Source organism: Aythya fuligula, chromosome 18, assembly GCF_009819795.1.
Source record: "Aythya fuligula isolate bAytFul2 chromosome 18, bAytFul2.pri, whole genome shotgun sequence".
Classification (NCBI taxonomy): Eukaryota; Metazoa; Chordata; class Aves; order Anseriformes; family Anatidae; genus Aythya; species Aythya fuligula.
Genome location: NC_045576.1, coordinates 7,875,397 through 7,947,485, shown reverse-complemented (window position 1 = coordinate 7,947,485; position 72,089 = coordinate 7,875,397). Strand labels below are relative to the sequence as shown.

The following is a 72,089-nucleotide window of genomic DNA, read 5'->3' as shown; positions in this document are numbered from 1 at the left end:
TTGGTGCTAATAAGCTTCTGTCATCTGCAAATCAAGGCATCAGGGAGGATGCAGCACCATCTTAGTATTGCATGCAGTGCCCAGGTTCTTCAGGGGGCAAGGTGTCTTTGCAGGGCACTTCTGTACTTGGATTTTCTGTGGCTGCAGCCACGGCTGCAGAGAGGCAGTTCAGTGCCCGTCGGTGCTCTGCAGTGTGCTGGGAAGCTGTCAGATGGGCAGTAGCTGTGCAGGCAGCAAAGACCATATGACTTATAAGCGACTGACTTTAAGGCTAGTTTAGCTTCATCTCATTTAGAGATTGAGGCCTAAACTGGCTCCTAGACAGAGCCCAAAGACCTTTATGCATTGCATGTCTCCCTCCAGCCTTCAAGGCTGCAGTTAAAGAAGACCCAGGTGGTATCCTGGACTTGTGCACTGCCAAGGCTCTGCTTTCTCTTTACGTGTTTTGTGGTGCTAAGTGTGATGTTCTGCTCACTGTGGAGCTGGGTAAAAGGTTTGCGGTTCCCAACCTCTCTGCTGCCCATCACTGCCCTCCTCCCGAGGTGGGTTGAAGAAGAGCTTATGACTGAAAATGCCCATGAGTTAGGATCGTGTTGGTAGGATTCAGATTGCTTCTCGACCTTGCCCAGCAGAAGCCAAGCAACACTTTCAACTCTGGCCTTAGTTTACTGTTTTAACGGCCTGAGGGAGACAACTCATTTCTAGCATGGCCTTTCAGGTGGAAATAAAGTGGAGAAATGGAGAGAGTGCAATATTCAGGCTTCATTCACTCCCCTGCACTTACAGAGAAAGCCATTTTCAGTGGTCCCATCAATAAGGAAATTAGAAACATTGCTCGTTGTACTCTAACATGGGGGTGAATTTAACTCCTAGTTCTTCATCAACTGGACTGTCAAGTAACAAGTTTTACGGTTTTATCCAGCACGCTGTATTCCCATTTTGTTGAACTATGTGGCATATTCACATGTGTACTTTTCAGTTATTCAAGCTTTTTCTCAACAAAATCAAGTCTGCCTGTACCCAGGCAGAGCAGCGATCTGTCACGCCGCATTAGGTGACTGTATTTTTTATGATAAAGTGAACAAGATTCCTTATGGACACAATAAATTGCAAGAGAGACCTCTAGAGCACTATGCATCTTCAGGCTAGCGGGCTTTTTTCATCATGAAGCCATTAAGTATGGCATTAACTACAGCATATGAATGGGTACCACAGATTATAGCCATAGGAGGTACTGAGAATGTGCCCCCTCTTACACTGTTTGTGGAAATGCACTCATGTTGTGACGATTTATGTTTTCATTACTGAACAATTCCCATAATGACAGGCATTGAATATGGATGCTTAATGTTGAGTACAGGGGAAAAAAATAGAACTACACTTTGAGTAATAAGTTTTGATTGAATGAATGGCTACTTTATAAACTTTCATTACTATGATTTGGTCTGAGGGAAATAGCAGCTTGTCAGAATTTTTCCAATGGAAAATTTAATCAACAGAAAATGACGCATTAGGAGAATGAAAAGGCTATCAGCGTCGTTCTGCTGGAACCCCATGGCTCTGTCTGCCTTTCTCATGCTTTGACAGCTTGGGCTTTCAGGCCGTACACCCTGTTCCTTGGGCTGTTGATGGGATTGTAGTGGTGGGTGTACTGGGAGCTGACAGAGTCTGCAAAGGGTTTTGAGAGTTTTTGGCTACCTTCATGCAAAGTGTGATTTTTCGTCTTTTTTCCCCTGTGTTTCTCCTGGTTGAAAACTCCAATTTGAGAGGAATCTTTTTACCCAGTGTGAAAGCTTTTTGAAGGAATCCTTCCATATCCAACCTCAATCCTAAATGTTCATAGCAATTTGCTGGTGGCTTATCTTTCATTTAAGTTGCTAAATGGCTTCTTTCCTCTACTGATATACTGTCATTTTTTTCCAATTTTTTATCCATCAGTTTCAGTGGTTTTGTGCTTTAAAGATGAACAGCAACAACTTCAGCTAGTAAGCTGTATTAAATTATTTGTTCTGCACTCCTAATCAGGAGACTATTAGTCTACAAACTTAGAAGAAATGTGGAAGTGATACATATAACCTAGACTGGGAAGTTGAGGATTAATTATATTGGGTCATGCAGATAAATTTACCATATAAGAAAGCGTTTGTACCAATCTATGTGCAAGAACCTACAGCACAACTGAGTCACAGCACATTCCAAACAATGACTACAGAAGTACACGTATTACGGGATCCTTGTGCTTTTTGTCTTCTTTCAGTGTTCTCTGTCAAATTACAATTATATCTAATAGTTTCTCCCCTTCCTTAAGCCGTTAGTTGGCTTCACACTTTATATTCATTACGTACACAGTTTACGCTGCAGCAAAACAGCACAGGTGTATTGTAAATGAAAATCCGCAGTTTAGGGAGCATGTTTTTCCATCTTAGTATGTTACCTATAATATGTTGTTGTGACTGCAGATATAAATTAAACGCTAGGGTAAGTTTAGTGTGACACGAATATGTCTTTATCTTGAATTCTGCTTGGCCTTCTAGAATAGTCTGTAACACAAAATCTGTCTTGTCTCTGACAAGAAACCCTAATCAAGGAGACATGCAAATCTGGTCACTGACTTCAAGAAAACCTAGACTTTGGGTATCATTCTGTGCACAAAGGGCAGCTTCTCTGCTGGTATAAATTGAAGCTGCTCAGCTGAAGTAAAATATTTAAGACACTCATTATGTAATTGCTCACCTGTTGGGTACATGACCCTCTCAATCACTGCCTTTCTTTATCTGCTTCCCTGATTCGAACAGCGGGTGTGATCCTGCGTTCTCACAGTTGGAGTTGAGCTCTTCATGCACCTATTGCATATGGATCAGTGAATGATGCTGCAGATTTGCTTTCAGCTATGGAATTTACTAACTTGCATAGTAAAAAGAGCACTGTACTGTTGTACTGTTTGTTAAAGAAGCATGTTGCTTTTATTTTGTTACATTTTTCATGGAGACAGCATATACAGTCTAAATAAAATAACATTTGCTCTTAAGGCTTAAAACTTCTGGCTGGGCCAAACATAGAAAAGTCTAGTGTGCCCCTTAACAGTTTTCTCTGCTGGTAGATTTGAAAAGAAATTACCAACTGATTTCTTCACAGAATTTTTGATAAGTCCCTGTAAGGTTTTAATAATCTTTTGAGGACTTCAGTCTGCCACTGGGAGAGGACTGATACGTTCCCATGAGTTATGTGCAAATCCAGTTGAAATCTATCCAAACAGGACGGCAGCTGAACATACCACATAGCAAATGACTCTTAACCTTTGGCCTGTGAGCTTGTCTTCAGGGACTATTTGTTGTTTCATTTCAGTAAAAATCATGAAAGATCTCTTTTGCTTCTCATTTTGGAACCAAACTAAATTTCCAAGCTCATGTTGTTGACAAAGTCTCTTTTAGCTTCTAACCACCCTTTATGGCCACAGCAAAAGTAGTACTCTCCTGGTCAATATATTTGTGTTCAAGAGCAACTCTGACATACAGAACTAGCTGAACCAATGCTATTTTGGTGCTTCCCAAATACCTCCCAGGTTAGGACTTAGGGAAGAGATCAGGAAGTGTGTATGACTGGTGATAGATTTAATTTGTTCGTAAATGAAGACCTACATTTTCAAGTCTGCCATGGTCAAAATGTTCACACTGATCAACTAAGGCATGTGAAAATGGAGATGATGCCAAGAAACACAACAGAAGAACCCACATCTGGCATGTATTGGCTAGCCAGGCCACAGGGTATCTTTGTCAATCCACGTGTAGTTTAACCTTGTGTAGTTTGGGTGGTAAGTTCTCTGCTGCAATTGCAAGATACTGTTCAAGCTATACAGAAATGTTCTTCACAGAGGCAGCTCCATTCATCCTGCTCATCTGAAGTGCTGCAGTATGAGTCAAAGAGCTACAAGGACTAATAGAAGAGGAAGAAAAGTTGGGACCGTATCCTATATCCACTTGCACGACAGGCTTCTCATGAAAGGTTTCACATCGGTTTGTTTTTGAAAGTCTCTGCTTGTGCAGGGCTCGATAAGGATGTGCTTGAGACCCCTCTGTCGCTTAGGACAAAGCTCTTTCAGTGGGAACAGCAGGAACCAGAACGCTATTGCTCATCTCTCCCAACAGCATTTCCAGCTTTTAAAGCAGGGGATTTAATCACTATGAATGCCCTTGGAACACTTGGAAAAAACTTCATGGGTCTTTGATGGGGGTATCTTCAGCTGCTAGGAGGATTCTTACTACAGAGTGGTTTTGTGGCCTTTTTAAGTCTAGAACCTGAAGGCTGCTATTGATGTGGTGAAGCAGCTGACGAGACCAGTGCAGCTGAAACAGATGAATCTCCTCTGCATGAGCTCACTCCTAAATCCTCACCCTGCTTGGAAATGCTCTCTACTGTTAAGCACTTACCAAATACAATCCCTAAGCAGTATTTGCTCAAAAAGTGTTTGTTTCCAAGTGTCCTTGTTGCATTCTGCTAGTGATGCTGTAATTCAGTGACTCTGATTTTCCATGTGGCCAGCAGCTGTGCCAGCATTGGCAGGCATCAGAGTGGCAAGCACAGACCAGGCACCCAGGCAGGTAGTGTGAGCAAACCAGTCCTCAGCAGGGTTTGAGGCAGATGTGGGGTAGGGCTGCTCCTTGCACGAGCTGCTGTTGGGGTGAAAGAACTCCAGCGGTCTCAGGTCAGCCTCGGGAGAAAGATGGGTTCCTGGGGGCCTGCAGCAGCCTCAGCTTCTCCAGTGTGCTTGTGTGATCAGGGGAGCAAGGAGTTGGGTTTACACAAGGAAGGTTTAGCAGTGATATGTGTGTAATTCCCAAGTCAAGTTAAATCGGTTCAGTTACAAAAACATTCGTCCACTTCAGCACAGCTTTCCTCTCCCATATTTGGGGGAAAGTTCACAACCCTCCACATTGCCATAATCCCTGTCAGAAGTATTTCCAGGGGAGAGAAAACGTCCATGCAGATGCCTTCTGAAATGCACACTTCAGCTTTTGCTGATAAAGCATTTCCTTCAAAACAAGTCTTCAGAAAGTTTTGTTGGCTAGCTTTTGACTTCTGCTTTTTCAAGGAGAGGTCTTACTACCTGGAAAGCACTGGCTACTTTTTTTCTGGGGCTCTCTGTATGTAACAGCAGCTCTTGCATACTGGGCTTTGATAACCCATGCACATCTCCTTTGAAAATATACACTCCATCTCTTCCTCACCTCCTACATCACTTTGCTTTGTGATAGAGTGACACCAGGCCACTTTTTGCTCTTATCCTGCCCTTTTCTTGTTTCAAAGGATGTGAAGTTCCACACTTTTTCATTCTTTGTGTGCACATCCCATTCATTGGCCTTTGTTTTTCTGTTTGATGATTTATTGATAAATAGGATGTGTCGTGTTTCTCTATATGATTTTGATCATCAACCAAAACACCACAAAGCTAAAGAAAAATCCAAGCCACAAGAAGTAAAGCCAATAGATCGAGGAAGACAAGAAGAGTGGAGAGTTTTCTAATAACAATTCTTTTTTAATGCTGTTGCCCCTTGCATTTTTATGAGGCTTTTCTAAACCCCATACTGCAACTTTGGCCATAAAGTAAAGTGCCAAATCATTCTGTTTCATTTACAAATGACTGGAACTTCCTTTTCTGATGGCCTAAATGTAGCCAGAATAATATTTACAAAAGATATGTGTATTTCTTCTTTTTCTATTTAATTAAGGAACTTGTGGCTTGTCCATCAGATCCAAATCTTAGCAAAAAATTAAAAAATTCTCTCCGCAATAAAAATGGTGAAATATCCAAGCTTTCAAATGAGACCCTCTGTGCAAGCTCTGTAATAAACACACCTTCAACACATTCTGACCTCTTCATTTTTCATTGCAAAGATTAATAATAGGTAGCTTAGCAACGATGCTGTATTGTCAGCACATGTTAGAGACTTGGCAGCATTCAAGGTCGATCTGCAATAAGCTTAGATTGAATGCCATTAGCTAGATGCCACTTTGCCTCTGGAGTTTATTGCTAAATTTTTATTCCAGGAGGGAAAGAAAATACCGTGCTGACACAGTTAATATTTGGACCACAGCGGAAAGGTCTGGATCACTTACATGACTCATGTATTGAAAAAAAGCTACTCTAAATTAGATCTTAACCATTTGAAAGCTGAATCTATTATCATTTATTATGAAGTGTAGAGGTGATTTCTGCATGGAGTAGTCAATAAACTCCATACAGCTTTGAATGCAGTGGTTACATTATTGGCTCATGAGAATTAGGGTTCAACCAGCAACTCTGAATCTGGAAGATCTCGTACATTTGATCATTCGTTGGCTCACTTTTATGAGAAACTGTCTCCCTTCTGGGAAAATAAGATCCACAAAATGGTGTTAGTGCCTAAAAACAGAGTTGATGAGTTGTAATCTCAAAATCCTCATTTAGCTGCTGCCTAACCTAAGTTTGCTGAAAGATCCATTGGATAAAATCTGTAAGCAGGCCTTGGGGCAAGGATGGATTTTGCTGAAAAGGAATAAATGATGAACTCCTCTTATGGAACAGTTCTTAGAAGTAGGAAGATGCTCAACACGGGGAAGAAAAATAAAATAAAACAAAGAAAAAGAAAAGAAATACACTGACTCACCTTCATGTCCACAGGTGAGATACACCCTGTAAGTATGTGCTTGATCAGTAATCTTCCCCTTCAAGAGCCAATTGACCAGATTTAAGACAGTAATAAACCTATCCGCTTTTTCCCTCTCCACCCAACTTTTGTGGCTCCTTATGGCAGGAAAATAGATGCCTCGATAAATAAAAAGGTTTTTCTCTGCAAGAACTTCAGTGCACGAAGCCTTTGTTCAGACGTAGCCTAGCTGTAATACATGACTCAAGTGTGATGCAGAGATGGGAGAGCAGTCTGCAGGTGGAGATCTGGCATAATAATAATGTTTCTCTTTAAGATAACAGGTGATATCTAATTTTCTTAAGCTAAGTCAGTTTCATAGTCAGTGTGTGCAATTGAGAATTTGTGGAGGGATTCGTGGGAGTCTTCACAGTTGTCATAGACGTTGCACCATAGGATGGTTTGGGTTGGAAGGGAACTTAAAAACCATTTATCGCCAACCCCCTGCCGTGGGCAGGGACACCTTCCCCTAGACAGGTTGCCCAAAGCCCCATGCAGCCTGGCCTTGAGCACTTCCAGGTAGGCAGCATCCACAACTCCATTGGTTGAAATTGTTGTGAAGAAAACAGAAAGCAGCAATGGGGTAGTTTCACATTGTGAGGGGAACACAGGTAGCTGTGTTGTCCCTTGTAATTTCCATGTTACCAGTGTAAGGATTCATTTGAGAATGAAAAAACAAAAGAAAGAAAAGAAAAAATTCTGATAAATAACACTTGCACTTGGTGTTCCTGCTATCACACAGTTAATAGCATGACTAAATTTTTCTTTCCCTTGCAAATATTTATACTTGGTAAAATGTCATTTCTTGTGGTTTTGATTAGAGAAAATGCAATTATAAATCCAGATCCTAATGCATAGTCTTCTAATAAAGTCAGCTTTCCCCACTGTTCCTATACTACCGCCATCTTCTAATTTATTTCTCATTAGGCTATGGCATTGCTAGGTAGGAGTAAAACATTCAGAAGTAAATCAATAGGCCTGAGAATAATTTTTTTAAAAAGAATAATTATTAAAAAGATACAGAAAGGTAAATTATTGAATCATGGTTATGCTTTTTTTCTTCATATTCTATTCCAGAATTTAAAAAAAAAAAAAAAAAAAAAAAAAAAAAAAAGAACTTTCCCCTCTTATGGTTGTTGTGACTGTTGCTATTTTTGTTTTACATTTTATTAATTTGTACCCTGGGTAGTCTGTCCCAAATGCATTTATCTTGAATGGTTATCTGAAACCATTATCACCAGAGGAAATCAAATCAAAGTTTATTCTAGCTACTCATGTTATATTTCATATTGTATATTCCCTGTGGGCTAGATAATGAGTTTTGAAGTCTCTTTCTTGAAAAGAAATAGCTCGCGCTGGTCGGCAGTCTATCTAGCATTCCTGTTTTGGAATCAGACATATAGTAGCAGTTCTTCACTCTTTATGTGGCATTCAGTATATTACATACAGGGGAAGAAATTCAAATCAGTCAGCATGCAAACTACTCTCTCCCTTGTTTAGTCTTCTTATAAAGCAGCCCCTTTTCAAGAGTGCAGTATAATGTGGGACCTGGCTCTGGTCCCATTTATTGATGCTTTCAGGCATGATCCTCAATCAAATTTCAAAAGACCCATAGAATGGAGTATAGTCTGAACTTAATTCTTCAGTTCTATCCCAGGGGAGTCGCTGCTGTTGACTTTGTGCAGATTGTTCTTGTGTTGGCGCACAAAAGCTTGCCAGAGGACCTGTGCTGTGCGGGGAGTTCGAGAAGACAAAGCCTCCAGTGATCAGCAGGCACTGAGGGATGCTTCCCAACCTGACTCTAGGCTAATCAACAGACCGTAATTGCCTGTATTATGTTCAATGAGTAAACATAGGAGCTTAGGAGAGACTATTAGCTAGACGACTTTTAAAATCAATGCAATAGCCATCCAGACTGATGTATACATAAGAAAAGTTGAAAAGCTTTTGAATTTGCAGAAAGTACTGCATTTCAGTCTTTAATTGCCCTGTTGAACACCACTGTTTGTCTTACAGAGATAATGAAACCAATGCCCCAAAGCAGCACAACACTATTGCAACAAAACTGGCATTTCAGGGTGATATCAGATCATCAGTGCAGTACCCCCCTGCATCCTTAACATCTTACTAACACACATTTCTAGAAGTCTCAGGAAATCATTGAGGAGAGGCTGAGCCTCACCCTTTAGGTCATTAGTTCTACTCTCATGAAGACTGGCAGCACTAAAAAGAAATTGCTCCTTCTCAGAAGACGTAGTGACCCTTCACATACGGGTGATGTTGGTAACTTCTGCCTTGTCTCTGACAGATAGGACCTGGCCTTGCAGACAGAAACCAGTAGGCCAGGTCACTTGTTTATTATCTAATGCAACAAAATAGTGAAAAGCACGAACTGTTGCTTTGGTACAAGCCAAGTAAAAAGTTGAATGGTATAAGTAATAATAATATAACAAGTGCAGTGTGCTATTGAATCGCTGATGGTGACGGAACTGTAGCAGTAAATAGGCAGTTAACTTCGTAACCACACAAACCATTCTGCTTTATTTGTGTATTGCTTTTCCCAGTGTGTTGTGATAGCAATAGCAAGTTAATAGTGATGTATATTATGAAAATAACCCACTACAAAATGAACATCTGCTTTCGATTAAACAGGTGTATGGGAAATTCAGCACATTCATAAGCATAATTAAAGATTGTTATTACTAGGAAGTAGAGAGATACTTCAGTAATTAAATATAGCTGAAAATTATTTCACTTTTTCTTTATAAAGATATTATCTTGCTTGTTTTAAAAGAGTATCCATGGTTTATTGAACTCAAAAGCTACATAAAGCCTCATTTTGCAAGCTACTTAGCATAAACTGTTGACCTCCTAAGTCAAACTGATCATTTTAAGGAGTATATTTATAATGTAATCAAAATTTGGGAGTAAAAATATATTACCTTTAAAATTCACCTTATTGTTTTGAGATTATTGACTAATAACCTAAGGTCATTTGCAACTTCAGTGCCCATCCAGGCTTTACTACCAGAGGCTGTTATCTGCCTTCTGGAATACTGGACCCTAAGTGTCAAAAGTTCAGCATCCACAAGTGGAGACACCTGAAACTAGTATTCATATTAGGAAATGCTGACCTTTTACTCTTGTATCTCCCTGAAGGCATTTGACTGAAGAATTCCTGTGTGAGACAGATATTGCCTAGGGATTATGGAACAAAATGTCAGAAGTGCCAGGAAAATTTATTGGTAGTGAATCGGGTTTTGATGAGCTGCCTATAGACAGCCAAGGAGTCAGCGCTCCCTAGAAGAGCAAATTTGCAGGGTTTGTGACATGAGTTGTAAGCTAATGCAGTAACAACTGATGCAGATAGTTAAAGCCAGACCAGGATAAGAGCAAATAAGTAGTGTTACAGGCAATTATTTTATAAGCAGAATGAAAATGAACTTACTTTCCTTTTAGTAAAAAAAATTCCACATATCATACAAACTGGCAGAAATGTACTTCAGAGCAGTTTTGCTCCAGCCCAACATCTGTTAGGGGCTTCCTTGCTAGTTATTGGATGATAGACATGGGTAAGGAATACTGAAGCTCTCTGACACGTAACTGTTGTGTGAGGTCAGGTCGTTGGTCTCTTTGGCATTCTTTCCCATGTCCCCTCCTTCCTTCAGTGTTCCCTCCTTCATTCCTTTGGATAATCTGCATTTTTAAAATAACGCAATAAATACTGTTTTTGTCTGCTCAGTCATGAAAGGAAAAGCTCTGTGGAGGTCTCATATCCAGTCTGGAAAGCCAGATAAATAAGAAACTGAAGCAAGAAGTCAGTATGTGTTATTACTTCATAAAATCATGGTAGCTTTCCTTGACTTGCCTATGCCTGGTATGACGGGAGAAGAGAGAAGGAAAAAAAAAAAAAAAAAAAAGGAATTCTTGATACGGTGTCATTTCATTATAGTTTTTCTCCTCTGTTGCTAATAGTTTAATAGTTTAATTGATCCCCTGCTTTACTGCAGTTACTTGGCAATTCACTTGTACAGCTGAGTTTGGTTTTCATTCCTCTGTGGTTTATGTCCAGTCATCATCTTCAGCTACATAAATTGTCTAACTTTAAAACTGCTGATATAGACCTGTCATGGTCTTTTTCTTAGCTTTATAAATGATGTTTTCTAGGTGAAGGACATTGTGTTCATGGACACTGTATATGGCTGCTCCACTTCAGACTGTTGTCTGAGAGATGTGAGAAGTCGAAGTGAACTTCACACTGCTGAACATCAGCAGGGAGGAAGAGAACAGCAATATCTGAGAAACCCTACGGAATGAGCAGAAAGTAAGCCTAGATCTTTCTCCCAAACCCGTACCCAGCTCTCTGCTTGTATCCTAACAAAGAATGAGGAGAGAAAACACTATCATTAATTTTCATACTAAATGAGCCTTAATAGCTTCTCTGCTTGTGCAGTGGGTCAGCTGCATGGTTCGTTGGCTGGGCTGTCGAGGCACTGCATGGAGCACTGAGCCAGGTGGCAGCTTTAGAGCAGTGAAAATAGAGCACTCAGCTCTGCCTTTCCCTTGGCATTAATGCAAGGAGATTCGTGTAATGAATTTCTGAAGTTTCTACCTTCATCTAGTGGTTCTCCCTTGTTTTCCCTGTTGTCTGTGACAAGTTCACGTAGAATCCATGGTTTTTTCCAGACTTAACTATTTATCTTCCAGTGTGTATTTTCATTTTCTTTCCCACTTACACAGCAGACGAAATGTTGAACCATTGGGTTCAAGTAGAGGTAAAAATGAAGAGTGAGTGGTTGAAATACTGTCCTTGTTCACTCCGTGTAAATCTGAGGTAATTACTAGAACAGGCTGAAAATGCAGTTTTCATCCCATGGGCATGTCCTTTTAATTTAGAAACCATACCAAATTTAAGAGAGTTGAAGGAAGCCGAGTTTAATGAGACATTTTGATTTCAGAAAGTCTCAAATATTGTTTCATTTCAGTTATTTCAGTGTTTTCATTGGATAATATAGCACTGCTGAGACAATGGAAATGAAATTCTTTGGTAACTTCCTATATCAAAGATCAAGGAATCTAATCTATTACTACGTGCTTTGATTTTTGTAGATCAGCATTATTCAGTGGAACAATGATCTATAGGAAAGCTTTCCGCCAATCCTGGTGTTGACCTTGAATAAATAGGTTAGATCATGTTTTCAGACAAACCTACTGCCAAAGCAACCTGACTTACTGTGTATACCCTAGAGTCTCTCACAAGCACCAGTGCCAGCGAAATCTAGTCCAGTAAGTCCATTAACATTTTTTTCTGTATCCCTTCACCACTATGACAGTTATTGCCAATGGAAGAGCAAATTATTAGGTTTATTCAATTTACAATTACCTTTTCTTTTAAGTAATTAATAGGCAATTATTAAAATTATTAAATTAATTTGCAATAGCCAAATTTAGCTAGTTTATTATAAAGCCTGAAATAACTCCAGGTATATAAAGCCTGTTGTTCTGGCTTCATTGCGTGAAGGCTTTGACTGAAGTCTGCTTCAAACTACTGTCAAGTACTCACAGATCTGTGTTCTCTGTCATTTCCCCAAAGAGAGCACAGACTATTTGGGTATGTGTTTATTGTCAGAAGTTACTGGTGAATGAGATTCAAGGCAAGTTGGAAAATGATCAACATTCATTTGCAATATCTTGAAAAAGAGCTAATAAGCAAGTTGTAAGTACATGAGATAGTATACGCGGAATTGATTTTTTTTCCCCATTGATTTATAGCCAATTTACAAGGTGCTTTTAAGTAGAATAGTTAGAAGAAAATAAGGGCTTCGAAGTCATTTGGAAACATCTCTTTGATAGGTGTAGTATTTGTAGTATTCAGTGGTAAACCTGCATATTTTTTCAGTATTCCAAGGTGAAGTGTCTGGAAACATTCATATATTGCATGTGAAAGATCTCGTACTTGATTCTTAGTTCAGTGGAACTAAATCAGACACTTTTACATATGGGCTTTTGCAGGGCTTTTATTTATTTCTTCCTACCATCACCATAAGTGACCTAAATCTGAGACAAAGAGAGATAGCAGTTTCAATTTCTATTTTTATTTTCACAGCAGTATGAGCGTTCATCATACTTCATAATATGACAAAATGATTAAATTCTGCTCTGACTTGCACAGCTTTTAATTTGGAGCAACTTCAAGGGAGTTAGTCCAGACTTAAATATGTAAGTAGAAGTGGGAAAATTTGACTCAGTATGTGTTTGATTCTGATTTCAGCTGTGATTGTCGACACTGTAGCTCATATTTGATTCAGAACCTTGTGTTAAGTGAGCTGTGCAGTAATGTGCTTTTTAGCTGGAAATTATTGCAGGACCATTTAAAGAAAAACTTAATCAGGTGCCATACAAACTTCTGATTAAGGTTTTTAAATAACAAACTTGAAGTTAAAACCAGCAAGGCATAAGAAATTCCCAGAGCAGTGAATACAAAATCATTAATCTGAACCACTTTTAATTTCTACTCAGAATTTGTTAGTGGAGTGGTAAATTAAATTGTGGTCCTGGTTTTAGAAAATATCTGCTGTGAACGTACACTCATCTTTGCTAATCAGAGGCAACAGTACTCATAGAAACAATTTGTCATTTCATCTTCAAATACACAATAAAAAAATCTCATGGAAAAGATTTTCTTTCTTATGTACAGCAATCACTTCAGCGTAAGACCAGCGAGAATATCAGCAGGAAAATCCTAGTGCCTGGCAAATGACACAGTAATGAAAGACAACGTGGGGGGACCAGGACTGAGCAGTGTCCTTCGGTATCGATAATTACACGTGGCTCCTGTTTGCAGTGGTATAAAGCAGAGATAACAAACAGTGGAATGATGCTGATGAAAAATCAGAACCAACAAGCCAGTTAGACCTATGAATTCTCTTGTATTTCTTTCTGTTCACTGTCTGGGTTTGCTTCTGTTCCCAATCCACTCTGTGGAAGCTGCCATGCCCGTGTGCTGCTTTCACATCTGAGAGAACCAAAGCAGTGCTTTGTATTCCGGGCAGTGTCTCCTGTGTCTTCAGTGTACGCAGTAGTTGGGCATAACTCAGCTGCAATTTTATCTCTGCTAAGGAAGAAAGCTTCTGATGTGTCAGTCATGTTGATGGGCTTAGTTGTTTTGCTGAGGCTACTTGCGTATGTGTCTTGGCCATCAGCAGGAGGGCTCGCAGGATGCTCCTAGGAACCCATGTTGTCCTGGGAGGGAGGTAAGATAAGACAGCATTAGGGTGGTAAAGCTGTTTCTTCAGGAAGAGAAAAGCCTTGCCTAAGGCATCATCTCAAGGAGATTTAGGTTTCTGTGACGCTTGTTAGTTCTCTAAAGAGGTTAAGTGTTAATGGTCTTTCGTGTTATAAATAAACATGGGAACTTGGATGAAAAGCCTGTAAATAACCACTTTAACTGCCTCTGTGCTGCGCTCTGGAAAAACTTCTCTACTCGCCTTCCACTGCTGTCCCGTGCACGTTTCCTCAATCTGAATTCTCTAGCATGCAAGTTTGACTCTCTTCTGCTAAGTCACTGGGTTTTGAAAAGTGCTATTGCAATTTTCAGAATATGGGGTATGCTCAGAACCGAATGGGCCCCACCAAGTCAAATACGATATTTCTGCCAGCAGAGACCATATCCTTACCACTCATCTTTTGACTGTGTAGAGACAGCAAGCACAAGGATTTAGCCAGAATCAGTACAGATGGTCTCTCTTCGTTCTGTTGGTGTCTGTCCAGGTCTGCCGTGAAGTCAGTTGAGACACCAGATAAGATATGTCTTCATATCCAAACTTCATGGTTTCTTCGAACTCTGTTGAAGTCTTGACATGAGAAAAGAAATAGCACTGCTCAGGAAGAAGGGAACTCTTCTTACTCATCAAATAAAAACAACTGTAGACTGTAAAACGAAAAATCAGGCTGTTGTTGGCTCCCCAACTGCATGTGCTGTGGCACTGTGCTGAGCTCAAATGGCAGATCCATTTGAGACAGCTTGCAGGAATTGGCATGAAAGGATAGTAGGCAAAAGAAGGGGTTATTCCATGAGGTCCAATCCAGATTGATGCTAAAGTACCACCAGCATCATCTTCTGAGAATCACAACCCCCCAGACACAATGCCTATCTGTAGGCGGTGATGGTTTGGTTTGTGTTCCTTTGTTGTGTTTGTTTTCCCTAAATTGAGACTAAGCAGAGGAAATGGTTAGCAAACGGCAAGTTCAGCTGGCTTTAGCAGAATGTACATTTAAAAAATGGGAAGGAAGAAGAAGGGAGACCTGATTTCCTCGCCAGGAAGACTTAGAGGTTGGACTAAGTGATCTAGAGGTTGGACTAGGTGATCTTTGAGGTCTCTTCCAACCTGGAAGATTCTGTGATTCTGTGAAGAGCTAGGAGTTCACTTCAAGAAAGCCTGGTCCTGGAAGTCTTGTGCTGCATGACTTAAATCAGTGAGAATTTTGTCAGCTCTGGCCTAATTGCCTTTCCTGTGTTCAGTAAATGTACATAGCCGAGTTTTAAGCATATATTTGGATCCTGCTCTCTTTAACACAGCACTTCTGTATATATTGGAGTTCTAGTAATTTGAGGTCCCTGTGAAATGCCTACTTCTACAATTTCAATTTAGTTAAAAGGGGGGGAGAAGGCTCAGCCCATCTCAGGAGGTTCCCAGCTCTCTTTATAGGACTGTCCCTATAGCATGAATTAGCGGATTTCTTGGACTCTCCACGCAGCAGAGCTCAAGCATGCAGCTAAGAATTAAGACTTTTATATAGGTATTGTTACAGATTCATTAATTTAAGGAAGCAAGTTTTCCACAGCAAATAAACACAGGGTATGTGCAATGAATATCACGCTGCTTAAAAGAAGGGAAAAACAACAACAACAAAAACCACCATAATATGTTCTGTGTGTGATTGGAGTATCTGCAGTGCTTATTTTTCAATTAAGTGAAAGACTGCAGAAAAACAGAATATGTAAAAAGTATCTGTGCAGTCACATCCAGGATATTGGTAGAAGCAACTACAATAATTTTTGTCTCACAAGAGTATTGTGAGAATTAACTCATATATACAAAAATACTTTAGTTCTGGAATGAAAGACCCCGGGCAAATATAAAGTATTTTAATGTTTTGAAGCAGTCTGGTAAATTTTCTTACATTGAATAGCACCTTGTGCTATAATCCCATTGCTTTTGCTGGAATTACTTATTCCAGTAGATGAAATAATAATAAGGGTGTTAAGGACGTTGTCTTCTGTTGCATATGAGGAAATCACTGCTTGTTTTAACTGCAAATCACCTATAGCTGTGAGTGTGCTCTGTAGCATGGCCAACACTGGTGTCAGTGACAGCTGGTGGGTTCTTCCCTCCAAAGGTTAAAGATTAACACAGGTCTGTAGGCTCCCAGCAAGACAACTGGTAGTGGTGGCTTTCAGTGGCGTCTTCCCGTCCTCCACTAAAATCTGTATCTAAAATGACTTGCAAGTCGAGGACGATGACTGCTGAGCTGTAAAAGAGTGTAATGCATAGACATGGGGTTTCTGGAGCACACTGAGAAGCTTTTTTTTTTTTTTTTTTTTTGAAGCTGAATAGGGAGAGTCTGGAACTTTTTATCCATTCAGTGCATTCCTTACAGAGGAGAGTGATTAAATTTACTGATTAATTATTGAGCCAAAAGAGAGTCTGTGTTGAAAAGAATGGAAATAGGAAATACATACATATATACTCACATACAGGGAATGAATCCTGAAAGCTTATTCAGAACTAAACTCCAAGCTCAAAACATTGTATTTAAGGATTTCGCTGGATTTTCCAGTGAGCTTTAATTTACTCTTCTGAATGCGGTGAGCAGCAGGAACTGCTGATGTTAACGTTTTGTTTCCAGACGAACGAGCCATTGTGTGTAGCCTGGGCAGTGGAGCTGCTCGAGCAGCGTGCTGTGCGTACGATGGGAGGGCACCCTGAAAATCAGAGTGAACGGGGAGGAAGATTTCAATTTGAAAAAGAAAGAAGGGGAGGGTTAGATGCAAGGTGTGACAGAGGGCAGTGGTCTGATTTTGAGGCACAAGGAAAAATGAATGCTTCAGGAGCTCAGCAAGAAGTCTTTATTGGAAGTGGTTATAGTTGTCTGTGAACACCGGTTGTCAAGTAGTTGACAAGTGGCTATTAATCCTCAGTCATAAGTACGAATAATCCATTCCCAGGAGAAGGCAGTGAGTGTGAACCATGCAGGAGCTGAAGAATTCTCCTCTGATAAACCAGAGCAGATGCCCCAGGAGAGGGGAGGCTTGACAAGAGAGGTCACTGGACACAGCAAGAAGCTGGTGTTATCTGGCTGGCTGTGATGCAAGGCATGCGAGGATGTAGAGTTCAAAAAAGGTGCAGTAACTGGGAACTGAGTAAAGAAAAAAAAATCTACTTCTGGGTTGCAAGCATTTGGATATTTTGAGCCAACCAGTTCTTTGGGGTTTATTAGTACATTTCTCTCTCTTTCTCATATTTTTTGGGCTTCTGCAGCTTGCTTTTCTGTGGTTACTTTCCAAGCACATCTCAAAGAAATGATACTTTTACAAGATCTTAAGGTTGAGCTTTTGGAAGCTGCATTTTGATCTGGATCTATGTTAAAGAGGAGGGAGAAGTTTCTTGTCCTCAAGAACACATGGCAAAGCTACCAGAGCAAAAACATTGTCGAGAGCCGTTTGGATCCTAGAAAAGGAAGGCAACAATTTGATGGGCTTATGTGTCAGTGGAAGTGCAGATGGAAGAATGGTTTCTATCAAACCTCTGTGCTTAAGGACTGTGTTTCCCTAAGTTCTTAATGTAGTTGCCATGGAAGTAGATGGGGATCTTTCTGGTTAGTTAAACAGTAAGATGGTACTTGCAGTCAGTTAAAACATAACACTTTTAGGCTTTTTATGATACCAGACAATGACTTTTCACACACAAGTCCGAATTTGGCACAAGTGCACAGATCAGTGGTGCTTCTGTTGGTCTCTCAAAACTGCACACAGGAAAAAAAAAAAAAAAAGTTAGGTAAATATAGTTTTGAAGCCTAAATGTAGAAATACGAACTTTGAAAGTGTGATATAAAGTAACTAATCTTCTAGAGAGTCTGTTGATACGATATGACAGTGCATAATTTTTATCTCATCACTGAGTGATATTTTGCATATGAAATTTGCAAACACAATGTGTTTTTGTCATATAAAATACAGTTAATTTTCCTCATTGCCACAAGGGAAATTTTGAGGTAATTTTGTCAACATGCTCTGTAACGAAATGAATTTGGGGGCTCACAGGCTCAGTAGTTTTCTCCAAAGAAGAAATAACACTTCTTAGACTCACTCTGAAGGTTGCTGGCAACTATAAAAACTATAAATATTTTAAATGGTAGCATTTTAAAAGGTTAGAAATGAGCCATGAAGAAATTGGCTGCACTTTCTCTCATTTCAGGAATGGGGAAGAACAACAGCAAAGGGAAATGAGGGGGAGTGCTTGCACACGAGCAAAACCTATAGAAAATGAACTAAATTCAGAGCAAGGTGACTGAATTTTAATAAAGAATGAGAGTAATTCTTAATCATTTTTGCAAGGCTGGATGATCCAAGACATGGGCAGCATGTAGGTATCACATCTGTCTTAAACGGCTGATTCACTGGTGGGTAGCCTGGTTTGTGTCGTATTTACCCTGGTGGGTGTCTGGCACAGTGTCCAAGGTTGAAATCCAGCAGCTGGTCAGAAGGAGCAGCTATTGTAGTGGAAAAGCCATTCCCTAAGACATGGTCTCTTGGCCCAGGCCCAGGCTATCACTGCGGTTCTTGCATGTAGCTACCTATCCATATATAACACTCATTTTCGAGTGATCTGAAAAGTACTGAAACGCCTTCTGACGTGGAGGCTCTGGCATGGGATGTGAACCACGAGTAAAATGGTTTGGGCGTTGGGGTACTCGTGTTACACAGGGGATGACGGAGGTGCAGGCAGGCTCCCAGCAGTGCTCTCCCTCTTGAGCAAAGGGCCCCGACTGCTTCCACCTCTCCAGGACCCTGCCAGGCTTGGATTTGTGCAGCTTCTTCATGCAGCGAGAGGTGCTGTGTCGTTCCGATACACAGGTGGGACGAAGTGAGGCCCACACATTGCTGTGTCAATGTTACATAATCTCGGGCAAATTAAAGTTTAATGATTTGACTTACGCAAGTTCTGTAAGCCATGAAGATAGCACACTTAAGTGCTAAATCTCCTTGCTCCATTGACTTTAATTAAACTCATCTGCAGCTTATGAGTTTTGGTGAGCTCATTACAAACATACACAAACAAAACTTGGCTTGCGTGGCTGAATTACCCCAAACTCCCCATTTCTGCATTTTGCTACCTCATGTGGCCCTCTGAATAAACAAATTAGAAGTAAATGTTAGGCAAATTATTGCACTGGCGGTGTTACTTGAGTCAGGATTGATTGAAGGGCACAGAAGACTGGCTACGTTCTGGTTTTTATCAGAAATACGTATTTGCACTGAAGTCCTGGTGGGCATGAAATGAGAAAGTGAGCATCCTGGTTTGATTGTCAGAGTCTGGATCTCAGGCAAATGCTCTTAACAGAGTCTGCATCTGATAAATTATTGGAACTAGAGTGGCATTTGAGGTGCCTGGATAAAGAGGCAATAAAAATATTTTGTATTTGTTTACACTGAAAAATATCATATACTGAACTGTCAAGTCTGAAAAATTGATGCTTCTGACTTCACAAATATTCAGCAGCCTAATAGAAATGTCAGATGCGTGTGGTTTTGAGAGAGAGAAAAAAAGAAAAATCAACCACACAACAAAAATGTTCATTTATTTTCATCAGATTTGATTCTCTCTCACATAAGTGATGGATCCAAAGACCAAGAAAGTTTATAGGACTTTTTGTCTTCTTGATTTCAGTGATTTTTGATTAAGCACTGTAGACTACTAGGGGTGAGTAGCAGCTCTTTTAGCATCTCTAGTTCTTCTTGCTGATAAAATGGGTGTCACGTGGATTCGGTTGCATGTCATTGAAGGGAAGCTGATGAAGCTGACTTTTCGCAGCCTCTCATGTGAGGAACACGTGGTTTTGGTGATCAGGTCGAGCCATCCTGGCTGTGACTGCTGCCTTCATGCACATTCACTGCTCCAAAATGCCTCGTTAGGGAGCCTGGTCCCTGCTCATCCACTGGGATGGTGCTGTGCCTGCTCTGACGGGGTGTGTTAGCTCCTGCCAGTGTAAATGCCATGCAAAGGTGAAGGCAGATAGGACATGCAGCTTGCAAAAAGGTTTACCTGCCTTCTGGCTGCCATAAAAAGCCCTTCTCTATGGAACCTACATGGATGTTGTGCCAAATCCGACCCTGTTGGCATGAGACAGGGGAGCAGTGTAAGAGGGAGAGATATTCTATCCTTTCATTGCTTTAAAATTTTTGGTAATTTACTGCTTCTTTGTGCTTCAGAAAGAAAAAAAAAAAATGAAGTCACCGACCTTAATACTGAGAGGGTTTAATTTATTTTTCATATGATTGGTTGAAACTGTAGTGCATTGAATTACAGCAAGTACAGATTGCGCGTGGGTGGCAGGGAAGAAGGGTAAACATGGAAACAGTAGTAAAAAGGGGCTTTTGAAATACAGGGTCAAAGGCTGGGAATACTGAATCTGGGTCATTTTGATCATTGTGGATATGAGGATGGTCCTGGGCAGGAACATCAGCAAGTGGTGTGAATTGGTACGCGCTTGACATTCTGCAGGTGTGCTGTGGCTCTGGGTATCTCGTGCATGTAGTCACCTACAGTGAGACACGAGAAAGGTAGAAGCTCTGGTGTTAAAGCCTGCTAGTATACAAGAAAAAGTCTCATTCTTGCTCCTTTCAATTTCTCTGAAAACAGACTTCAGCCCCTAATTTCTGAAATGGCACAAGCCAATTTGGATCTGTTTTATGATGGTCTTTGTTTTCTGGTAATAGCTTAGAACAGATTATCCTTTGGGCAATAGCTGTGTTTAGGTTTAATTATGTAATTAGAGCGAACACATGTAAATCAGATAAATGGGACATAATCAGTTATAGGATTTTGTAGCAAACATACACGGTGCATATGAAGTACATGATTTTAAGGTTCAACTAATGAAACTGTCAGCAACCATTAAGGATTATAAAGCTGCAGCTTTGAAGACGTGGCTTTAGGAAACCCGAAGAACGGGTATAAACTAAAAATGTAGACCCGCACGGCTGTTTGAGCTGACAGTGTGGAGAGGGCAGGAGCAGTCTGTGTACGTCCTGCTGCCCTGGAAGGAGACGAAGGGATTTGGGTTTGGGAAACAAAATAAATTACAACTTGGGGCACCCTGGATTTTGAAGGCTATATTTATTTCCTGTGTGCCATTTCTGTGTCAGAATAATGTCTGATAAACTAAATTTCAAAAGGGGTGTGGTAGCAGAATATTGAAGTAGGTTAAAGCATTAATTTCTTCTCTGAGGCAGAGCTTTAAATTTTATCTAGCCCAAGCAACCCGCTCTATGTACAAAATGTCCCTGGGTATAGGAAAGACCAAGACAGCAAAATACTGAGATTGAATGCCACTGTGAAGAAGAATATTGTTCTTATTTAGTCCTGTTTACAACAGCTACTTCGAACCCAAAGTCATTTTGAACTCAAACCCATAATAAAGACGGCGATTCTTTACATGCAGGCTGAGAGTTGCGTTCTCAAAGGAACTTATTTACAGGGTTGCTTATTTTGGTCTTTGACCTAAACTTGTTCTTAAATCTTAAAGACTTGCTAGGAATTAAGTCAAAGCTTACAAGATTTGAAATTACTCTGTTTAATTGTTTCTCATTTGCTGGGAAAAAGATGGCCTTGGAAAAAGAGCCTGGGTTTGGGTGAATGGGTATTGTTGTGGGATAACAGCCCCTGATAGTCTGGAACTTTTGTTCATGCAAATTAAATGGTACAACTTTTAATTACGGTAATGCTCAAATCACTGTAATGGATTGCAGAATCTTTATGTTGTTGAAAATCTAATTCAGTTTCTAAAAAATGTTTGATGGAAACTTGTTCGCAGCCATGCTGTCATTACGCTGCCGTTCATTTGAATAGCTTTGAGATTCTCGGGGCAGAGTGGCAGAACTGCACAGATGAGATATTGTCGTGCTCCAGCCATGCTATAAATAGCTGATTGGGTTGTCTTTTGTTTGGGAGCCTGAGTTTCGAAATTGCAGCACTTGGTATTCCCTTCTCTGCACAGTGATGGCTGCAGAGGCACGGCAGCGTGCACGAGAGAAACAAATGTCCTCGCGCTGTGGGTTGCGTCTGGCTTCTCGGCTGAGAGAGGGTAATCTTGCAGGAGTCTCTGGAGGTATCCCTAGCTGCCTCTCCTGCTGCAAGTAAAGCAGTGTAGTGTTCTTAAAAACCAGTATATATTACTCCTTGAAAGAATGTTCTAAGTTGAAAAATAGGTGCCTTGGACTTTGGGACTATTGAAAGGAAGAAAAGAAAATAGGAAAGTTGATTGAGGCAGGTTATATTGAACTGCCTGGAAACTCTGTGGAAGTAGTGCTTTGGAAAAAGCAGCAGGGGTACAACAGATAAATAAATCAGCAGTAGAATTGCCAACAACTGTCAAATCAAAAGCTGCAGTAAAACAGAAATATACAGTCAGTATCAGGCTGAGTACACATTCGTTAAAAACGCCAAGGACAGACAGACAGTTGTGCGGAGCCATAACGTCAGTGTTTGCAAAAGATAATTGTTCCTGTGAATGCTGGCTGGTAGTCAGTGCTCTGCTCTGATGAATATGCCTATTTCAGTCAAATGAATAAGGAAATGGCACCATGAAACTATTTTTAAGAGAAGGCAGTTCACGTGTTAGTAGTGTTTGATGGAGTGATCCTGCAAGCGTTTTTTCACTGAGAGTTTCCCATAATGGAGTCTGCTCGGAACGGAGCCTGTCAGGAGGTGAGTGCAGCATTTAGGGAGGTATCCATCAGCTGGAGACCCAGCCTGGCGCTGCACTCCTCGATACTGCAGGAAGCTGAAAACATTTGGTTTCCTCTACCACAAATATTCTTCCAAAAGTCAGCAGTGGTGGGTCTCTCAGGTCAGTCTGCACAGCTTTGGTTCATGCACACAGCAGCATTCCCAAAGGTGCTATTTGGTAAGATTTCAGCAGGTGCAGACTACCGTGCATATCCATCCAGATCAAATGTGTGCTAGAGAAAAGGCAATAAAACATAGAGGTGTTCATTGAGAGCCCACTGCAAAGCTGAATTCGACAGAATATTGTTTAATGTGTAGGTAACAGACAGGGCCTGTGACCTCTTGGTGTCCATATTTAAGTAAAGCTGAAATCCATGCTTGTTTGTGAGTTTTCCAGGCTGTTAGCTCTGGCAAGCTCCTAAGAATCTGGCTCTTCCCTGGGCTGCAAAGAAGGACTGGTGAGATAGGTTTGGGCAGTGGAGAAAGGATACAGCTGGGGATATCAGCCACTTCACCTGCTAGTAAATATGGGGCTGTGTTTTATTAAAATTAGAAGTGATTTTAGCTGGATGAGCTAATAATGTAAGACCATCCCTCTGTAGTTTCCCTATAATGACTCTCACTTTTGAAGGGCATCTCTAAATACACTTGCCACCATTTGTGCAAGTCACTGCAGAAGCAGGCACCTGAAATGCTCCTGGAACAATCTTCCCCAGTGCCCAAACAGGCTGCTTTGGTAAGGATGCTCATGGCATACTTCTGAAACAGAAGGCTGCAATTGCGTACTGCTGCGTTCATGGTGTGGGGAATATTTTAGAAGATTCTTTTTAATGGCCTACTTTGTTTTTTCATCTGGGATTACATCTGATAAGGACAAGCTAAAACTTTCTCTAATAGTTACAGTGAAACTCTATGCAGATGTGAGCTTCTCTGTATGAAAAGGTTCTCTAAAAATGTGCAGCTTCTAAAGCCAAGCCATGTTGAGAGAAGCTGTGGTACCAAACGTGCATCATCAAAGTTCACAGCAGTTGGGGCTTTCTTTTCCTTGTTCTTATCCTTTAAGATACTGAGGCAGCACACTTCAAGGGTTTGACAAGAAAGAGAAATATATATTCCCTTTTGTGCAAATCTGCTTGATGCTCATGAACACTATTCATTCTGAAACACCCTTAAGATATCTCCTAGAGATGTGGCTCTGACAGAAACAAACAGAATGAAATCGACAGCCAAAAAAGAGAGCCACCTTGCAAATCTGTTACTCCAAAAAAAACAGTAATTAACATACCCTCATGAATGGGGTAAGTGGCTACGATTATTTTTTTGGGGGGAAAAGAAAGACGTGTGTCCAAAAATTAAAGTAGTACAGCAGAGGCATAGGCATCATGAGCAAAAGTTGCCTGGCCCTTTGGAGCCTGGTCCAGAACGCAGCGTGTTTCAGAACTCGGTCTCCTGTGCAGTGCAAGCAGGGAGTGACGCTCCTCACAATGAGAGCTCCTGAATCCTCCTTTGAGAAAGCCAGTCTGAAGGAAAACAATGAGGGATTTTTCTGAACTCTAACCTCCCACTTTGGGTGCTGTACTACCTCTTGGTACGTGACCTAGACCTAAATGAACAACTGGAAGTCTTTCGGACTTGCAGTTGATGTTTTTGTCATCATGAGGTATTGTGTGTGCAGATTCCTTAAAAGACCTGCTTTAGAAGACCAACAAATGGTTTACAAATGGTTTACCAAGTAAATGTGTACCTGGTTATTGTACAGTTACACATCACATCTCTTTAGCCACTCATCAAAAATGGATTATGTGCACCGCTGTGCAAGCAAAAAGGGCTTCTGTACCCAAAAGCCTACGAGGAAGTTTACAGAATAGGAGGCAACGTGCATGTACAAGCAGATGAGTAGCAGGGCAAGAGAGAATATAGGTTAAGATCATTCAAAATCACAGACCTTATCAGGAAATGCAAGTTTTGAAAAACTGTTTCAGAATGAAACATCTCCTTTCACTTTCACATTAAAATATATAATAAATAATATAAAAATAAACAAATAAATAGAAATGTCATTTAGACACAAAGGACTTATTTCAGTCTTATACTCAAAATGTTTCAATCTTATCACTTTGTCTTGAGATTAAATTTGCCAGAATTGATATATCCTCCAGAATGTTTCAATTTCGTAGAAAGCTGTTTTGCTCCAGAAAACTACTAGTTGCAAATTTTTGTCACCTGTTATAATCCTGATATTTTCTCCCTGAGAAAAAAAGTTGGGACAATACTCTGATCTCTTCTGTGCTGTGAAAACCAGGTGTAAATATACAAATATAGACCTGAACTTACAATTTGATTCGCTTCCCTGAGGTTACCTCTGCTGTTCTTTGAGTGAGTTTTAATAGTTTATCATGACTGATCATACCTTCCATTAATTTCCATTATCATAGGAAGAGGTGGCTCAGTCTGCATATTCAGCTTTTATCATCTTTTGAAGATGTGGCAACTAACACAGCGCAGTAGTTGTGCTAAGAAAAGTATCTGGCTGAGAAATTGTTAAAAATATAGTGTTTGAAAACCTCAGTAAATTACTGTCTTTGTGTATATTCCATATGTATAACAACTGCTGTGACTTTTGACAGCTGGTTTTAATAATTCTCAAGGTTAAATTTTCTACTACTGCAGCTACGCATGGTTGGATATTATTTATCAAATGAATTATTTAACAATATTTTAAATCAATTATCAACTGATTTATCAGAGAGCATTTTTTCTGTCTCACTACGCCTCTCCAAGAGCATCTGAGTAAACACAGACATGATGCCTATATTTCTTATAATCTTTTTAATTAAAAAGATGCTGAAAAGAAAACGCACACACAAAAAAAAAAAAGAATACTGATCTATCGATACAGCTGCTGACATGGGTTTAGTCACAGTAGCCAGAGTACCAAATGAATAGGACTGATTAGGAGTTAGTAGGCTGCGGTGATGGCAAATGCTCTGGCGACTTAAAGACCCTTGCCCTTGCATGTCTTAAAGCTCTGGTTTGCAGTTCCTAAACAGTCAGATTTTGCTTGTTTTCAAAAAAGTGGGATTCAAAGATAGATGAAGTTCTTGTCACGACAATCTGGACATTTTTTTGGTAATTTCAGACTCACTGTAAACCTGTCAGTTGTGGCTTAGGCACCGTGGCAATGCCTGCCCATCTGTGGCGGGAGCTACTGGTGTCTGGGGTCTGTAGCTGCCGGTAGTGCATCTCAGGAATGTGTTTTCACTTGAAGCATCCACAAAGCTGTAGTTTCCTCAGGGATCATACAATGTAATTGCACATTTACTTCTGTGCATCAGTGACAGACGTGCTTCATCCAGCTGCAGTGAGTTCCTGTGGTGGGACGTGGGGCATTTCCCTGTCTGCATCCCTGTAGCGTGGTTTAGTTTCTAATCTGCTCCTGGGTACCCGCTGCCAGCCTCACCAGGAGCAGGACTCAGCGTTCTGCTGAAGGTTTGACTCTACCTGTGGGCCATCACGGGACTGCAGGTGGTGCCTTGCAGCAGCAGTGAAATAGGAAATTGGACATGGGATAGGGGACCGGTGCGTGTCAGGAAGGCATTCCCATCCTCCGTCAGCTGCTGTGGCAGTGCTGTTGCCTCACCGTGTGATTGTTTTATTAAATACATTATTACCTGTGTCTCTGCGTCTCCTTTTGCTCCTTCCCACCTTCCTTCTCTCCCCTGGATGTGTGTAGTTATTATTTAGTAGGACCTCAGAGCCTGAAACGCAGCAGGCACCCTACTGTTTTAGGTACAGTTAATTAAGTTTCTCAACTCTCTCTTTTTCAAATGCTTAATACCCATTAAGTGTGCATTGTCTGGCACACAGGAGCCCCCGGCAATGAAGCAAGACACCACTGTGGCAGATGAGCCTGCTTTATAAATCCTGGGTAGATGAGCTGGGATGGGATGGCAGGGAACAGCCTCGGTTTTGCTACAGACACTCGGAGAGGCTGGGAAGTTGGGAGATCCTAGCTGAAGATGCTTTTCTCTGGCAGTTCAGTTTGGAAAAGTGATTACTCTGGGTTGTTTTGGGTACCTTTCTGGTACCCTTTGGTTACTGCCCACCAAGTAATACTTGATTTTCCTACTAGACCCGCTAAAATCACTGGGTGACGGGTGCAAAATGGAACCCAACATTAATAAAGGATCAGAAATGTGCCCACGTGATTGAGACCGTTTCCTTCCTTTTTATATATTAATTTGATGCTGGAGAGTTGTGGAAGGTTTGCTTTGGGATTGGTTTTCATCGATTGTTTTCATTACTGAAAGAAAAGAAGGAGTGAGAGAAGTCGTGAGTGAATGCTGATTGTCGTACTGAGAATTTTAGCTTAGGCTTCCTCGGTGCAGTTGTATGACCCTTTTGTAATCCTGCTAAAGTAGATGCATTATCTGTGGACCACCAGCTGCTTTTATCAATGCTCAGACATGTAACTGACTCAAGACAACAAAATGTCCAAAATCAGGGCTCATACAGGGACCCAAGGGGCTGCATTTGTTTGTTTCTGTGTTTCCTCCTGCAAATACATTTGATGGACTAGCATTAAGTGCCACAGGTGACATAGTAAATGTTTCATTTTGGGGTAAAGTCAGTGAAAAAATAGATCTGTATTTACCAATGTGGTTTCATTTATGTTTCTAGCAAAGATAAATATATTAATTTGTGCAACTCCAAGAGGCAGTAAATAAGAAGGCAGACAACCTTAAAGGGTCAGGCAGGGTATGATCCAAGTACAATTTTCTGCCTAATATCTGCTTCCTCCCTAATTGGAAGGGTAGTAAGATATCATGCTACTGCTTTCTTAACTATTTAGGTGAATACATGGGTGATTTTGGTAAAAATATTACCATCCTAATGATCACAGCGCAAGCAGGAATCTTTAGAGTGTTTGTGTGTCCTGCACACGTAGCAGCTTAACCTCTTCTTAATATTCTTGACTTCACTAATGGGTGGCAGAATGGTAATCTGAACACAAAATAACATGCCTGCTAGTACGTTTCTTTTCTCAGAACAATAAATAGGCCTGATTTTTGGATGGTTTTGGTTAAATTTTTCATTGTATTTTCACTCCATGTCTCAGTGGTGTATGCTGACTGCCATCTGCTAGATGTTTGATGGCAACCCTTGGTGACAGACAGGAGCTTTTCTGGTCCACAATTCTGTCTTTGGAGAAGAAAAAAAAAAAAAAAAAAAGGAAAATTATGGGTCCTAAATGAAAGCCCTTTTTCAGCTGGTATATATTAACTCTTTTTTTTTTTTTCATGGACATCTGTGGAGCTGTGCCAATTTGCATTAAAAATGTGGCCATGTAGATGTCTGTATTGATTTTTGCTGTTTTCTGATTCGTTCTGCGTCTCTCCTCTCCTGCCCCTCACGGTGCTGCTTTTCACTCCTGGCTTATTAGGTTGGCTGAAAGATAAAGCCGTGGAACACTGCCAGCCTGGGAAATTATAAGGCTGCTTTTAGCTGTTCCTGGTGTACACAGTGAAAAAGTTAGAGGAGGAAATAATGGCCTTCCATAATGCTCACCTGAGAAAGCCTGCCACGTAAAAATGAAACCACGGAATGAAATACTGGAAATGCCCAAGGAGAAGTGATACACAAAAGAACCCAGTGCTGCTGAGAGCTACATATCCCTGCTTAGTGGGGAGAGGTGCAGATCTATTTCTTTTTCTTTTGTCTCTTTTTTTCTATTTATCTGTTTTAACTTTAACTTCAGAAAAGATACAAAGAAAGAAAAATAAAAGATTGATTCATTGGCTACAGCAAGCTGAAACCGAGTTCCTTTACTCTGTTCATAACCCTGTACAAATCTGTAGGTATACCAGCACCCTTTCCTTTCCCTCCCTTACAGTGTGGTCTGGGGGTTGAGTTCCGCACATCCCAGGTCCTCGTGGATCTCCCAGTGTTTGCAGAAAGCAGGGACTGATTCCTTGAAATGACAGTGCATCATTTGGGAACCTTCTCATCGAGAAGAAAAGTGCCAGCATGGACTGGCAAACTCCTTTCACATTGCTATCAAAGGCAATTTCTGAGTAAGGCTGCATGGTGGCTCCTGAATGAAAAACAAACAAAACACCTTCAAAGTAGTTATCCTGCATGAAAACACAAACCCCAACCTCGTCAGAATTCTTCTGCTCCTGAATGCCAGGCCAGCTGTAGGCGTGCATTTCAATCTGGCAGTGATCGTGCACTCCATCCTCTTTTCTTATTCTTTCTGAAGATGCTTGTTAATGAACCTTCTCGAAAAGACACAGAGGAGGATAAAAAGGCCAGGGCACTGGGTGGAAAAGCAACACAGATTGGAAAAGACTGAAAGCTTATTTAATTCTTTCTTTTCCTGATCTCAACTCCCTCAAGTTATCTTTAAAAGGATGTTTAAAGCTTACAGTTAAAACTTTTCTGCATTTAACTGTAATAATTAAAAGCAGCTAAGGGAGCATTCAGTTCCAAAGAGAAAAATTTCAAAACTCATTTCAACCACTGCTGATCATGTGTTTGGGGATGGATGGGATCTTGGGTAGAGTTCACAGTGGCATTTTTACCTTGATTTCTTTTTAGTCTGTTGTGTTCAAATTTCATTTGTTAAGCTTTAAGGTCTTTATCATGTGCCTGTAATTCACCAACCCTCTGGATTCAAAAGGAGGCAAATGGGAACTAATGAATCACAGTGACACCAACCTGTGCTTTATTTGAGGAAGTGGTTTTATGACTCTTCCAGTGAAGCAAAAGATGTGGGTTGGACGGAGAAGGAAGTGGGGATGTGGGAAAAGTAGAAAGATTGCAACAAGCCTGATTAGGTCCTTAGGAAATGGTACCGCAGTTTGCATGCTGCTCGCCACGTGGAGCACTGTCCCAACGGGATGCTCAGGATTGACTGTTCCTAATGAGAACATAAACCCAGGAAGTCTGGTATCCTGCTTACATCAATGACTAATTCCAGCCAGTTAAAAGGACATAAAAAACCTGTAATGAAGCTACTGATTCTGTAAGGAAAGGGACCTGCCGATGTGATATTCTAAATACCAAGATCTCAGTCAACATAATTCGTGTTCAGTCACAGCCATCATCTGCGTTTCAGAGTGGATGGTTAAAGTGTCTTACGTGTAGATTGACACTGTTACAGGGGAATGTCTTCGGTTTCTTCCAGGTCAGCCTGGGGTTACTGGTCTAATGGCTTCTGGTCAATCTGAAGTTTTGATGTTGTAGTATCTCAAGGGCTCAGTTTAATCCTGCATCATCTTAGATCTGAAGAAACAGGATAAAAGGTAAAATATTTCTGGGCAGCGGTCACTGGGATATGGCATACACCAAGAGTAGGGGTCAGACATAGGGACAGCCTAGAGATAGGCACAACTGGGGAACACTGGCGAACGGTATCTTCACAGCTTTTTCTATTGTTGTTAATCCCTAGTAATAGGATGAGTTTGCCATCAATTCAAGTAATTTTATTTCTTCTCCAGGTCACTGCTGCAGCTATGGGTTGAGACAGTAGAGTACTGTTAGGTTAAGGTTAGGGTTAGAGGCAAAAAGGCTCTGATGAGAGCTGTGATGGACAGGGGTCAGCACTGATACTGAACTAACATCCCTAGCAGAGCTGCACCGAGTAGAGCAAGTAGAGCCTGTAGTATGGAGCTGCACCCTGGAAACTACTCAAGCAGAATTAGTATAACTTTGATATAACTGCTTAAATACCCAAAGGTAAGCCCCAGTTCAAGCAGCTGGCTGAACTATTACCTGAGGTCTCAGAATTGCCAGGGAAAACAACCTGTGTGTTTCGTGGAATTTTTCAGTATGAAACTGTGTTTCCTATTAACAGCTATGTCTTCTGGAGTCTGAACATGCAGCGCAGGATTTTCCTCCTGAGCTGAATTCTGTAGTTCAGTTCTCAGCTCAGACAGAGCATCATGTAACTCATTACTGAAACACTGTGTGAGTATCATGTCTCAGTAATTAGTATGTAGAAGTAAACTATTAGTAGAGCAAATGCAGTTTCACAATTAAAATATGTAGATAATATATATAAGTCTTTTCTATAGCATCTCTGAACAGGGAAGAGTCACGGTGTTGCAGTGGTTGGATGGAGAGTGACGTGGCCAATCCCCTACTCAGAGCAGGGTCAGTCAGTGTAGGTAGCTCAGGACCTTCTCCAGTTGAGTTTTCTCCAAAAACAGAGATACCACAACTTTGTTGGGCCACCTGTTGATGTTTTCTGGATATGTTAAGGCTCTAAATACAAACACCAAAATTAATCTTTGCGCTGCAGTTGCTTTGAAAACATTGAAGTTAGGACTAGCAAGCATTTCTTGAGAAAGTTCGTTTCTCATTTGCATTTTTACAGGATGCATTGCTCAATCATACTAGTAAAAATATTTTTTCAAAGAAACATGGGGAAATGTGTATTTCAATACATGTACAATTGCTCAAATTTATTAAAAGTACAGTGAGCTCTGTGTCCAAAAAATAAATCATAGGAACCAATGGGTTACTTGCAGTTGGCTGCGGTACTGAGAAGGCTTCAGGAGCAGACATCTCTGTGTGGATGCATGGCACAGCGCTGCTTTTTAGTTGTTCTTTTAAGTCTTGTTTTATTCCACAGCAGTAAAACTGCAATTTTAAAATTGTGCACTGATCTTTTCCACCAGTGCACATTGTACAAATCTGCTGAACTAACAGCAATTGAGAGAACACAGACCTGTAGGTTCATCTGCCACTGAATCATGATATTTAGCGTTTTTCAGGTACTGTATCTTGTATAAATTGTTAGCATTGGAGAGCTACTAAGCCCACGTCTTTCTTGGACCTTCAGCTTGCACAGGTTGTTCCCCATGTGTAGCTTATCACAAATCACCATTTATGCATTAACACAGCCCTTTGACCCGAACTGTGTGGGTCCTGCAAAGGCTTGTTCATTGCAGCACTAAAATCCAAGAGGGTTGTTTCAGGTTATTAATGCTTCAGTAGGGATGAAGACAATTCCCTTTAATAGCTGATGGCTTTCCACTGCCCTCCCTCCAGCGGTTCCCTTACCTGGTGCTCAGGTCTCACATGGGGGTTTTTCCCCACGCTGAATGGTAGAATGAGCTCCCTGACATGCAGGGAGGCAGGGCCAGCCCCCAGGGACGTTCGTGGGTCACTTTGGCTATGCCTTTGTCTCCAGGCTCAGCTGCTGTTTGGTTCTGAGCTACTTGTCCCAGGAAGGCTTCAGGTCAGACACAGGAGCAGTGGCTGAGCTCAAGACCCCCCTGCCTGGTAAGGGAACTACCGTCCTGTATCACAGGTACAATGTGTGCAGAGCACCATGCATCACACAGGGCACTCCCTCCTGCTGCTCTGCAGTAGGTAATGGGCTCAAAACAGCCTCTGCCTGCTTCTCCAGTGTCTCTCAGGCTCTCTCTCATGCAGTTCCTGCATACAAATTGCAGATCCACAGCCCAGGTAACAAAGCCACTGCCCTTTTCCCTGTCCAGGTGCCTTGACATTTCCAACGGTAAGAGTTGGGGGCAGTCGTTGATTTTATATGGATGTACAGATCATAAATAATGGCTCGCTAATTCCAAGGAGGCCACCAGTGTCAAATCACATCAGCTAAAATGAAGTCAGTCTCCCAAGATACCATGCAGAAAAACGTACTCTCTAAAACAGAAGCTTTCTTTGCTGTGTCCCTATGCCTGTTACACTGCTTATGTATTTAGACTGTAAAATACTTCAGGCAGGGATTACCTCTCCCTGCTGTGCTTTACTCAGCACCACATGTACCACTGTCTCTTTATGCAATAATTAATAATAAATCTTCTAGTAATCTCGTTACAGCACAATTTTCAGACTGTTACTTCCTCTGTGTGTTAGATAAAACAACCCAACAGATGATTTTGAGACTGAAGCAGTGCTAGGTATTTGGGGTTTTTCAATCACTTTAATATTGGGAGACTTACCAGGAAATCTGGATTATATGGTAGAATGTGTTTGTCTGCTGTTGCTGTTACACTGGAGTAACCTAGGAATAACTTTTCTGAAGTTATGAGAATTTAATATAATCTTCTTAAGGCAGAAAGCTTCTCATGTAGCTATGTATCATCACAGACAGAGAAACTAAAAAAAAATGCTAATACCTAGCTCTTTGTGGTTATTTCATGCAGAGTATAGGTCTTGAAACTGTTTAAACAGTGCCTCATTAACCAGCAGCATTAGCCTTGTGTTAGATGTAGGTGATACACAGGCCTTTTCTGGGCCTCTGCAAAATGCTTCGTGGTACCTTCCATGAAGTGGCTGGACATCATAACGTTACCCAGGCCTTTACTGTAAGATACCAGCTTGGTATTGAAACAGGCAGCTCCAGACATGGAGTTCTCCTGCCACCTCTTCTACGACATCGCCCCTGGAGGTTTGCAGTTTTGGTTTCCATCGGCTCTATCACCCAGCACAGGCTCATCTCCTCCTTGTTCCTGTCTTACACATACTGAATTGTCCCATTTACAAAACCGGGGAAGGCTGAGGACAGGTCTGGTTTGGAAACAGAGCAAATTTGCATCGGTGTCTTATTTGCAGGGATAGTCAAATCCCATGCCTGCTTGTCTTGGATAGATTTTTGGTGGGAGAAAGTAAATTTGTGTATTTGGCCGGCTAGAAAGGGAAAACACTGCATTTCTGAGAGTGTATGTAGCTGACATTTAATTTGCATTATGCAGTCTTCTAATTCCTTCCTTCTGCATGTGTATATTTAACAGCATTTATGTGTATGGAGAGAGAGAAAAAGGGAGAGAAAATGAAGCTGACTACCTCCAGAATCCCGGTGTAAAATGGTTATCCCTAATATATGTACAGTCTGTAATTTAGGAAATTGTTATAACTGGAGTGAGGTTAAGGAAGGGGTATTTCCGAAGCTCAAGTACTGTTTGTATTTGCTGATTAATTCCAAATGAGGGCAGAAGCACTTAAAGGAATACTATAAAGGTACATTTTCTCTTTTCATTTAGAAACATAACATCTGAGAAGCATTTATTAGCAAAACATCAACTCTATTTGCACATTTCCAAATAGAATATTAGAGCAACCAAATTTTAATTTTCATGTCTGTAATTTGTTAATATAATTACGGCACAGTACAGTTAGGTGCTTTCAGATCTTTCAGTGTTAATTAAAAAGCTAATAACTTGAAAAGCTATAAATATTGAGGTAGAGGGGCTAGTGCTTCAGGCAGTTAATCCTTTATTTGTCATTTACTAAAGATCCATGTGCTGGAAAGTCAGGCTTTGCACTGAGCATAGCACTACGTGGCTCAGCTCCTCCTTGCTCCCTGATAGATATTCCCACCACACACAAGCAGCCCAGGGTCTGATTCCCTAGCACAAATCAGCACGTGCACAGCTAAATGCAAGCAGAAAGCAGAAGACATCCCACCATTTTAGTCCATTAAGTTTTCTTCCTTGTCTGATTTCACCTCCTCAGCCCAATCCAGCCCTGCCTCTCTGTGGATTCACGCTGGCACGATGTGAAACAATCCATTTGTGGCTTCTCCTGAAAGATGTACCTGTCTGGCCACGAATAGATTGGTGTAGTCTGTTATGTAGTAGACAAGAGAAACTGTCTGAAATGTTGTCTGCTGCACCAGGCGTAGCGGTGTGTGTTTGTCAGAGGACATGTCCTTGTGCTCACAGGGGCTCAGGCCAGGAAATTTAGGACATACACCTCGGTCAGCTCAGGTTAGAAATGGTTGGGATGTTTACATTTTCAAATCTGGGGAAATTGTTCGTGGTTCCAAATTAAAAAAGGAGAGCCCCTATTCATCCTTCCTTGCTGGAATCTTGATTATGAATCTCCCAAAACAACTTGTTGGGGTTCCCAAGCAGCATATGCCTCATTGGGACTGCCCAGGTGGCAGAGGGTCAGTTTGTGCCTCTGTGCTGGTGAGAAGCCTCAGACCAGCTAAAAGGGAAAAATGCTCTGTGATTGTCATGCGGTGGCTCAAAGTAATTGTCTTTATTCCCTCACAAAGCACTGAAATTCTGATAGGCTGAAATATGAAATTGTTGTGTCCACACAGTGCTTGCTCTTCAGTCAATGGAAATGGAAGAAAGTTTTTATATAGACGTAGTGATCCTGTTTCTGAATTAACCGTATTTGAATATAGTCTGGTTTTAATAGAGTGACTCCTGATTTGTGCTGGTAGGGGAGAACAATGTTTTGCATTAAATGCACTGTGTTCTGGTGTTGATTGTTTTAAATGCTCTAAAATAAGACATCTACTTTAACAGAAAATGGACTTGCACTTCAGTTACGTAAATGAAGCACGAACAAATGAAAATGTTGTACCACACAGGAGGAAAAGCTATGTTTTAAATTCTAAATGGTACCATTGTGCCGGACAGCGTGCACAGCCAGATACACGCACACATGCCCAACACAAAGCGGCTGCAATTAAGAGAGTTTTTAAAACAGCCAACAGTACAAACATTGGAACTGGGAAATGACATTCCTGCTTACAAAGGCAAGTGTTTGAGAGTGCACCTCAGCTTTGTTTCAGCACATAGTTATTTACCTTACGGAAATCATTAATTCTGCCCAGCGTTTTTGAAGAATGGCTTGATGATGAGCTTCCTAAGAGGCACTCAAAGGAAGCATTGCTTTCTGTAGTTGGTTCAAATTGTTTAATGTTTGTCAAACTTGAATTGCATTCGAAGGATACATTGTGAGTAATGGATTTCTCCTGCTATTTACACATGGGCAAGGCTGCACAGCCACTCCATGCTGCAGTTTATTGCACTGCATTATGTATGAGGTGGTTTTGCAAGCAGACACGTAAACACAAAGGGGGGGAGGAAAAAAAAAAAAAAAACAACACCAGAAAGCAGATCTGTGTATTGTCCAATATACAAGCATTAGGAATAATTTAGAAAAGTTTTTAACACTCAGGTGCAAATGTTTGGAACTATAGCACCGAAATGTTATTTACTGCATGCTTAGCAGAAAACATGGTAGCTTTACCATGAAGCTGCTCCTCCTCTTGTTGGAATTAGTTTATAGCTACTGCAGTGTTGCTACACGACCCAGGCAATCCCAACAGCCTTTATTGAAAATATAGGGTCACATCTTAAAAAGAGCTATGCTGTTTCATTTCTCATTGCTTTAAGGGGATTTTAGGTGCTAAGTCCATTTGTAAACCTGCTGCTCAGAACCATTAAGAGGTAGGTGTGTGGTAAGTAAGAATCGGCAAATGGCTTAAAGACACCCATCACGCTGTGATTTCAAGTCATTAGGGTATGCTCTGCTTAGGGATTTATTGCTAAATCCTCCTAAGCTCCTATCTGTACTCCCTAGGTAGTCAAATACCTGTGCTGTTCAGGCTGTGAGCACCAACACCTCACAAAGACAGATTCACCCAGACTGATTGCACCTTTCTTTCTGGGTAGTGTGTTGCCCATCCCGTGGGGCCTTGTTCAAGTCAGCTCATTCCCTTAGTAATGGCAACGAAAGTGTAACAGCAGGTAAGAGTCACTGCTCACCTCTGGGAGTCCCCAGAGCTTACAGCATGGCTCTGCAATAGGACTAATCAGAGTACGTCTTCACTTCACGTGAGGAAGGGTGTCAGGATTTGACTCTATCACTAGTAAGGTTACTGCCTTAGAGTTTGGCATCCTTGTAGCTGGGAATCACCACTGTGTGGAGCACAAGATAGCAGCATCTTGTCAGTACAATTCATTGGCTTTGTGAGAGCTTGGAAGGGTTCATTCCTATTTCTTTAAACCTCCCAAATGCTGTGCTGGACTGAAGGTAACCAAGGCTTTCTTGGGTGAGCTGTCATGGATAGTGAAAGGACAGCACGGTGCATACTGCAGCTGATATCTGGGCACTTGGTGTCTGAGTATGAAATCCAGTGTCAGACTGTGATTTTCCAGGAGGCAATCTGAACGTGGATGTGTTGTCTTGGGTATAAACTTGTTAGTTCTGGAACAAGCTAACTAATGAGCACTGCCTTGGTACAAGAGTCAGGGAAATTTTTTATAAAAGCGATCCAAAGGGATCTGACGGCCATTACAGTGAGCGATACCAAAGCTACTTCAGCAATCTTTGTGCAAGCTCTGATTCAGGTCCCAATAGTTTTCTGTGACTATTTATCCTCGAGTGTTACGTTCTTAATTTGGCAGGAGAAGTGAACTTAACCAACCAAAGACATTTCTAAGCTGTACCTGACAGGCTGGATCCCCAGCAGCACTTCAGCCCTTCTGCAGGTTGGAACTATTACTAATATAATTAAGTAATACCAGTCTGTGGACGAAATATATTAACTTTAGACAGTCTTAATATTGTACACAAGAGCCTGAGGATTGATAGTCCTTGTAATCTCTTATCTAAACATAGGAGGGCTGCATATGCTGTTCATAAAGCGCTGAAATCAATCATTACAGTGGCAGGCAGGTAATTGGGAAGCAAGCTCCTACTTATGCAGACCGTGAGGGGATAACAGCCTTCAACAATTTTTTTACAAATATTATTATGTCTCGTCTTTCAAACCTCAAAATCTAAAGTGAGTCACTTAGAATCCATTTGTGAGCACTTCACCGGTAGCATAACTTTGAGAACTACAAAAACTTTGCATTTCCCATTATTTCAGAGAGCGTGAGGGCATCCAGCACTTCAGGCAGAAAGATCTAGAAACGTGGGAGTGCCAGAGTTTGACACCGATTGCTGGAGCTTAGCACAGACCTGGTACCTGACTACAAGGAGGGGGACTCAGAGCCGTAGATCCAGGTAACAAATGAAAAGCAGCTCTTAGAGTAGGATCAGATTTTAATTAACATTGGTTAAGTCCTTTGAAATGCTAAGGCTTAAAACAATTATACGACTGCAGAGCTCCCTAAGATTTTTTTTAATGAAAGTCTTGTACAGGGGATCTTGGAACATTTAAGTACAAGACTGTTTACACGGTCAGCCAGTCGAAGATAGTCAGAAGGATTCAGTAATTGGAGTTTGTTACTAAAAGCTTCTCCATGTATTAAACATTAGCAGAATGTTTCTAGCTATGAAATGAATTAGGCCTAACTAAACCGTTGTGTGAATTAGCAGTATTCACTCTGATTTTCAGATTAGTTACATTAATTTTAAATACTGTTTTCTGCTGGGAAGACTAGTAAATACATGATAATAAAAATTGACTCTGTCCCATTAAAACATTGAGAAGAGAATATACTGTTTTCATTGTTTTTAGTAACTCATTGTAATCCACAACTTTCATTGAGTTTGCTGGAATTTATCCTCTTTTATAATGACACCAATAATTATCTTATTTTGTTTTTTATTACTTCATAAGATGAATGAAAGTTGTTTCCATTGCTCAGAGGAGCACAGTTTAGCTCTATTAGAAATGTGAGGAGTTGGCAGTGGTCCCACTTCTCCACAGAAGGATGCAAGTCCTTTAGGCTCCTCGGTATGGTAGGCCCCATCTGTGCTTCCCCACTTGAAGAACAACAGTTGTTTTTGCCTTATGAAGGCTTGGGGTTTTTTTGTGCGTGTATTTTCATTTGGTTTCTTTTTTCTTTTTTATAAATTACGATTCGGATCTTGGTCTTGCAAGAAGCTTGTGTGGGCAGATCTGAGCATCCGTACAGCTCCCATGAAGTGTGAAATACAAACTGTTGTTTGCCTCATCACGTTTCATCTGAATGCTGTTTTTTGGCAGGAAGGACTGGTTGTCTGTATTAATGTTGAGGGTTGTGACCACAGCTTTTTGCACATAGGGCGAGCTGACAGTTAGCTGGGTAGCAGTGGAAAAGCAACAGAAGAAATGTGGGATGTTTCTTACATCCTGTGATACTAAAGCATCTTCTTTTAGCAGGCCACGCGTTATATATCTTCGCTGCTGCACATTGCATTTATTCTCTGATGACTCATAGCAGCAGCAAATCCTTTACTTTCTTTTGTAATGGTAGTATTTTATAAAGTAAAAACAAAAAACCTCATGTATGTTTGCAAATTATTTGAAGGGTGTTTGAATAAGTTACAAGTTTTTAAGCTGCTGCACAGTATGTATTAGCGTTTGTTTCAGGGCTTCTGTGTAGATAAACAAAAGCTTTAAAGACTCTGGAAAAAGGCTGATCCCCTCTCCTCCCAAGAGACACCATCCTCTTCCTTTCCCTAAATTACTGCCTATAACCCCAGCATAAAACACACCGAAGAAAAATTGTCTTTCTCTGGAAATATTTACATGCTGCTTAGCACAACAGAGTCCTGATTTTAATGTAAGGCCTTTAGATGCTGCCTTAATGCTGGTCAGTAAATAACCTTTCTAAAAATACCTGAAGACGTGAATCTTGATTACACTGTAGCATTCAGCTCTGTAGCAAAATTTCCTTTTGATGATTCTTCCATTCTAATCCAGCATGAACTTTTTGCCATGTTATGGGGATAACTATTTACTACCGTGATAAGAGTTCAGCCTTTTCTGCCAGATGCACGCTTTTCTTCTCCAGGACACTGCAGGGAAATTGGAGCACTAAGGCAGCGGTTTCAGTTAATTTGCTACTTAAGATATGAAAACAGACAAAATTAACCTCACAGTGTCCTCTTCCTTTGAGTCCTGATTTATGATGGCACTTGGCTGGGAGAAGTGGAAGGGGCTTTGGTGTCTCCACATGTTTGGGTTGGCATGCAAAGCTGCTCTGGTGTCACAGGGTGCCTGGGACATCAGGTTAGGGCTCTGGCTGTGACATTCCACATTTGTCAAGGACTTAAACACCTCTCTAAGGTAACACATGTATATACAGGCACCCTTGTAGTTCAGGAAGAGGATTTTACAGTTTAAATTACACTTTTACATTCCTTTGAATTACTGGTTAATTGATCACTGTGTTGGTCTAATCTCTCGTTTTCCTCATTTGTGTTTGATGATAAAAGCTTGCTGAAAATGCATAGCCATCAAAACCATTAGTAGTTGTCAGGGTTTAAAACATGCAATCTCAAGCCAAGTACAGGCTTTCTAAAAATCATACTCTGTGTGAGGCACTTGCATAAATATTAACTCTCATGTACAAAATCACACCAGAGAACTGCTGCAATTAGATGCCAACATGATGAGGGAGCAGCAAGATGCTCCTGGGGGTGACTTATGGAGCAATAATTCACAAGAAGGTACTGTTAGAGAAAGGCAGAAGGCCGAGTGCTGTTAAATGCAGCAGGTGTGAATTACTGCACTATAATTCACAGGCTTGGGTGTCTTACTGGAATTATAAAGTAGCCCTATGCAAATATTTCTTAAAGATGCAAGGACAAATAATCAGACATAGCTGGGCTATCCCTCATCTAAGGATCTCAGTGTCTTAGACAGCAACAAGGTATTGCATCAGAAAAGTAAAGGAAGAAAAATGGGTTATTTTAAACTGAATAAAATAACTGAATATGAGTACATTAAAAATATTTACTTTTAGTTTGCCTGCTTTGTCAGTTAGCCACTGAATTTGACTTTCATGAGCTCTCCTGAACTCCCCTGTTCAGTTTTCTCCTACTAGGGTCTCTTTGTGGTGCAAAGGCAGCTGAAGTGCCTACAAAAACAAGGTTCTGATTATCCTTGTTCTAGGAGCTTCCTCACAAGGATTAATCCAGTCTATAAATGACTGGAGCAGATGGACAGAATCACTGTTTTTAGAGGTATGTTCTGGTTTTGAGTACCCACCTTTAATACTGTGATTAATTTTTACTCCTACCTGAAGCAGAACTCCGAGAAGGCTGCAATTATCTGTAGCCTCTGTAAATAAGGCTGCTTCATATCCCATTAAAATGTTAAATCTGTAGGTTAATGACAAGTCAGCCATTATCATTACATATACAGCCTGAAAATCGAAGCCATCCCCTCTAAAACCAAACATGCTGATAGATCCAAGCACATTCTTATTGTTATAAAAATACTCAAATTTCAACAGATGGGCTCTCAGGAAAGAGCAGTTAGTGATTTGTTTAAGAAAGGACAATTGATGAGTGCTTACTGTGAAAGAGGGGCTGGGATGTAGGCTGAGCTCATGAAGAACTATATCAACTTCAGGTTGTGTGGCTGTGCCAGGCAAACAGAGGAGCCTGGTGCGATCTAATGAGTTCAACAGCTGCTAGGTGTCAATTTGCAACAATGCTATAAAAAAATGATTTGATGTTGTCTCATGGGAGATTTGTATTTAAAACACATATTTGGATATTTCTATTATGCAGAATGCACCTCTAAAAAAAGGTCCAAAATGATCTCTGATCAATAGCATTATTTCTGAGTTTGGTTTTTGTCGCTTTGGGTCAGTTGCACCATTGCTAATTTGCAGGTTTGGTAATGAAAACAATATGTAGTATTGTTATCTTTCTAGGTTATTTTTGCGTAGCCTATGGTCCAATCATAGAAATGGTGGCATCTTTGGCTTCTTTTTGGGCCAGAGTATTTGAACTGTAGTTATGTTATTTCCTAGGTGTGTTATCAGAGGCTGTAGACAATCCTGGTCCCACAATGGCCTTCTATCTGTCACCATTTCCATGTAGGCAATGTGCAAGTGGCAGCATGTAGAAGTGTCCAGCATTTCTTCAGTATTTGTTATTGATGAATTGTATTCTAAAAGCATGGGAAAAAAGAATCTAGATCTAAACAAAATTCCTTAGCAAACCTCAGTCAGTCAGGCTCCTTTAAAAAGCCCTCTTTCTGTAAAAAAAAGACTTTAATACGCCTTGTAATGCTCCCCAAATTAGCTTTCTGCTATGGTTATTTGGGGCTATTTCAATACCTTTATGAAATTGAGTCATCTTCTCTTACAAAGATATCACTAATTAAAACCAAGATGAGTGACTGCTTACACAGCGTGGTGGGTATGATTGCAGAGTTACTTGAGCGCATGTGACAGCATACGTATCCTCTAGGAACATCCCAGGAATAAAAGTTGGTAAGCTATCCAAGAGCGAATGTCAAATTCCTCAAGCAAAAGCTTGACTGAACTGTGGTGCCCATCAGAGATTCTAAAAAGGTCTCCAAACATCAGATAGAGAAGTCAGCTAGCTGGAAGGATTGATTTCATTATGTCCCTCTGGCCCATTCCTGGAATGCTGCCTCAGCCTGCCATTCCAGGGTGGTTTTGACCTCTGGATCTGACAAAAGAATTTGAGCCAGGATCCATACTAACAGAGAAAACATTGCCATGGAAAGCCAGGCAAACCTTTAAAATCCCACCTTTGCTCTACCCCATATCCTTGACACTCAGTGTTTCTTCAAGCTTATCTAACAACGTACATGGCAGGCTTTTATCTCCAAAATCTAGGCAACAAGTTGCTGTCATTGTACTACTCTGCATCCTTCATCAGGCTGGTGTTCCCAGATGGAGACCCAAGAACTAGCTCTCTCTGTAACAGTGACATAATTTTCCCATACAGAAATGTTGGGTTACATTTAAAACACATGCAAAGGCATGAGGGTTTAGTGGCACATAAATAGCTGAAAGGAACAGTAGTCATGGTGGCTATATCCCCAGACAAAAACATGAATGTTAATTGTGCTTCTTGAGAAATTATAACATGAGTTAATTGGCATTTTGGCTCCAAAGGAGAGTTGGTAAAAAGCACATCCAGGATTGTCCCTGTTGTTAAGGTTTGGTGATGTCAGCCTGCCTGAATTCAGCATTTTAAGTTACCAGTCAAAAGGCAAAAACAAATGGGGTTAATGAGTTACCTTCTCAAATAAACCTTCCAAGCTGGTTTTATTTACTTCATGGTTATGTAAATTTAACACTATTTCTGCAAGTGTGCTTCTGTGGGCTTTGCTTATTTTTGTAAATAACATTCCTTGTCACTGAATGTCTGTATCTACCTGCCAAAATGAACCAAAAATCTTTAACAGACAAGCTGTTAAAAAGATTTTCTTGTAGTCAGAACTTTGAAATTCTCTATTCATGAATCCAGATGATTGAAGAGCATTACAGAAATGAATTAAAAATACCATCGGTTGTTCCACTTATCAAAATGGTATCAAATCCTTCCTTGTGGATGCAGATGTACCCACTGCACTCATACTGCAACTCCAGTTTTCATTCATTTTCTCTTAAGCCCATGTTTTGTTCAAGCAGGATTTCAAGGCATGAAGAGGCCTTTAAAAGAATTCAAAATTTATATTCAAGGTAATTGAAAACAACGTGTTGCTTTCTGCATTTTTATGTGGTTACTGCAGGATGAAAATGCTCTCCTGAATTTCTGTACTTGTGTCACTGCTATAAATTCTTGTGTCACCAGCATTGGCTTAACACAACGTGACTTACCTAATTGGACACGATGTGTCACAGCAGCTGTGCGCCAGCCTGGATCTTCAAATAGGCCTTTTCGGGTGGTGGCAGCTTTATATGTTCCTTCTAGCCATAGAAGCTGGTTAAAAACACATATATGTTCAAGCTGACCCCGGTTCTGTAGCCATGAGGGCCATTGTGACACGATGCTGGGCGTTGGAACACAGAGCCCCAGAAGACTCCAGCCCTGCCTGTCCCAACCAGGGGCTCCTCCACTCCACAGCTGCGGCCAGGGCCCATGGACAGCATGGCCGGAGAGTTCGGGCTCATCCAGCTGGGTACCTACGTGGAGATCAAGCGCAGCGATGGGCGCATCCATCCAGCGCTGGTGACAGAGCTCCATGAAAGCACCTCCAGCATCACTGTGGAGTGGATCGAGAAAGGGACCAACAAGGGCAAGCAGGTGAATCTCCAGCTCGTCTTTGACCTCAACCCTCACCTGGCCCCAAGAAGCCCATCCACGAGCAGCGTCAAGGCCCCGCTGTCAGCCAAAGGAGACCAGAGCCTGGTGAGCGAAGGGCAGCCACAGCCCATCAAAGTGGAGGAGCCGTCTGGAGACAGCAGGGGCCCTGCAGGAGTCCAGCTTGGCTCTAGACCCAGGTGGGCATTACCAGGCGCGTGGCAGATTGAAAGGCTGCGAGACCACCGGGTACGCCGTCGGCTGGCGATGCAGGAGCAGCGAGCTCAGCAGGCCACCGTGTCACTCCAGTCCAGGGCTGACGTGCTGGCCATGATCCAGGAGTGCCGCAGCCAGCTGGACTGCGAGGCGCTGCAGGCCTCCATACCCCGGCAGCCCCATCACATCTGCGTGTGTGTCCGGAAGCGGCCGCTGAACCAGCGGGAGATTGAGCTCAACGACATCGACGTGGTGACGGTGCCCTGCCAGGACGTGGTGATGGTGCATGAAGTCAAGCAGAAGCTGGACCTCACGCAGTATCTGGACAACCAGATCTTCCGCTTTGACTATGCTTTTGATGACCGTGCCACCAATGAGCTGGTGTACAGGCACACTGCCCAGCCCCTGGTGGAGACCATCTTCCAGGGGGGCATGGCCAGTTGCTTTGCGTACGGTCAGACAGGCAGCGGCAAGACGCATACCATGAGGGGAGGCTTCTCTAGCAAGAGCTCTGAGTGCTCCAAGGGGATCTACATCCTGGTTGCTGAGGACGTCTTCCACAGGCTGAAGGATCCTAGCTGCCCGATACTGGAGCTTCGAGTCTATGGGGCTTTCTTTGAGATTTATGGGGGCAAAGTGTTTGACCTGCTGAACTCGAAGAAGCGGCTGAGGGTGCTAGAAGATGGGAAGCGTCAGGTCCAAGTGGTGGGCCTTAGGGAGGAAGAGGTCACCAGCGTGGAAGATGTCAGCAAACTGATTGAAATAGGCAGCAAGTGTCGCACGTCAGGCCAGACTTCTGCCAACTCTCACTCCTCCCGGAGCCATGCCATCTTCCAGATCATACTCAGGAAGAGGGGGCATTTGTACGCCAAGTTTTCACTGATTGATTTGGCTGGGAATGAGAGAGGAGCTGACATCTCCACTGCAGACAGGCAAACGAGGCTGGAGGGGGCTGATATTAATAAAAGCCTCTTGGCACTCAAAGAGTGCATCAGGGCACTGGGACATAACAAAGCCCACACCCCGTTCAGGGCCAGCAAACTCACCCAGGTCCTGCGGGACTCATTTATCGGGGAAAACTCACGTACCTGCATGATTGCCACTGTCTCTCCAGGGATGAGATCCTGCGAGCACAGCCTTAACACCCTGCGGTATGCCAACCGTGTGAAGGAGCTGGTGGTGAATTTAAACTCCCTTGGACAATCCCGTCAGGAGGTGCCAAGGTTCCTGCATCGGATAAAGGACACAAAAAAACCCTGGGCTGTTCAGAACCCCTCCGGGACACCTGAGTTACAGCTCTCTGGGGTACAGCCTGACAAGGAGGTATCACCCCAGTTATTCACTTTCAATGCCAAAGGAAAAACGCAGAAGAAGAGAAAAGAGGCAGATGAGAAGGCGCTTCTGGAGGAGCATCAGGAGTCTCTGCAATGGTTGAAAGCGTTCCTACAGGTGGCCGAAGAAATAGACTACAATGTGGATTTTTACGCTGAACAGTTTGAATCAGTCCTGGGTCAAAAAATTGGCACCCTGACCGAGATTCAAGAAAAAGTCAAGTTTTTCCGGTCAATTCTTTGCAAGGAAGAACAGGGCAGCAACCAGAGCTGCATGAAGAGATCTCGTGTGCTGTAAGCTGTGCTGGAGCCCCCCAGCCCCTGGGACTGCTGGGCGATGAGAGCTGTTAGATACCAGCGCTTCAACAAATCCAATGCTTAAAAAAATCTTAAATGGTGTCTGCAGGGATATGCTGTTTGTTGGTTTGTTTCTATTTCTTGGAAATAATGGTTCCATCTTGTGGGAGAATAGTCCAGTGTTTTTTCCAGGAATTTTTCACTGCAGAACATAAAACCATGCAGTTTTGAGGACCTAACCTGTAGGAAAAGAATTTACAGAAAATGTATCTCACCTCATTTGGGCAGGTTTCCCTCTCATGCCTGTAAAACATATACCCGGATACATGTGTATGTGCCATCCTGGATGTGGCCTGCCCTTGGGTTCTGTCAAACTGCACCAAAATTGAAGTCCCCTTCCCAGGGTAGAAGGCATTTTAAAAGATTTTAAAAGGTGCCTGAGTGCAAAGCACCATAATTTCTGAGCTTGATACATTTGGGAAATGAGGGTTATTTTGTCATGGCATGAGCAGTGGCTTTTTATAGCATCTGCTCACTTTTTTTCTCTCGCCCTCTCTTTCTTAAGTGTGTTCTCTTGAGACATTAAAAGGAAAAAATGCTAGAACCTGCCTTCATAAAAAGCAGACTAAAGAGTAGAGCAATTGCCTGGCCTATGGGGAGAAGATGGGCCTGCAGGGTTTGCATAGGGAAGCAGGGGGAGCCAGTGCCCCGTATCAGAGATCAGATGAGAGGAGATTTGCCAGACCTAAAGGGTCAGAAAAGCTGCGTCTAACAAATCCCCACCTGGTACGTGTGTATCAGTGCAGTGGCAGCTCATGGGGTGAGGCAGCGCTTCATTCCTGAGGGTAAACCCTGCAAAAGTTGCTTTCTGTAGACAGGTTGAAGCACAAGGCTCATATCTATGCATATTATTTAGTTTGGGAATTAATTAGTATAAATTCTTAAAAGGGTAACAAGTAAGTGGAAGAAATTAAGTAGCATAAATCATTTCTAATTAATCGATGATCTTCCTGCATTTTCCCATACTGCCTGATCGCTCTCTGGCTGTTGGTCCCACCGAGCAGTTTATCCTGGGGAACATTTTAACCAGCTGATCCAAAGTGTGATGATCCAATGGAAGAACTTCAGCAGTCCTTCACACAGGCCAGAAATCTGTTTTCAGTGATGAAATCATTAGCCACCAAACATTGTTTAAATGCTGGTCATCTCCTAGCAGTAGTAATATGCTGTGCTTTTCAGCTTCAGTGCACTTTACAAGCATTTATGTATTGGCATCCTGCTTGTTTTGATATTCCTAGCTTCAGCCGCTCATAGCATTCAGAAATGCAGTGAGACATAAGTACTACTTGCCAGATTAAGATAAAAGTGTGTTCTATACAGCAGGAATTTACCATGGAAGGGTTTTCTCATTTCTAAAAATAAATGTCTTTGTGGTGGTTTCCACAGCATTTTCCTTAGATTCTTGTATTTGAGGTTCTGGTCACAGTAGCAGACCAGGTTGGGAAGCCCAGGTACCCCACCACATGGTACAGGACGTGAAAGCAAGCTGGCTCCATGGTCCATTGCCTGAAACTCTCTGGCAGGGTCCCTCCTAGCTGGTGTAGGAAGTGTCTTCCATGCAGGACACGATAGATTCACTCTTTTGGCTGGCCGTGGTGCTTGCTCCAGGTCTAAGTTCTTACTGCTCACATGCTGTGGCTGCGCGTTAGTTATCAATCATTAGCATGAACTGTTTTGGCAAAAAGGGCTATGAATTAATTGAGTTGGGCACGGTTCTAGAAACACAGTTTTAATGAGCTGGAACAAAGTCTTACCAGGGTGTGATGGTTTGCAGTGAGTAGGAAAATGAATTTTATTTTCCCTTTGTTTATACTCACATATTCAGGAGGCTCTTTGCAACTAACTTCAGAAAGTGACTCATGAGCACACCCTACTGCTCCTTAAAGCAGATGCAAAACGAATTAACTAAATTAGCCTTTTCTTTTTTTTTTCTCTTTTTTTTTTTTTTTTTGTGCTTATGTGAAATGTTGCCTGACCTCTTTTCTTTCTTTGATGATCTTCATCTACATACTTTCCTTTGCTCTCTAAGCATAAATCCTGTGTATAGAGAGTGCAAAACCCATTCTGCCTATTACCTGAACTTTAAGCATGACTTCTTGTCTGGTTTGTGTGAGTTTGTAGCCACAGAATGCCTCTCTCTTTTGGGAGTTTGGAAATGTAGGTTAAGCATATTTACATGTGCCCACAGAGCCCAGCCTATACAGGTTCAAAGGTACAATGAAAATTCTTCCTAATTTTTATTGGACCAAGCATGCCTTTGTAATGAAACGAGAATCAGATAAGTGTGCTGAGTTTTAGGTTTGCATTGCTCTGGTGACCATGAATGTTCAATTAAATAAAGATCCCTAATTAATTATAGTAAGGTCAGCCATTCACTTAGCCTGTTAAACAACTGAAACACTTTTATGGAATGCATTCCTGTTTATAACTGATTGTAGCTGAATGAACAAGAGAAGCAACTGTTGCATACACAGAGGCTGGCTAATCTAATCATTCTGTGCCTGATAATTAACCATAAATATTGCTATTCTGTTATGTCACAATTATTGAAGCCTGCTCTCTTGCTACCTTTGTCATTTCCGTGGTAGTTTTGACGTGAGATATAATTCTTAGGACATCCACCTCAATGCTTCATATGCCTCTGCTTGACTTCAGTGTTTTGTGGGAACTGAAGATATGTACCCAGAACCTCCTCTGTCAACAACTGACAGTAGTTATATGTATCTGTATGTTGGTCTAACTTTCCAGCTGCTGTTTTCCTAGTTCTGAGCTTGGAACAATAGAGCTTGGAACATCTTTGGCTGCAAAATACTTTCTTGTTTTCCAGTGTTTGCCAGTTAGTTTTGTCAGAGCGGTGCTGCGATGTGTTCATAGCTTGATTCAGTCTCAGTTGAACTCCTTGTTAAGTTTTCTCATTGTTTGTTCCAGCTCTTGCATGTTCTTCTTCTGCAGTCCTCAAAGGTTTGAATTCCCTCACACTTAAAGCAACTGAATGGCCATATGTTCCCTTCAGCAGTCAGGACAGTTCAACCCATAACATGTCGTGCATCAGCTGAAATATAAAACTGATTCATTCACTAGTTTTTTGAAATATTCAATTGCTTTGCCCTCTGCTCTCACATACACTTGCCTTCCTATCCACTCTTCCCATTCAAACTGCCTTTTTAGCTGTCTCTCCACATCATGCTGTCATGCAGTAATTCTGTTGAGTATATCTCAAAATCTTCCAGAATTTTTCAGCATTGCTAGTTCTCATGTCTCAGAAAATACATACATTTTTAATTCTTCTAGTACCTTCTAGAATTATTTAATTTTTGGAACCATACGTTTTTTGAGGGTATGGGGGGCAGTTAATTAATCTTTTAGGTTTATTGGTAGCAGAAGAAACTTGGAAAGGTACAATCAAAATGCTACTAAGCTGGAAGGCCATGCTGAAAAATATATTTACTGAAACTTATTACTGCGTGTGTTGTATGAGAGGAAACGAGTGAGGTACAACCCCAGCACGAGCCCCCAGATTCCCACACTGCAGCATTTGGAGTTTCCAGTTCATTTCTGAGGTGTCAGGCAAAATGGGGGCTGCGATGGATGGATCAAAATAATCTGTACCCTGCAAAGACAATCTGGGAGAACAAGACGCCTTCTGGTACTGCCTCTGCAGCAGGCGGTATGCAATTTGCTCAATTTAGCATCAAGTAAGCATGGCTGAATTTAGCCCTGTATTTTTGGCTTTATTATTATCTGAGTATTACAGCTCAGCCTGTTATCATGAGGCTAACTCACAAGGTTTTATTCAGATTTTTCTCTGTTTTTCTGCTCAGACAAAGCCCAAGGCAACTGGGATTTTCCAGAGGAGAGACTGTCTGTTGTCACTAATAACAGCTTTAGTCAGCAACATATGTTTAGTGATGTACATCAATATTTCTACTTTCACAGATGCTTAGATTTTGCATTTTGGGTATCACTGTGTCCAGGAGCATGCTGTATCTTGGTGCTCTAAAAGTACATGTAAAATACTGGATTTTCATACTTCTCAAAGCTGGAAGCCTGTGGCTGAAATTCCTCAGTGCTGTCAGGCAACTTTATATTGTAAACCATACCATTTCCTAGTTTGTTTCAGAACCCTGTAAATCTTTGAAATATGCATCTCAGCTATGATTTATGAGGCATTTGTATTATTTTCCTTTTATTTTTCTACAGAAGCGGGTAATATCTCACAGGGTATGTTGAAAGACATTATGTTTCGAAGCAATTCACCTGGTATTCTGCCTCTCTTGCTCTTTAACACTATAAGGAATGCATGATGCAAGCGATGTTGTAATTTCTCAGAAAGTTCCTTGAAGTTTTCACTTATTTCTACTTTTATATTAAGTCATTCTTCTTCCTCTGACTTCCTAATCATTTCCTCAGCAAGAGATTGGGATGTGGCGTGCAAGGAGATCATTTCAAGTGAAGAGGAAAAAAATATACCAAAGAGGAAAGCTGAGATGTAAGGATGCTGTTTACATGCACAGCTTTCAGTAGATAAGTAAATAAATACAAGAAGGTTTGATTCTGCATGGAGAGTTGCCCTCCTCATTGTTAATGCTGTTTTGAGGTTCAGCCCATAGCAGCAACGTTTAACCACAATGAAAGCAAAGAGTAGGAGGAAGGAGCACATGCAAGGCCAGGTACCTGGCATCCACCAAGCCTGGTGGGGGCCATATTTCTGCTCCTCTTGTTGGAAAGGTGAGATTGGGCTGTCCTTGTAGACCTTCTCTGTGGCCTTCATTCAGTGTAGAGGCTTTTATTGAATCTGGTCAAATCTACATGGTTATTTGCTTCTGAACTCTAAATACCTGAGTAAAGTTTTGTTATTTATTCACATATCACGAGCAGTTTTGTTTGAAAGAATACCTATTTTTGTGTACAGTTTAGATGTTGTCTATCCAGAAATGTTAATTTGCCTCCATTGTGGAAGGAAAGAAGTTTACTGAAAATCTGGCATGTAGCTTTTCTTAGTTTTATAGACTAAGGTTTCACTTGAATTAATCCATGTCTTCCAAACTCATGTTAAGAAACAAAAAATTCAGGAACCTTCTCCTTATCCTAGCAACTGAACAGCACTGTGCACCAAAATGCTTGTCCACTTCTTCTAGTTATATCAATTGGTCAAAAAGAAGCATTTTGTTTCTTGTGTTATGACTACAAATAGGGTCCTACAACCGCTGAGCACAGACATTTTCTCCCAGTGTGCTGTTATTGGTATTGAGAAAGTCAAAGCAGTAGCTGGTGAACAGCTGCTGTATAATAACCCGCCTAGTTTCCTCTGTGTCTCATCCTGAAATTGGTGTTTAAACTCATTCTCATTTGTTAGACTTCACTGGTTTTGCTCATCACCTGAGAGCTGACTCTGCACAGGCCTCACAGCAGAGCAAAAGGGTACCATGCTGGTCTGGATTTCTTGATACTGCTTGCAGTCTAATTTTCATAATTTTATACCAATTTCAAGCAGTGTTAAGAACCTTCTGAGACAGGTCATTAGAGCTCAAACTTCACCTGGCTACTTATTCTCTTCTCTTGCAGACCCTTCATGTTTTTACTGTTGTGGGATGTGCCTGTGATGCCTATTCCTCTTTTCTTGTCTTTCTACAAAGCATGGAATATCCTTGGTCTTTCCTGTTGAGTGAGTTTGTACCTGCCATCTTCCATGTAATCATTCAAAGGAGAGGGGATTAAATACACCACCACTCAACCTTGAAAGAAAGAAGTTTAAGCATAAACATTTCCATCTCTGATATTTCCTCAGTTCAGCTTCCCACATCCCTTTTTCTTTTTCTCCCCCTCATGGTAACTTTTGGGTAGTGGTCATATTCTTGCATTTACCAATTTGCATAAAGGCATAGGAAGATACCTTTCTGATTTTGTTTAAACCGGTTTTTAAAATCTTTTACAAATTTTGTGTATATTTCGATAGATGAAAAAAGATGAGGAGAGGCAGGATCCATGTTTTAAAAAGTATCGTGTGTCAGTGAGTGCCCTGGCTTTTGCAGCTTTGTGCAATGGAGGTTGGAACTACCAATAACTGTAAATATAACCCATTTTTTTTATTGGCAGAACAGTGACATCTATTGTTCGATATCATACATCTGTGACACTCTGAGCAACTGCCTACAGGTATTGAACTGATCTTTCTCAATTTCATAAGATGCAAGCATGCACGGTAAAATTATTGATTCAAAGAATTATGTAATAACACATGTACTAATGCTACTAGACAGCTATGCAAAATTAAGTCTAATTCATTTTGTCATAGCATAATTAACAGATCAATGTGGACTGATGCACAAGAAGAGAAACCTTCTGTTACTGAGAGTGTCAGAAGATGCTGCTTTATGAAAGCTGCATATCAGCCACACTGCTGGCATGTCTGCAGCAGTGCTGTGTCTTCCACACTGTGGACAGACAGAGGCTGGCAACACCCAGCAGCAGGCTTCTCCCAGGAAAAATGCCTTTGAATTCATCTACGATGCAACTTCATAATATCTGCCCCTCTACAATCCTTGGATATAACCAAGGGAACCCTGAATATTCAATTGCAAGCAGGCAAGTGTTGTGGGCGAGCAGTGACAAACATTATAGCTTGTTTACTTTTCGCTGAGCATTTGTTGTGGCACCTAAGCCAGCACTGGGTTTTACCCAGGCCCCTGAAACTAGTAAAAAACAGCCCTGGGAGTGTACGATGGCCACAGCATGCCAGGTACTTGTTCTGGGTATTTTCAGATCAAGTCTTTCACTGGAAGCTGCATTCCAAAGCATCAGGCTGGGGGAGTTAAGGGAGAGTAACTTTTTCTCTAAGTCCTTTCTTCTTGTCCTCTTTTGATTATCTCTTCTATCTCTCTCTTTCCTTTTAATTGAGGATACAGAATTCAAATAGGAAAGATTTTAATATAGCAGTAATGAAATACAGGGGCTATCTAGTGTGTCAGACACTGTGGCTGATTAGACTTTCTGATCCGTGAGCTAGAACTCAAGGGAACAGCAACTGTCTCTTTTACTGCCTTGTCTATGAAAACAGCAGAAGGCTATGTATGCTCATTACTATTTTATGTGATTCTGAACATTAGAGGAGAAGTGGAGAGAGCAGAGCTATAGAAAGATACTTTTAATAATTTTAATGGAATACCACGTTTCATTCTTATATAAGCAAACTCTGGGTAAGCAATTACTCTCAGTAAAAATATTTGATATTGGTAAATGAAGCAACATAGTTCCCTTCTTTTTATGTCATAACTTTTGATATAAGGATGCAGACGTGTAAGAAGTGTGGATAAAGGGAACACATTGCCTATAGAGCATGCTATGAAGATAACACTGAAATACATCCTAAACTTCTAGCTGACACTTAGAGTCTATTTGAGTATATAAATGTTGTTTTGAATAGCCATAGCATTTTCCTAAATTGAGGATGTAAAGATGGGGAATATTGTGTAATCTACCTGGCCTACCATTGTTTGAGAGAGAAATGAGAAAATACCTCTTGTCTTCAGTGGATCTGTATACAGATGAGTTTTTCCAGTCCTCCGTTCAACAGTAAAGGCTGTAGGATGAAAAATTCATATTAAAAATCTTGGATTAAAATCTACATCTCAAGTTTTTCATGTATTGTCCTCCAGAGTGATGTAAACTCCCATCTAATTTCCTATGTTCAAGCTTCCCTTTTCAGATGCTCTCCACATACTAGCACCCAGCTGCAAAATAACAGCAGCTGTATTTCTGAAGGCCTACGCTGAACTTCTGTGCTTTCCAAAGAGAGCGAAAAATAAATGTTATAGGAACAAGTAACAGATTTCATAAATAAACAAGTTTCTGAAGGTCTCACTGTTCCCTCAATCAAAAGGGAAAAGGAGGGAATATAATGAGAGCTCTGAGTACGTGCAGTGTGGTGGAGACTGGGGATGTAGACATGCACCAAACCCCACTGGGCTAGATTTTATGAGATACAAATATTCACAAAAGCAATGAAAGATGTTGTCTGTGCCAAAAGTTTATAGACTCACCAATGAAGAATTAAGAGATCTTGTGGTGGCTGGAAAGAACAATGAGTTTGCTGTGGGGCAGTAAGATGAGCACTCAGCAGCTCAAGCTCACTGCCCAGAGATGCCTTACCGTGTCTAAAAATGTGTGGAATGGTGATAGCAGCTGGTACCACAGGCCAGGGCTGCAGTCAGGGGAATGAGAGAAAACTTGGAGTGTAGGCAAAGGCACAACCCTGGGAGTAAAGACAAGTACCTGCCAGAAAAGTCAAAACCAACCCTGCGGCAGTTACCTGCCATGGTGATGAGGCCTCCGTGGCGGGTGCTTTTAATAGCTGTTGCTAATTTAAAATGAACTCCCCAAAATGGCTGGTGTACTACACGAGGAAAAGCTGCGTGTGCCCGGGGATAGTTAGCGGTGCAGCTGTATCAGCACCACTTGGGATGCAGAGACCTGTGTAGGTCTCTTTTTGGAGGAACGTATTCTCTGACAAGTAGGAACATTCAGCAACAGCTCCCTGACCACAGTGCTGAGGGCAGAGGCCTGGTGGAGTCGCAGGACAGGAAGGCCCTTCACCATCAGGAAAGCTATGCAAAATTACACGGCTTAATATCAGGGCCAATCTCCTTGTTTTGTTTGTTTTTTGTTTTTTCCCTTAAAAAAAAAAAAAAAAAAAGAAAAAGAAATGTTTCAGGAAAGCAATGCCCTATGACTAGGAAATTCAGTTTGCTAATACATTTTTAAACATTTCCTGATCCATCTGCACTAGCTTTAGAGCTCTTTGGAAAATGTGGCCTGTGTGAGAACTGAGCTGTTTTATTTTATTATTTTTATTTTTACCTCACATATGCTGGTATTCACCCAGCAGGTATCAGAGGGACCAGCAGCTTGGAGAGAGCCTTATCCCCAGCACTGTCAGCAAGCTGACCAGTCCCTAAGGGGAATGTGAAAGAAGGAAGCATTTTGAACTGCATCCTGACACCAGGCAGAACTAATGGGAGCGCCAGGCTGGCAGCAGCTCTTGAGGAAAGCGTTGCTAACTTGCGGCGCTCCCAAACACCCGGAGCAGCCGTAACAGATCCTGGCCTCTCCAACCTCTAGAGAGGCATTTCCCCTTCATTTTCTTTTTATGGGCAAAACCTGAGAACTTTATTCAGTCCCTGCTTGGTCCCTGCTTGTTGTGCCAAAGCAAGTAACCGTGACTGGAATGAGTAAAAACTACGAGTCAGGCCCCGGCCTGGAGGCGGCCTAGGGGAGGAACCGCCCATTTCAGGTGAAGTTTCCTCATGTTGCCTCTCACTGCAAAGCAGATTTTCTCATCTTCTTCATGTCTACACATAAGGTAAGTGTCCCTCCAAGCCACCCTGCCTTCCTGCAGTGGAGAAATTGAGGAAAATGGCTCTTCCCACCGACTGCTGCTGAGGCAGAGGTGTGAGATTTTTCAGAAGACCTGAGGGAGCTGGGAGCTTGTGTCACACTGAAACTCAGAGGGCACCACACAGTTAATTCTCCACATATACCCTTGAAATCCCAGTCCTCTGTATTTATTTATTGTCTGTGAACTTGCATCCCTTTAAATTGCAGAAGCAGAGCATGAGTGATAGTAGGTTCTGAAAAATCAGCGTTAGCAACACGCGGGCAGCCCCCAGTCTGAGTGGAAAGCAGTAATTTATTATCTATTAGGTGATCTGTCAATCAAAAAGGACTAACAAAGCAATAAACTTTGAAGAGATCTGTGGAGCTATGCCCATACTACTAGCTGGCTATCAGAAAAGGTCAGGTTGGCAAGATGAATGGTTTCCTCTTCTTCAGACACTCCATCTTTCACTCTGGTGACACATGCAGCTCTCTCTCATCAAGCCAGATGGTCAGATATCTCCTGTGGATGCAGTCGACTCCAATCCAATTGCATATTTTACTGTTTCAAAGGAAAGATTTTATTTTCTTCTGACACACTTTCAAGTGAGGCCCCCATTACTCTGCTGTTGTCAGAAGGGAGCCATCTCCTCACAAGGCCAGTGCTCCCGAGGACTTCCGAGGTGGTGGCCATACACTGAAGCCGTGAAGCTGCAGGGAGACTTTGCCAGAGACATTCCCCTGTGTAGTTCCACTACAGTTGGTGTGTCTGGGCCCAGGTGCCAGACCTCTTACTTAGGATTCAAGGAGCGCAGACTCATTTCTTTTGTCTTTCACCTGATTCATCATGCTGAGGGCTCCTCCAAGGTCAGGCCCTGATCACCCTTCAGTGGAAGCTGAAATTCAGAATTCACTAAGCCAGGAAGAAGGCATGAGAGATTTATATACCACATCTCTTGGAAAGGGGGAAACCTAGATTTTGCTCCGGGACTGCTTCAAATATTTCATCTCATCCTTATTCCCAGTAATACAAAAGCATTACTGGAGGCAGCAAGTAATATGTGTTTTGAAAAGGTTTCTCTAAAGTGGGTGCAGAAGCTGTCCCTAACACGTGAGTATTTCATCATACCACTCTAAACAGACAGTCTCGCTCCTAAGATGCTGAGGAACTGTATTTCTTTATCAGACTTTTAACTCATTTGAGAGCTCCTCTCTGAATGCGCTGCACAAAGCAGCCCAGAGCACTCTTGTGGTGGGGAATTAATCCACTCTCTGACATGCTCTCTGGCTCCATCCTTCCTTCCTTCCTTCCTCACTCCTTTTTGCACTGACATTTGTTACCATGCTCTGGCTTGCAGCTACAAGGAAAAGTGCAACCAAACTTTCAGGCCTCTGGGAGGGAAGTAGAAATTGTCCCAGCCTCAGATTCCAGCCTGAAATACAGTTTTGGTATTCCCCATCTTTATTGTCATTGCAATGTTGTGTACATGTTTATTTGTCATACTCCAATAAGCTGTATGTGAACAGCAAGCTTGTTTATTCTCTAAGGATAGATTAGAGCAGCTAGTCTCCTCCAGGAATAAGTGGAAGTTGAATTATTTATTTTCTTTTCTTCATAAGAAGCTTATAGCATGCTGGATGAAAGGTCAGAAATAATTAAGAAAAATACTGTTCATTCAAACAGAAGAAATACGTGTAAACCAGCTGAAATGAGTATCACTACTCCACCATTCATGCGTAACAGGTCACAGCTGGTCTGAGTGTGGTCTTGTGAGGGGAAGGGAGGATCTTTTTGGTGTTATAGGAGTCACACTGGAAGGATGTAGTGATGTCTGTTGTTTTATATGAAACAATTACTCATGTCCGCTTTCAAGAGCATTAAGTAAGTTCTTGGATGATGCCTTTCATCTGTTGTTGTGGAACAGTTTCATATTGTGGAACAGGCAAGCAGGCCACCATCATGATGTGCATTTTAGAAAAGGGGATACTGAAGCCCACAGAAGGAACAAAATTTTGAGACTTGGAACAAGTTAGCTCTTTAATTACACTTTCAAATTAGGCTCTTTATTTTTAAAATACAGTTTCTTTAAATATGGTTTCTTTTATTTTTCATGCAGACAGTGTTAGAAAATACTCCTCCATTTATATTGCCTTATAAAGGCCTTCTTTCTTCTCCAAAATACTGATACCTCCCATAAAGCAGAAATTTTGCTTTTATGAGTTTATATTCATTGGTCCAACACCTCAAGTCAGTGTTCTGAGTAAAAGATAATATTATCACCCACTGGAAATTAGAGCTGGTTTATAAGGTGTGAACTAACAAACTAACACCCGTTTAAAAAAAGAATAAAAACAAAAACAAAACAAACAAAAAAATTCTGGTAGTGTGTTCATTTCATGTTGCCCTAATACAAGGTTAGGTGTGTCAACTTGGAAGCATTACATATACAGAAAATCCTTTAATTATCATTCTGATCACATGAGGAACACAACTTTCTGAAACAGATTTAAGGAAAAAATACCTGTCACGGACTACATTCTCAATAACCCTATCTGCTGGAATTCCATTTGGGAATAAATAGCCTAATGTGCTCACTTCAGTTTAAGAAAAAAATACATTAAAGTAAAGGTATTTTGAATGAAAATGTAATCTCCTTTCCCATTTCAGCACAAACTGAGTCCATCCCACATAATCATACTTTTTACTACATAGAGATCTGTGATTGCTCATAAAAACAGATTCTGTAGGTTTAAAGCCAATTGCTGCTCATAGATAAGTGAAATTGCTATTTTACCTGAGGGACAGCAGAAAATATGCATCTCACCTTATTACCAAGCCCTTAGAGTTTAATTAATGAATGTTGAAGTGCTTTGAGATCCTCAGATAAAAGATAGTTCCTAAGTGTAAATGTGATGAGGACTGCCTTGGCTAAGCTGACCCGGAGATTCCCAGTTAAAAGCACGAGCTGCTGCAGGGGAGGGAGAACAGCAGGGCTGTCTAGGGGGGCTTTAACAACCTCGCCACTACGGATCCAACACAACAGGGAACTTATAACCAGTGGGTTACACAGTTAGTGTTATTTACTGCCATAGGCAGAGACCTATTAAACTCAGTAGGCCAGCAGATTAAGCACATACCCTTTCATTCAGACATTTTTAAGGTTAAAATCCTATGGAGTATTTCAGAGCTATGAAATATCTGTATTTTGCTAGTGCTGAGCAGAATCCAGCTGTTCAAAGAGAAGAGTTTTCCAAGAGCTCTGAGGTACTGAGGTACCCAGCCTCCAGTGCAGGTCACCAAATATTACCCCTAGCTTTCTTGGAGTCCTTTGAAAATCATGGATGTGATCAAAAACAATTTATGAAGGTATTTAGCTTCTCTGGGAATGGGATCTGCATACAGCTGGGAAAAAAAAGTCTTCTGTTTTTTCTACGTAAAGTAAATATTTTTGTATATATTTGAGGTTACATAATTTATTATTACTGAACTCCATAATTTACCCTTCAAAATTCATTACGTACTACACAGGCAATGTCATATTCTCTTCTGGGCACCATTGTGCTGTTGGCTTTCACAAGTTCCTTTAAACTAGGTTATTGAAATGTCCTCCTGGCTGAGGGCTTTTCTTTCAAGCAACCTCGCTAGAACAGCCTTGAGTTAGTGAAATGTATCTCCAGACATAATGTATAGCAGTATATGGGATATAAGATTCATTGACTTAGCTGGGTTTAAAAAACTAATCCTTGTTCCCTAAATCTTGGACAAAACATTATTTTAGCTTGAAATGTTATGTGGCATGCAGTAATTCTTCCTTGGGCATAAAATTTTATTTCTACTTCAAGCCTGTTTTGGAAACCTTGGCACTTTCAGCTTACTGCAAACAACTGCCTCAATATGAAAAGTCTTTTGTGATGCTGGAGAGCAAGGTGCCCCAATGGTTTGTGATGTAAAAATGCATTTAATTATAGGAAGACACAGTAGATTACAATTTCAGAGTTAAAACATTATCAGTGCTGGGAACATTGATGTGAATCCTATGTTGAATCCAGTATCTACTGTAGAGGGCTGACTGATGGATTCATAGGACTGCTCTCACCCGATGTTTCTTGGAAATAGAGTGGCTGTGTGGGTTGGAAGACCCGCTGGGGACTGGTTCAGCCTCCCTGAGCTGCACACACCCAACTGTCTGTGGGAGCGGTGCGCTGAGAGCAGTGGCACTGCCTGCAGCCATTGCACCCCACCCAGCAGATGCACCCACCAAAGCAAAGCACTGTCACTTTCACCGGTTAAGAGTCTGAATATTGTCAAGAACCCATCCTTGTTTTATCTGAGCTGATGCCTCAATTGGATTGATGGTTCAATCCACTAATCGTAAAGATTTAGCTTACAGCAGATCATATTTCATTGCTTTGAGAACTCTGCTCGTTTTGCAAGTTTGTTTTTTTTTAATAGAAAAAAAGATGACTATCAGCTGCCTATTTTGGGAAGCTGTTAAAGCCAATACAATCCTAAATGGAAGGGTGGAGATTTGGGGACCTCTCCTTTGTTGTTGTTGTTTTATTTCCCATTTAATTGTTCAGCATCACCTATATTTGATTTGTGGTCAGATGTCCTAAGCTCTGGTATAGGTATTATCCTTATTACCATTGCACAGTCTTATTTAATAATTTTTAAACATCCTGACCCATTTATAGAATAAAAGTCATGAATGAGGTTAATGTATAAATAATGAGCATGATGACAGCTCAGAATAATGATGAATGAGCTGAACAGGAGATCTGAGGAGCTGTCCAAGGTCAAAGCTCATATGGGAGTGTTAATGTTTCCTGACACAGCTTTATTTCCTTCTGATTTCCTATTTTAAATAGATTCGTTATTCTTACAGAGCTGTTAAGCCATTTAAAGTGATAGGAAGATGTTCTCTGACCTCTGAGTAAGGAGTGGTTCTTGCTGCTAGCTCTTTATACCATCTGCCAGGAAGTACCAGATGCAAAATCCATTCTTCTCTCTTGAAAGAAAGTTTTGAGAACATTTGATCAGAAAACAAACAAACCTAAACACTAATTATTGACTAAGAGAAAAAAAAAATGCATCAATTCCCATATGGCAAATATTGTTTACTAAAAGAAATATTTATTGACAGACCAAAAATATCATTCCAGGCTGATTTTTGAAGAAACCCTGGCCTTCGTAATACTGGTGAGAGTTTTGCCGTTGTCTCCAGTGAGGCCACGAGCAACATCCCACATAGAACAGCACTTGGCTGGTGAGGGAGATATAGAAATTGTATATTGATGCACAGCTGGACCCCATAGCTCAATTCGTATAGGTAAAGTACTGTCCTGCGATCCAAGCCCCCCAGCTGCCACTGTAATCTGTATGGTACTGGCAAGTTTTACAGCAGCAGCAGCAATTAATTCCGGCCTTTCTCCTTACTTAAAGGTGGGCTTGTTCATCAGCAGCCTTCCCTGTGAAACAAAACATTATGATGATGGATGGACTGCATCTCAGGATTGCTGTGAAAACTATTTGTGTCTGCTGCCTTTGGGGTTTGCTACACTGGACCATGGCCCAAGCCCGGTGGGTGCCTTGAAAATTGGCAATTTGTCTAGTTGCCATGTTTTCCACACGGTCTTAATTTACTCTTGTCTCAGGGAAGGAGGAAAGGTTTTCTGTCGCTCTAATCATTTGCTATGAATGCTGCTGCTACTTAATTTATTTTCTTTGGTCACTCTTGTCAAAGTTTGTACTCCTCTCTCAATCATGCACTGAGTCAATTGAATGCTGATACACACGCTGTCTTTCCAAAATAAGGGCGCACAGTGTTATGCAGATTCAAGAAAAACTGGAACAAAATGCTTGAAGACTATTTTTTTCCAAAAATTGCTTAAAAAAAAAAAAAGACCTGAAACTTGTAGTTCTTATCACAGCCACTCCCCATGCAAACATGCCTATTTTGTCTGTACGACCGGAGCCAAAGAGCAGACTGCGAACCCAGTAGAGAAACACAGCCTGATGTGAAAAGAGGAGCGTGTAGTCGGAGCAGACTCTGGCCCACACACATCCCCTCAGAGCTGGAAGAAGGCTGTGAGCATTTGATCCACCTGTGGTACCTGGGGGGATGCAGAATGTTTCTAGCTAGCAGAAATGCTGAAAACATTACATTTCGGGCCACTCAGGAGCATAAACATGATTTCCTACAGTGTTAAAGGAATATAAATCCTGTAATTTGTTGAAAGACCAAATGGTATAAAGATTGTGCTAATTTTCCTGAAGAAAAAAAAAAAACACACAATGTATTCAATATGCTTTTATGCAGTGCGTTAGAGGAATAGGTTCCTTTTATTGTGTATCTGTTACCTGAGAGCTGGGATCACAACAAGAAAGGTAGACAAAGGCATGGAGATATGTAACAGCTATTGGTATAAACCTACTGAATGAAAATAATTAGGGTAAAATTAGAAACACAAAATAATGCTCTGGATAAACTGTCACTTATAATTTATATGATTTAGAGTGAATTAACATAAATCCCCAGCATAGCATATTTAGAAATTGCTTTCATTTTATCATAATCATAAGCTCAACTTTTGCTTAGATGAAGATGAATTTAACAGGACATTTATCTGCTGATGATTGCTTATAAATAGGATAAATGCAAACTAGGAACAAAAAAAAGTCCTTTGTATTTCCCAGAGTGCTGTACGAACAGTGGTGTGTCACCAGGCAGACTGTGCCTTTCTAATTTTTAAGTTGAAAGTTTAAAAACAGAACTGAAAATGAGGGAAAAAAAAAAAAAAGGCAAAATATAGCACTTCTGTGGCATTATGTGCACTATACACAAAAAGCAATCTTCAGAGTCGCTCAGGTGACAACACACAGGACAGTCCCCATTTTGTAATTCGGGAAGCAAAGTCAGATGAAGACATGGGTGACTCTTCCACGGTTAATATCACGGAAGATACCCGCTGTGATGTGTTCACATACCCCAGGTCCAGGTGCTGATTTTGTATGCTTCTGTTGGGCAGACAGAGGGTATTGGTGGCCCGCAGCATGGCAGAGAGGCCGTGCAGGTGGGTACAGGTGCAGACTTGAGCAGTTTGAGCAGCTCTGCTGGCTGGGGCGCTGCCTTTGCTGGGGCTCCAGATCCCTTTCCTTTGTGTTCTATCTCAGCGGAGAGCAAAGCATTGATCTCGCCCAGCTGCAAAGCAGTGAGGATATGATAGTGGAAAGAAATTAAGTTTACTCTGCTTTTCACAGTGCTTTCTGTCACTCTAATAACTTCATAGATATGAAATTTTGCTTGGAATAAAACACAGCCATGTCAGAAGGCTGACATTGGGGACTAAGTGCCCAAAACATATTTCTCATTTTCTCTTGCTGCATTTTTCCTTTTTCTCCCTGTGTTTTCTTTTAGCTGCTAGGCTCCAGTTGACTCAGTATTCAGGTTAGATAAACCTCACATGTCCTCCTTGGAATGGGTAGTGTCCTGTTCGTGTTTATTGTTATCTTACAGTACTAGTCCAGCTTTTTTTTTTTTCTTTTTCTTTTTTTTTTTTTTTTCCATGATGCCTGCTGAAGCAATATCTTAATAACAGGGAAGACAAGATAAGTAATACCTTTTCTAAGAGAAAATATTCCTGAATTCTGGCAAATTCTGAAATGTTAGTTCAAAAAGTAAACATCCTTACTTTTTAATGCGGACTTTTCCACCCTTTTTGGAAAGGGCACATCCTCTGACATGATACACTGTGGTTTCTAGATATCATTAGATAATGACTGATCTGACAGCACCCTCCAGGCACAAGATTTTACTTTGATTGGGATGAGTTGCCATCAAGCACAGTTCGTTAGGAGAAAATCAGAGAACACCGGTCTCACTGGTACAGACCCAGCTGGCATGGGTCAAATTTAAGCAGGGGATGTCATGACTGCAAGAACTGATCTCTCTAAGCAGTAACAAGAAGTGCCCGGAACTGGAAAGTTGGGTGGGCTTTGCTGTTTTGTTTTTTTTTGAAGGGGGTAGAATGAGTGGAGCTATGTTATGTTCTTTCTAAAGGTGAAAACTACAATAAGCAATGTCCCATTTGAAAAAGATGGTAGCATTTTGGAAGTGTGAGGTGTGTGGGCCATGCGATGTGTGCTGGTTGCTAATTAATCGTTTTTGAGCAGTTTTAAAAGGTGGTTTGAGGATTTAGAAGCCTAAATAGCTAATCTATTCCCTTCTTTTTGTGTTTCTTTATAGAACTGTGACTAAACCATGACGAGTTAGAAGCATGTGTAATATATGCATGAAATCTGCAGCACCCTTCCTTACAATTAATGCAGATCAACAGACCCTGATTGTTTTGGACCACAGAGCAAGAAGCAAGGCCTACAGGCAAGTCCCCTGCCAGCATTCTTCTCTGGAGAGCATCAACAGGAAAAGATAAAGTATGTGAATGTTTCTGATTATGTCCTTAGGTTGTTAATGGGAGAAAGTGGAGGATGAACATTGGTTATCCTTTAAAATTTTAATGTAAATTGCTTTTCCAACGAGCCAAGAAACACTGGGTCTCTTTGAGATGGGATGGTGGACTGGGTCCACATGGGATGGAGTTAACTTTTCCTGCAGCAGCCCATACTGTGCTGTGTTCTGCAGCTGGGACAGCCCTGGCATCGCAGCAGGGGTTTGTCTGTTGCTGAGCAGTGCTGGCGCAGCACCAGGGCTCCCTCCAAACCCCCCGGAGCCAGCAGGCTGGGGGTGGGCAAGAGGTAGAGAGGCGGCATCACCAGGCAGCTGATCTAAACCAGCCAGAGGGATATTGTGTACCGATGTCACACTCGGCAGTAAAAGGTGGGAAAGGGGAAGGAGGAACTCTCATTATGAAGACATCTGTCCTCCCAAACAACGACTGCACATGTTGAGGCCCTGCTTTCCAGGACACGGACAAACATCACTTGTTGAAGGGAAGTAGAGAAGAATATTTTTTCATCTTTCTTCTATTTTGCCCTTGGTTTTGTTTCTTTTTCCCTCTTTTTTTTTTTTTTTCTCTATAATTATTTTTTCTCTTTAATTAAATTCTCCTTGTCTTACCCATGAGCCTTTTTCTTTCCACTTCTCCTTTTAAGAAGGGTGAATGAGAAAGGGGTTGTGGTGGAGTTCAGTTGTCCAGCAGGGTAAAACCAACACAGATGATGCTATATTCAGTTTGAATGTTATAACTGATTTTTAAGTCACAATTTTATATATTTATCTGAATAAGTTTATTTCATATGATTATGTTTCTGTGTGTGGAGTTGGAGAAAAACATGTAAGAAAGAAGTTGCTATTCTTGTTATTGAACTAGTTCTCTGCTACAATGTAGTATCAGAAAGGATTAAGAGGATTGGGATTTTTTGTTTGTTTTATTGGTTCCTTCCCACCCCCTTGTTTCTTACATAGCCCTAGCAAGAACCAAAAGCAGTTTCCATGTTGGTACTTCAAAGATTATTTTTTTTCCAAAGCTTGTTGGTTCTACTGTATCCCAGAAAGTGCAAAGTTACCGTCATAGTTCTCTCTACACCAGGAGGGTCACATTCACTCTGCATTACAAGGTGGAGAAGCTTAGACAGAAACTGAAAATATGTCTGTATGTGTTTGGACACAAGATTGCTGTAGTCCTTTCTTGAACAGCGGTTTATAGCAGGGACTTCAGGTAAGAGGTACATGAATATAGCAATGACTGAGGTGGAATTATTATTATTATTATGAGTATTTTCATGCTCAGCAGAGATCTGGTGAGGCTCAGCATTCTTGAGAATAACAGCTTTTCTTATTGCAAACAGAAAAGAGCAATTATGTTCTCAGGATCATGCACTAGTTCTGGTCTCTTGGAGCTCAGAAAGTTGTTCTTGGCAAAATTTCACATAGTTGAGATTGCTGTTCAGCTCCAGATTGAAACCTTGGAGTCTATTCCAGTTTGCTAGTCTTTGACAGTTATTTAGAAAATTTTAGTGAAATTTGCACTCCACGTTTTAGAAGGCTCGTTCACATCATAAAATAAACATCACCCCTTACCAGTGCCTCATGTCTAGGTGTAATCTGTAGATACCCTTTTCCCTTTGTACTTGGCAGTGTAATCTCAAATAACCCTTATCCTTACGAGACAAGCAGATACTGAGGCTCAAAATGGTAAGTCAAGGGCAATAGAACTCCATGGCAAAACCTTAACCCTGGTAGCCTGATTCTCATTTTTGGTAATTCATGGTCTGGTCGTCTTCTTTTTTTCACTCAGTAACTGGAGTTTAAATGTTGGTTTATTTAAACAAAACAAACAACAAAAAACAGCCAAGGCATTTGCAGCCAGATGTATCTGCTCTCTCCAGCTGCTTTGTGCCATGCCACTAATTCCAAGTGGCTGTAAACCTGGCCTAAGTAGTTAATGTGCTGCATTTGTAACTTATTTGTATAACCAAAGTATAAGGGCAGCATGTACCAATGAATCTGGTCTAACATCCTCCATAAAATGCTATATGGACATTCTGCTCCTCCACAGACTTCTTTCCCTCTCTTTACTCTCAGGGAAGCCAACAACACTGTAATGTTATGTCCAAAGCCACTGTTCTGTCTATCCTATTTCCCAAAGAAAGTCGTTGCAGCAGCTTCAACAGAGGCTGTTCCAAGTTAGTAATAACCTAATAAAAGCAACTTGCTCTGCCTCTCATTTGTGCTAGGTATAGTTAAAGACTCTTCATGAAAAAATAGTTTTGCCCTAAGTGTTGCTGACAAAATGCATGATTTCCCATAGAGGCCTAAGTGGAATAGCTGCAATTCAGCAACCTGATTGTTCTTTCGGGTTCTTGATGACATAAATAATTCACCCAAGGTCACACAGTAAGTCAGTAGCGCGGTGCCTGGTGCTATTTGAGTGGCTCACTGCCTTAGATTGACAGAATATGATTCATGCAGATTTCAAAGAATTCAGATTACCGGCAGGACTGTAGCAAAAGTAATCTCTACTGATAACAGTTTCTCCTTCAGATCAAAAAAAGCATTGAACCTAAACCAAAGGAAGCTGAGTTAGATGTACAGAGATTGAGAAAGTCTGTTACAAAGTACCCCAATTAACAAATAAAAGGTACAACATTCAAAAGAAGTTTCTCCTTACGCTGTATGGGCAGAAAGAGACTTGTAGTGAAATTCTGTGATAATCTGAATCTGTCAGATGAAATTTGCATATACTGTACCTTCATTGCCACATGAAGAATACCCACGCACGCTTTTTCTTTGTGTATCTTTGCAGGTACATATGGAATTTAGAAATGTTTTTTGTAGTAGCCACATTCCATTAAAAAGTCCTAAAACTGCAGCAGTATTTCAGTAAGAGAAAAGACAAATTCTGCTCTGCACACACAGATTTGCAAACCTTGGGGAAAATGAATACATTTCCCACTAACTGTTCACATGGCAAAAATATTCACTTCATTCTTTTTTATTATTTTTTTATTTTCTAGCTTTCCTAAACACAGTAGTCTCTGTTTGCTAACTGTTGGTGCTGCTCATTTAATTTGATATCTCAATTCTTCATTTGAAAGCTTGAAGTCCTTCTACTGTTACCCCCAGTGATTTCTTCATATTAATTAATTGAAAGCCTGCTGGTCCATTAGAGGAGTGGTTAATGACTTCTACATTCAAGTCACATTTGACTGACACAGCTATTCTACAGCATTTGCTGGATAAAGCATGAATGAAGAATGCCCTTAATCATAATAACAACCTCACTGACCCTAAATAAATTTGATTAAAGCCAGAAAGTGTGTCTCAATAACAAAAAGGTGAAACCCTAAAAACTCTGTACCTCCCCTTCCTCTTTCCAGTTTCTGCAGATTAGGTCAAACCTTGAAGTTCCGGCTTAAATCAGCTATTAAAAGGAGGAGTCCTTGTTCCAGTGACTCATTAAAACAGAAAGGGGAATGCCATCAGGCAGACTGGTGGGAAAACGAGAAATATCAGCCCTTTTTCACTGTAATGGGGAATTTACTTTTCAAAGAGTAGGTTCACTTCAACTCTATATTGCTCATAAAGAATTATGAAGTGCATTTAGACCTCAAATCATCCTTTAATCAATGTAATTTAATAATTCAGTATTATTTTAATGAATTTCCCAGCACTGTCTAGTGGTAAAAGCCTAAGGTTACCAACGAATGATAAATGAATAATCAATACCTGTTACATAGACACTTTTATTATTATGTTACACTTTATTGTGTTTCTTAATTAAAAATAAGCTGAACCCTTGGAGAGCTGAGCAATTACTTTCAGCTCAGTGACTACAGAGGGTCTCTTCTGAGCAGAGCTCAGAACCATAGAGGATTTTGGATCTGAGAAAGTCAGGAAAGGTGCCTCTTCACTGCAAGAAATTTGCAGAGATTTTGCCATTATTTTCACTCAGAAATCAGAACAGAGTCCATCTGAAATGGTTTCTTTAATTTGGCAATCCCAAAAGACTGTCAGCTTGGTTCAGTGAAAATATTTTGATTTGAGAGGTTTGAAATATTTTAGTTTCAAACTGAATTATTTATTCCGTTCTTTTATGTGCATGTGCACACACACGTGCACACACACCAAGAATTTCCTTAAAATTCAGGGGGGAAGAGATGTAAATCTTGTATTTTTTAATGGTGTAGTTTTTTTCGTTTTTTTTTTTTTTTTTTTTTTTTTTTTTTCTTTCTTCCACCTGCATCCTGCCTATAGTCTGCCTTTCTGCTGTGCTTCTGTTTCAAGTCAATCTTTCCCCTACCTTTTGTGGTAGAATTCAAAAACTCCCCAAATGAGCAGACTCTGGAGGACTCAAAGAATAAGTCACGAGGCCGCTTCCAGGAGCACTTTGAGGGTTTGCAAGGCACTGAGTAGAACTTCATCTTCTTCCCTTTTAAAAGCTGGTATCCTACCAGCCTCCTAACCTTCATGGGAAATCAGTCCTGAATAGTTTTCCATGTCTGTCTAAATAAGTTTCAGATGGATAAACACCCGCATTCCTAATTCAGGTGCTGGGAGTTGACGCTCTCTTCCAGCTCAGTGCATGGCACTCGGAGAAGTGATTAACAAGTTGGAGCGCAAGGTCTGCTGCAGCTCGCACATGGAGAGAGCCGGTTGCCAGGGCTCGGAGCCATACAGGCATGAGGGAAAAATGATTCTGCTTCTTTTTTCTTTTTTTTTTTTTTCCCTAAGCATATTTTGCCAGATCCTGGGCTCTACCCTGTCAGTAAAAGCGTGGCTTCTAAACAACACTTTGGGGTGTTCTTGTCATTGATGCTGTGAATATTGTGAACAGCCAGAATCATTTGGAAAAGCCCATATTGTTTAGCTATCAAGGTTGTCTAATATGCAGAAGCTAAGCTTTGGGAAGATTTTGGTCAACTGTAAGAAAAGGTCTTGCTATGCTTTCTGCACTGAAATACGGATGAAAAAGATTCAGGTTGTCTCAAGTAACATTTTCAATTTTGCAAATAAAATTTCCCTAATCCAGCTTGAATGTGAGAGTTTCAAGGAGCTGAAACAGAGAGATGCAAACAAAACTGGAATTATTTGTCAGTAAAATTACTTCCCATTAGAAAAAGAGTGAATGTTTTTTCTTGCTCTTTATATTCACTTTTCAGAGAAAAGGTTTAATGCCCAAATTTGACAAGTTCTCTGCTTGTTTGTCATGCTTGGAATATATTCACCTGAGTTACAGAATGCATACACACTATTTTTATTTTATTATTTATTAAAAACTTGCCACGTTATGTGAGTAGAAAAACTAGAGGCTGCTTCTTCCAGCAACAGTATCAATCAGCCTCAAAGAACAGGGGGCAGATGAAAAGGGACTTCCCTTGAACATCCTGGGAATTTATACTCCCGGCTGGGGCCATGAGACAGGTCTCTAGCACCTGCAGAGCTGGCAGTAGGGCTCTGAGGCTGCTTTTGGTGTAATGGGGTATGCCCTTTAAAAACGTTTGTTCTGCTTAAAGAAGGTGCAGGCCTTGCTGCCTGCAGGTTGGACACCTTTGGATGTCTGAGCACCAGTGTTTGGAGTCGCAGCTAAACCACCCTCCAGTGTGTTAGCTGGTGTGAGGGCATCACCCCAATAACCCAGGTGAGCTCATCCTTCACAGTCTGGATCCCAATTTAATGACAAGGCTTTGAGGTCCTGATATATCTAGAGAAACATTTCCCAACTTCTAGAAAAGTTCCAGTATTCAGTATGGAAGAAAAACATTTTTTTAAAGCTTTGGAAAGTTTCATTTTTTGTTGTTTGGTTGGTATTTGTTGTTTGGTTGTTTGTGTTTTTTTTTTTTTTGGAAATCGGAACAGTCGTTTTAGGGCCAGCTGTACTTGGCAGTTTCTGTTCATGGGGAGGAGACGTGGAGCTGGGGGTAGCACTTGGCAGAGTTCTGTAACACCCTCGTTATTGTCTGTGTTCTGTTCCCTCACTAATTTCATCTATTAAATAAATAAATGAGTGATTATGGCAGATGAGTTTGGTTGGTGGGTTGGTGTTGTTGTTTTTTTTTGTATATCTTTTTCTAACATTGCCATCTTTTAGTGGTAATTACCCAGTCATCCAGCTGTTGCCTACAGGCAGGTTTGAAATGATGATTTTATAAGGTGTATAAATCACACCATAAAAATAAATAAAAATAAGCGACAAGTGACTAGTCAGAAGAGGTAAGTGAAATAAAAAAGCTAGAGGTCTGCATTACAGAATACCTTGAGAGCTAAGGCTGCCTGTAATCTGAGTCTGACTGTGGTGTGGTTTTGGATGATAGCAAAATCAAACAATTAAGGCTCAATATTTAAAAAATAAATAATTTACATGTGCTGAAGTGTTCATTCCATGAGCAGTTCAAGCAAGCTATTTTCCTCTGCTGAGATTCACAGTGCAGAGTTGAGGAAGAAATCGTGTTGCAGGAAGTGAAGTGGATGTGTCATGTTTTGGAGGATAAAAGCAGGCCAGCGGGAAAGCTTTGAGGAAACCCAAACCTCAGACAGTCCCAAACTCAGGATCTCTGCATGCAACACTTAGCTAACACATTGACTCATGCATTTGGATGAAGATCCTTCCCAACATATGGTCTGAAATGGGTCTCTCCTGTAAATTTCACAGAGTTATTTTCTTTATGGCTTTACTCTTCTGAAACCTAGTAAAAATGCCCATTTTCTGTTTATTCTGGCTATTTAGTCTAGCAATTATGTAATGTTCATGAAACAGAAGCAGCACATAATTTTTATGGTTCATAATATCTCTCCCCAGCAAAATGCTGGCCACTCGGAGGAATTTTTTTATTCCCAGGATGCTTTTTGGTGTTGGCTCTTTGGCAACACCAAACTGCTGCAGCACAGAGGGAGTCATTTTGCAACTGATTGACTGTTCCCTTCTTGCTAGTGAGTGTTCATAACTTCCCTTGCTTCTCTCCCTTGTTTTCCCTTTCGTATTCCCGAGGCGATGATAGGAGAGAAAAGTCTAATTTTGGCTTATAAAGCTGCCAGATTTCAGGGTGATTTTGTTGTGGGTGTTTTCGTTTTCAAGAGATATTGTGTCAGTGCATTTAGGAGGGGTTTAGAAACCTTATGGATGTTTTCTATCCCATGTTACAGTTCAAATGTGTTTGCACTGTACAGCTGCGATCATATCGTGGTGTTTTTATTTAAAACCACGGGACACTAACTGAGATATGTGATCCCTATCTCTGCTCTCATTTCCATGCAAGTTCACAGTAGTTCCAGTGAACCCAATGGATAAGCACTGGTTAAAAGGAAGATGACAGCAAAAGTGAAATCCTGAGTCGTCTTGTTTAACTGCTGTGAGAAAATGGTGAATCTGAATTTTAAGGAAAACACAAATAAACTAGAGAAGGCAGTTGAAAAATTTGCATGATTTGGTTGGTATATGGAAAATGGACATGGATGAAGATTGTAACCTTTATCTGACTGGTGACTGAGGTTACGGGGATGAATATTTATAGGAAAGATGTGAATTATTTATGGATTCCAAGATAGCAGAGTTTAATAGCATCCTTTCCCTGGATTTGTTACGCTGTAAGCTGGGGGTCGCATGCACAGTGATTTTGCATCTGATACCAGAGGATTTGTGTTGGACATGAGAGACTGCGTTAGAGGGAGGGGAGCAGCTCTGTTTGAGTTTGTATTTGAATTAGGTGCAAAGGCCAACAAAAGCACACAGCTCTGAGTAAAGAACATTCAAGGCCCCATAAATCATTGATCTAATGTTATTATGCTACAATGGCAAATTATGCTGGTTTTGTCTCTGCAGTTAGACAGTGCAACAGATGGCAAAGATTTGCACAGCCAGTAACATGCCTGGCAAAGCAAATTTTAGGAATTTGTAGCTGAAGAGTTGAGATACGCTGGTACACTGCAATATCTGTACCAAGTGGGGACTGGGGGGCACAACCTACTCTTTATATATATATATATATATATATATATAATTTCTCCTCCACTTACAAAAATAAAATAAAATTTGACACATTTGCCTAACAAGCAGCGCTATTATACCAGCGTTTCCATTCATGCTTGCATTATAGTGGGGAAAACTGCCAACCTCAAATTATCCAGGAAGCTCTTTCCAAAGGGGAAGTGCAGAGCAGGGAGCAATTACAGGTGTTAGGTCTGCTTGGGAAAGCCGGCAATAGGACGCGTCGTGTTTGGCTGCACAGAGCACCGGTCTTGTTCTGGTACTTATTTACAGGCTGGTGGTTCCCAGCTTTGGCACTCTCAGCCCGGTAGGTGTGAAGGAAAGCCAGGCACTATTCCTGGCAGTGGAACCACGAGGAGAACAGTGCAGAAACACCTCATCTAACTACAAACTAGTCTATATTCTGATTTCTCATCTTTAATTCATTACTGTGTTATAGTCATAATTTTACACTACGAAGACTGTAATTACATTGGAGTTTTTATTAAAGTTACAATGCAATTTCAATGCATTTTTAATACATAATTATCCGTTAATAAAGCAGAACTGTTAATGTTTGGAGTACCTTTTACTCCAAAAGAATAATTCTGAAATACACACTGTTAAAATCCAGGTACAATAACAGAAATGCTCCCGTACTTCTCCATTACCCAGTGAAGGGAATTGGTGCTGATTTTCAGAAGTGAGTACAAAGCCCCATTTACCAACAGTGCAATTTCACAGTTGTGTTACAGGGCATCATGCTCTGCCAATTGTTTTCTGTGCTGCACGTGCATATACAGAGCTGTACATAAAGCTGCAAGGAACGGGATGTGGGTTTGCTCCTGCACTATTTATGTTTCTTGGATGGATTTTTACAGTGAGGTCAGTGCTCTCGCAGCTCTGCCAAGAAGCACGTCCACCTGCTGCATGAAACGTGCTGGAGTGGCTGTGTTTTCTCAGCATTGTGT

General features: G+C 41.1%; 1 protein-coding gene across 1 annotated transcript; it reads left to right on the top strand.

Annotated features, from left to right (window-relative positions):
* The first annotated feature begins 43,267 nt into the window (after positions 1-43,267).
* Positions 43,268-45,265, top strand: LOC116496606 (kinesin-like protein KIF2A). Its single transcript, XM_032199810.1, has 2 exons — positions 43,268-44,851; positions 44,906-45,265. The coding sequence occupies exons 1-2, from the start codon at positions 43,268-43,270 to the stop codon at positions 45,263-45,265; spliced, it is 1,944 nt and encodes a 647-aa protein (XP_032055701.1).
* The last annotated feature ends 26,824 nt before the right edge of the window (positions 45,266-72,089 follow it).

What these genes read in the sequence shown, in the direction of transcription:
- LOC116496606 (XM_032199810.1), top strand. Translation starts at nt 43,268, where the DNA reads ATGGCCGGAGAGTTCGGGCTCATCCAGCTGGGTACCTACGTGGAGATC. An exon ending in TTGGACAATCCCGTCAGGAG is followed by an intron (nt 44,852 to 44,905) that starts GTGCCAAGGTTC and finishes TGGGCTGTTCAG; the next exon opens with AACCCCTCCGGGACACCTGA.